General features: G+C 40.1%; 1 protein-coding gene across 1 annotated transcript; it reads right to left on the bottom strand.

The window, feature by feature from the left end:
- Window positions 1-6,964: 6,964 nt before the first annotated feature.
- LOC124777063 (DNA-directed RNA polymerase II subunit RPB7) lies at window positions 6,965-31,319 on the bottom strand. Its single transcript, XM_047252336.1, has 8 exons — window positions 31,159-31,319; window positions 30,789-30,898; window positions 30,553-30,712; window positions 28,747-28,797; window positions 7,590-7,655; window positions 7,374-7,445; window positions 7,261-7,294; window positions 6,965-7,164 (listed from the first exon to the last, which is right to left on the bottom strand). Exons 1-8 carry the CDS (start codon window positions 31,168-31,170, stop codon window positions 7,148-7,150), a joined length of 522 nt encoding a protein of 173 aa, XP_047108292.1. The 5' UTR covers window positions 31,171-31,319; the 3' UTR covers window positions 6,965-7,147.
- Between the last annotated feature and the right edge of the window lie 35,493 nt (window positions 31,320-66,812).

Here is a 66,812-nt window from a genome sequence, read left to right as displayed (position 1 = left end):
GATTGGTGCGGGGAGGTAGTCACAGCGCACGCCTCAGAAGTTACACCCCCAGCACAAAGAGCAAACACGCCATTCTCCGTGACGGTGCTTCGTCAGTCATTATTGAGAACAGCTGAATGTTGTTAAAGAAAAGAAAAGACACTTATTCACGTTCTTTCGTGAGGTCAGGTTGGTAGACTTGCTAGAGCTTTCTAGATTGTATTTGTTATAAGGTGTGTAAGAGTATCTGTCAGATTGGTAATTGTTGAGCTTACAAAAAAATGATTCATTTATATGGTGTCTTGTTTGCGTAACTGAAAATATAGTGAGATTGGTTTTAAAGTATCCCGAGTGTACGGAGTTATTTTAAGAGTATAAAAAATTCCTCCAAAACAGCATCTTATCTTCGGAGAAGAAGTTGGGCAGACAATCGCAGCCGGCTATCCTGAAAATATGATCAGCGAAACAACTCCACGTAAGCTCAGTAATAAAGTGAGAGTGGGAGTCTGGCACACCAGCACCACACTGCTCCCTCTAGTCACCAGAAACCACTGGAAGATGTGAGAAGCTTCCTCGGATTATGTTCTTATTACCGTCGTTTTATCAAAGACTTTTGTATCAAAGCCAGGCCACCCAAAGAGCTGTTAAAAGCTGATGCTAAATTTATCTGGGGTGGTGCTCAACAAGATTCTTTCAATGTGCTGCGAAAAACTCTGACGACTGACCTTGTACTTGGTCTTCATGATGAGAGAGCACCTACAGAACAACACACACAAACCAGTGGGTATGTGATCAGTGCTGTTATGGTGCAAATTTTGGATGGAAAAGAGAAGGTTATAGCTTATGCTTCTAGGGCACTTACAAAAGCCAAGAGAAACTACTTAACTATGGATAGAGAATGTCTTGCTGTGATCTGGGCCATGTGCAAATTTCGATAGTATCTCTATGAAAGGGCAATCACAGTTGTTACAGACTATCATTCACTTTGTTGGTTGACAGGTCTTAAGGATCTAACAGGACGACTCGCCAGGTGGGCACTATGTCTTCAAGAGTATGACATTACTATAGTGAACAAAAGTGGAAGAAAACACCAAGATGACAACTCTCTCTCAAGAAACCCTGTGCAAGACCATCAAGACTTTGAAGAAGATAGTGACTGTCTCGCTGCACTCCAGGATCTCTCTGCTGAGCAGAAGAAGAACACCAAGATATCTCAAATTATGCTTGCCTTAAATCGGTCAGAGGATGTGAAAGGACAATTTAAGGTAGTTAATAGATTACTTTGCAAGAAAAACTTTGATCCATTTGGAAAGAAGTGGCTACCAGTGATTGCTAAACACATGCACTTAGATGTTCTACAGAAATTCCATGGCACACCTGACACCAGACATTTAGGATTTATTAAGACATATTATAGGATCTGCAAGAGATTTTTCTGGCCAAGTTTATTTAGGAGTGTCTGTCAGTATGTGTCGCACTGTCGAGAATACCAGAGGAGAAAGGCAGTTCCTCAGAAACCACCTGACCGACTGATACCAATTCCACCAGTCGAAACACCTTGCCAGCTTGTTGCGATTGACCTCCTCGAACAATTTCCAACATCTGCTAGTGGCAATAGATGGATTATTGTTTGCACTGATTATCTGACACACTATGCCATTACAAAAGATGTGAAAACAGCCGAAGCATTCGAGGTAGCCAGATTCAATGTGAAAGGCATTGTATTAAAACAAGGTGCCCCAAGGTCATTAATTATGAATCGAGGGAAAGTTTTTCAATCGAATCTTATGACTGAGATAAACTGTCAGTGGAACATTACCCATCACATGATGACTGCCTACCATCTACAAACTAATGGGCTGACTGAATGCCTTAATAAGACCTTGGCCGACATGCTATCAATGTTTGTCGATGTTGAGCAGAGCAACTGGGATGAGGTGCTATCTTTCGTGACGTTTGCCTACAACACCGCCAAACAAGACACCACAGGATTTACGCCATTTTTCCTCGTGCAAGGGCATGAGGCGACTAAGACAATGGACACTGTGTGTCCATTACATCCTGATGACATGGACGACGACTACATCGACCAGGTGTTAACCAGAGCTGAGGAAGCTCGGCAGTTAGCTCGACTCTGCAAGCTGCAGGCTCAGGAAAACGATCGTGGAAGGTATGATGTAAGCCACCACCCTGTTGTCTACCAGCCTGGTGACCTTGTCTGGATCTTCACTCCTGTTCAGAAGGTTGGTCTCTCTGAAAAGCTCCGCAGCCACTACTTTGGACCTTATAAGGTTGTAAAACAGTTGTCTCTGATGTAACTTCTGAAGTTGAAGATTTTGATCCCGACACAAGATGACGAAAGATCAAAGATACAGTCCACGTCCTTCAAATGAAGCCCTATAAGGATCCTGCAACCCAGGGTAAATCCGAAGCTCCAGCGACAGGCAACAAGCAGAAAGGTGACTAAGAGCATTGCGGCAAAGAAAGTTCTAAGAAGATCACCACCAGGGTGAACATCAGTCATCAGGAGTCGGAGTATGCAGGACTGATGACTCGTTCCCGGACTAGGAGGATGTAACACTGAGACGCTGTTCTTTTAAGGAGGGAGCAATGTCAGAGAAGAAGCTAAGTAGCACAGTCACCGTGGTGTAGTGGTTACGATACTACATTGTTGCTTGGAGGGTTGCGAGTTCAAAACTCAATTGAAATGTAAAATTTTAATTTCTATATTCGGTTCGAGTACATTTTAGAAGTATCCACAAATGTCAAGAATCACTGTACTGGAATGTTCTGTAACTGTAAATATACCGTATGTGTTCTGGCCGGAGGCAGTTCGCTCCGTGCTCTTGTATATGCAAGTGCTGAATAAACCTTCATTGAGTAAGTTAGTGTTCATCATTCATCTAATTACACCTTCTTCTATGTGACAGTATCATGTTCCTAAAAAGCACAGTTATGTTAACAACTGACGATTTAACACCACACTATATATCACGACACCCACACAAGTTTTGATACGATCAGCACAAAAAACATTTCAACTTTACATTAAGCTTTTGTACCTATGTTTTTGAAATGAATTTATGTGATGCACATGATTTTTCTCCAAGACAAAGGGAATGCCGGGTGACACTTATATACATAAGTATAAGAAAGTAAATGTGCAAATTGTATGGATTTTGCCTCTAGTTGATTTTGTGTCTCCTTTTACACTAGCATGCCCACCATGATCACCACAGCTTCCGTATATCTCACAAAAACAATGTGAAAGGTCAGAGGATAAGAAACACATCTGCAGGGGCTGGCTAGCTCTCCCGAGGTAATCAGATTTATGAAACATGTTACGGGTTAATGAATAAGAAAAGTTCTTAAAACCATTTGATCATCCACATTGGGAACACTCTTAACTAAAGTTATAATGGTAGCCATAAATTTGTTATGCTTTATATTAATTTTATTAAGTTTTTAGTCAGTGGCTTAACTGCTTAGAAAAATAATGTCTACAACAGTGTAAAGGTTATCTTGGGAATGTAAGAGTAGTATGACACAGAAGACAACAGCTAAGTGTGGCTTGTCCCAAACATTAATTACAAATATCTTTCAAGATAGTTTCCTGTAAATCAATTCATGTCCTCAGAGAGAGTGAAATCTGTGGTTTTGAATGAATGGAGCCAATGTTTTAGACTGTACCAATTACCAAAAAATGTTTTCTCTTTAGACTATATTATCAGTCCAACTGAATATGCTTTTACAATCAGTGGATCATCAATTATCATAAAAACAATAAATTTATATGAATTATGGTGTGAATAATATTTTGATAAACCTATGTACCTACTGTTTATACACTATGTGTATAGTTAATTTTTGATGATAATTAGATAAAAATTAGTAATTTAAAAGGTACAAAAACATAATAGACAGAGAGATGCCATTTTGCTTTGTCATAACTTGGTGTGGACACGCCTTACACGGCAGGGGTGCAGGTGACTGTTTCAAAGCAGCACACAGCATGCCTTGAGGTAGAGGTCTCTTTTACAGAGATATGGGTTGTTCTTGCAAAAACCTTAATGAACCAGTATAGTGCATCCAATTTTCTGGCCTTCTCGCTATCTTGCTTCCATATAGAGAAGCAGTGGTCACCCAAGGATATGAGCCATACAATGAAATATGACTATTTTATGGTAACTATCCCTTTCCTGTGGGCCACATTTTTCCCATATCCAAAGACATATACTTTATAATCATAATAAAAGACTGTAATGACAGTCATTGATGTCCAATGGTAATCTACAATAGAAGAATTGTAGGAGCATGCCAGGGCCCTCCAGAGTTAATTGTATGGCAAGTGGGAGGAATCACCCAGCCATAGAGTGGCTTGTATTGGTGGAGAGTGGGGCGTCACCCTTTGGATAAAGACAGTCGTCACCCAAAACTATTGTGTCGCTAAAACAGAGTCAGGATAAGCTTCAAGAATTCATGAATAAATTGATGTAAGTAGTCAGTAAGAGACAAATGTATTCAGGAGTACAAGAATGTCTAAGAAATTTTGAATAGCAACATGAGGATGGTACTATGCCAGATGCAGAGGAAAAAAAGGGCAGCTGAGGACGGAAAGGCTTGGGCCCAACAATGACACATCATGTAAAATTAACAGTGAAATGTGGGAAAGAAGAGTTCGTGAAGGGTACAATAAGAAAGAAATGTATGAGAGGAGAGAAAAAGAAAATTGCGGATAGGATGTCGAACGAGATATTTAAGAAAGGCTGAAAGTAAATTATTTAATATAGAAGAGAGTACAACAGAGTAGACATAAATGATAAACAAACAGTAGACCAAATTGACAAAAATGCAGATGAGATCTCCAAGAAGCAACGGCGTGGAACTACATTCAGTGACCATGAAAGGCCATTCATATTGTAGCTAGCAACATGAACACAGTTTTTTCAGCAAACAAGTCAAAAGCAAGCAGCACTTGCTATGTACTTTCAATCTGGGAAGATCGAAATTTATTTTGAGGGATTCTCCAATGCAACATATTGGATGTTGGGCACTTTATTCTCTGATGTATAATGAAGATTTGTCACGTAAATTCCACCATGAACTTTAGCTTTTCAAGAAGAGTCTTTTGAATTTCATCATTTTGATGACACTCTCCCATGTCTTATGGGCTCCAGCAATTAAATGGAGAAAGGAAAAAAAGTATACCTTAGGTAACATGCAGAAGGCAGCACTCGTATCCAAAAGGAAAACACTGAACTATACACAGGTAAGAGCTATGTATGGCCCCAAAGCTGTTAATTTTTAATTTAGATAAACAGAAGAAGAAAGAAATAGAATATTTATAAGGCTGTTGCTGTAGGAAGTTAGGCCTTTTAAAAGGTACTGGAAATGGAAGGATACAGATCTCTGAGAAACTCTGTCATTACAGTCCCAATCATTTCGTTTGATCAACACACCAGGAACACTGTCGTAGTAGGGGACACTTTTTGCTGCACGCTTGCCTTATAGCCCCTCGAAGCTCAAAAGGTGCCATATTTTGGCAGGTAGCTACCCAGAATTCCAAGCAATGTGAGGTCTAGCGACTGTCATTCATGCTAGGGAAAGTATACCAAGGTGACATCGAATGGGAAAATGACATAGCAAAAGATTTTTAAATGTGTTGGATGATTGGATGGTAATCTTTGGTTTACTTTAAAACTTGTGATGGCAACACTTCACCTACCAACCATTTAACTTTGTTTGTTTCCATTTACAGGAATAAGAAATGTGACAGATTTTTCAATGACACTGAAACTTATATTCCAGTTCAAAAAATTGGAAATTGTGCAGCGTTAATTACTTTTGCTGTAAGATTTAGTATCAGGGAGAGGTCTTATAAATATGAACCTTTCTGTCTGCAGAAACATATTGATTGTAGCTCTGTTAGTTTTTTATGTTATGACTAAAAATAAAATTTGTGTTGCAGAGGATTAAATCACATAGAACTGTGTCAGTTTGCCCTGTTCCATTGCACGCCAAGTCATCTGTTCCAACACAGTATTTCTACTCATAAGTTATTTATAAATTAATATGGTAACCAGCAACTAAATACACATTTTTAAAGCATTTTAGACCTTTTTTAAGTAGGGGCCAATAAGTACATACGAACTTCAAACATGAAAGGATAATAATTTAAAATTTAGCGTTACTGTCATTAGATAGAATAAGCTGGGTTCGCTTAGAGGCTCTTTGACACATAAAGTGCTTCGGATGATCTTAAAGGAATTTTTATGCACCAAGCATATCAATAGATCAGTAATCTCCCACAAGATGTATCTACAGCATCAACAGTTGAAGGTTCTGGAAATCATGACAATGACTGATCGATGGGCAGAACAGTGACAAGCTTTCAAGAACTTTCTCCAAATATTTTCTGTTCAAAACTGACCAGGAAGTGCTGAGCACACACGGCAGTTAGGATACTTCAAAACCAAATCTGCACTCACCTGACCAGAAATCCTATTCTTCCAGCCATCACACTTCACTAATTCTCACTAAATCCAACTCCAACACATCCATTTCCCTCCTCAAATTTTCTAACCTACCTACTCAGTTAATGGATCTAATATTTCACACTACAATCAGCAGAACACCAGTTTTGTTTTTGCTGGTGACATTCTCGTGTGTAGTCCCTCCCCCTTCCCCAAGATCTCAATGGGGAACTATTTTGCCTCCACATTATTTTACACAAGCGGATGTCACTATCATTAAGCCATACAAAGTAGTGCCGCATGCCCTTGAGAAAAATAAGAGCTGTAGTCGCATGCCCTTGAGAAAAATAAGAGCTGTAGTTCTCCCTTGCTTTCAGCCAGGAGTTGATAAAAGCTTATCTAAACTTAATGGCTACCATTAACTGTAGATGAGTGGTACTCACACACACACACACACACACACACACACACACACACACACACACACACTCTACACAAGAAAAATAATGATATGTACTCCATAATTAATATAATGTAACAGTTCCTTCACAGAAGTTTCTGACGAGTTCAGCTTTTACAAACATTTCACATTCATTACAAACAAACACCTTATCAAGTGATAGGCATCAGATTATACATATTATACAAAATAATATTTTAAAAAATGACACCACTGGCCACTCCCTGGAATGATATCAGTTGCCCACAAGACCTGAAAAAATATTTCAATAAAATTGGTCAAAATATTATTTTTAATTTAAAATTGAAGTATCTGCAACATCAGTAAAAAAAAAAAACATAAACTTACCCAAATAGTCATCCATCAATGTCCCAATTGCAAACTGAAATAAAAAATAAAATATTCATTATCCCTACACTGAAAAAAACATGGAGAAAATAACTACTACAATGGTTACTTACAATTCCTGAGGCATCAACACGTGTGCCAACAATCTTCAATCGAATTTCATCATCCTGATTTATAACAATATCCTACAAACACAGAAATCTTAAATGTATTTTAAAACTCAGGTTAATTCACAACACATATCTGATGTAATCTGCTGTAATATGATGTGCAACTTGTGTTTACCAATCATGTCAAACTTCAACAAATTATAACTTAGTTACACTTACTTCTTCCTTTGATTTGTAGCATGCTGGATTTGAATTGGGGCAGAACTGTATGTCTGCAGGAATTGACTGCAACAAACATACAAAGAACCAAAAGTTAAAGATATTTAGGCTCTTCCTAGAAACAAAAGTATAATTTGATGAAAGAGAGATAGGTTGGTGATAGCACTGTCATATTAGGGCCTTAAATCATTACAGGATGATTCAGAATGTAACATTGGCTGTGAAAGGCAAACATCTGCATTCAAGTCCTCATACAACATACAGCTTCAATCTGTAAGGAAACTCGATTTCCATGTTTACTCTGATATAGAGACAGTATGTATGTTTGTTATTGTAGCTGCATACCAAAACAAAGTTAAGTTGTGTACTGGGAACTCTTCTTTGTTCAAAAACTATACTGATGAATGATACATTTATTCCAACACTATGGTAGGTCATAAGTAACACATTGCAGAGGGGAGCCAATGAAGCCATTGTTAACGTGTCTAACTGCTTAGGGATTTCTGTCTTCACTGTACATTTTTATTCATGAATAACATACCAGTAAGTGCTGATCTTAATGGGAACGACTGATTTACATGACCCACAGATGAAAACATACAAAGCAGGCTCACCAACAAACATTTCCATTTCAGAATTAACTATCACATACATAACACGATTTGCATTTGGTAGGATACATACGATGATATTTCTATTTCACATTGTCACAAATATGGACAAGCAAAAATACTTAAAACTGTTTTACTTTCCATTACTCTATCACATAAATTGTGAAGATGTGTCCTACCATGCAATTAGTGTCTCCCCCCCATTTAACAGGCCAAGTGTGGAGAGAAACAACAACAACAACAACAACAACAATTGTAACAAATGTTCGTGAACCACATGTTGAGAGATGAAGTTAAATGTAATGCTTGTACCATAAGGGAAAATAAACAAATATATTGATAAAAGCAGAAATACCATTTACTTGTAGCAAGAACAGATGTGGAATAATTATTGAACCCTGTAGTGCATTAACACTGGTCAGAAAAGACAATTCTTTACAGGTGCTATTAGACTCACTTGTAATGCAGCTCAATGTCTACATTCACACCACACACACGGAATTTTTCATTACGCAAGCTAAAACTACAAAGCAACCTATGAAAAATGTAAAAATAAATAGTTACTTTTGTCCAGTCTCCAATATTATTGCCTACAGATCATTCCACGTTGACTCACCTTGGCCTCCCAGATCGACCATCAAGAATTTCAATGAAATCTTATGTGAACATCCACACATGTTCCCATTGAACATTGGTAGTTTTTAACATTCATCAAAGCAATACTGGTCAAGATACAGTCACTTGTTTGACTCCACGTGTGACTTTGTACAGAGCAAATGTGAATTTCTGGTGACTTCGAGCTGTTATATCTCAAAGAATATTTTGTTGAAAGAAAGAAAATTTGTCCACCTTATAGTCCTTCATGCTTTCTCTTAAGAATAATAATCAAACAAATTTTACAAGTCATATCAAGCAAGAAAATTTTAGGTAAAGCCACTCAAAAAATTTTCAAAATTTGACCTCTCATGCCTCTGGGATTGAAGGAATGACGAACATAAAACTTGGCATGTAGTAACTTAACAACACAAGATTCTCAAATATAAGCTTTCATTTATGTGCCACTTTCAACACTAAATAAATTATGTGAAAAAAAACAGTATTTTCAACCTGATTTTGCAAAAAACTATATTCTTTAAAGCTTTTCCAACTGGACTCATTAGAAAATCCCTCAATTTAACGTAAGAAAGAAAAAAACTGTAAATTTTGGATTCTTGCATCTTGTAGAGTAAATGCTTGCTGAATGTGAAACTTAATGTGCAATAGCTCTGTAGCACAAGGACGTGTAACATAAAATTTCATTTGCCTGCTATTTTCCAATAATATACAAATTTGTGGAAAAGACGATTCTTGTGAAAATACGGTATATTCAACACTTCTTTTACAAATACTATTTTCTGTTCAAGCTTCAAACCAGTCTCATTTTAAACAACACTTTTAAGCTCCCTTCCAAACAGTGGGTTTAATTTACAAGATGAATTAACAGTGTTGCATTAACAGGGACAAAGTAGCCAGAAAAATCAGGCTATGAATAAAGTTTTCACTTTGATTTCTTATATCTCACTGATTAAAGGCATAATAAACATGAAACTTTGGACACAACGACTTAACGACAAATGGAATTACAATATGCAGTGAGGTAACAAAAGTCATGGTATACCTCCTAATATTATGTTGGACCTCACTTTGCCCAGCACAGTGCAGCAACTCGACATGGCACAGACGCAACAAGTCACTGGATATCCCCTGCAACAATACTGAGCTATGGTGCCTCTAGAGCCATCCAAAATTGCTAAAGTGTTGCCAGTGAACACTTTTGTGCATCATCTGACTTCTCAATTGTGTTCCATAAATGTTTGTTGGGACTCACATAGTGCGATCCAGGTGGCCAAATCATTTGCTCAAATTGTCCACAATGTTCTTCTGACCAATCACTAACAATAGTGGCACAGTGACATGGCACACTGTCACCCACAAAATTCTACGGTTGTTTGGGAATGAAGTCCATAATGGCTGAAAATGGTCTCAAAGTAGCCAAACATAACCATTTCCAGACAATGATCAATTCAGTTGGACCAGATGGCCCAGTCCATTCCATGTAAACACAGCCCAAACCATTATGTAGCCACCACCAGCTTATACGGTACCTTGCTGACAACTTGGGTCCATAGTTTTGTGGGGTCTGTGCCACACTTGAATCCTATCATCAGCTCTTACCAGCTGAAATCAGGACTCATCTGATCAAGCCGAAGTTTTTCAATTATATAGATCCAACTGATATGGTTATGAGCCCAGGAGAAGCACAGCAGGCGATGTTGTGTCGGGCATCTGCTGCCATAGTCCATTAACATCAAATTTTGCCACACCATCTTAATGGATACACATTCATCATATGTACCACATTGACTTCTGCAGTTATTTCAAGCAGTGTTGCTCGTGTGTTAGAACCGAAAACTCTACGGATAAGTGAAGGCTGCTGGCCACTGCATTGTCGGTGGTGAGAGGTAATTCTACTTCATATTGTGCTCCGTTAATCTCATCAGAAACCTTTCCACATGAATCACCAGAGTACATACGATTGCTCCACCAATTTACTGTACTTCTATACCTTCTGTACTCTATACTACCGCCACCTGTATATGTGCGTATCACTAGCCAATGACCTTTGTCACCTCAGCGTAAAATATCATTTGCGTACTGCTTTCCAAATTTCTTCAAAATTAGTTCAAACTTTATTTTCATATTAATTACAAAAACAGATCACATTCAGATTGCTTTTATAAAATCTGTTTTCCATAACTGATTTCAAACGAATCACAGATAGAGAGAGAAGCATGTTTTCAAGCATTCAGAAAATCGTGTTCAATTTTCCAATGTGCGCTAATAATACATAAAAATGATGGACAAATTTGTGTTAATGTACCATAGCAAAGGAACACACTGCAGCAAACTGTTATCCATGTCCTGTTGCATTTGGTTTTTATTTTTAAGCTGCCAAATAATATCTCACTATATTGCACTGGTCCATGATGAAATTGTCACTACCAGTTCAAGAAGATGAACCGTCAACCCCCTCGTCATAGGGCTCACGCTCGACAGCTGAGCAGTACAAGCTACAGGTGGGTTTCTTCATCCAGGATACTAAACCAGTAATTTGGATTCTTAATTTAGGTTCCAAAGCCTTCTGATGGTATCTGTTTCCTTATAAAGCCATTTGCTAACTATCTCATCTCTGATCCCAAATCTGTAGACGTATTTCACATAGGCTGCAAGCAAAAAGCAATATCAATTTTTATTTTAAAATTCTCAACATTGCAGTTTACATTTTTCAAAATTTTTGAGCTACTTTCTGCGGTAAATTTTCTGTAAATGGATGCTGTCAGTCAGGTGATGATACTGAAAGAACAGAGAGCATGGAAATGATGTGTTGTTCTGGTACCCAACAAGCATCTTGCCTCTCGGGCCAATAAAATAAATGAGTTGGGTGGAATGCATAAATTTTATCAGTGCATCATTTTGTTCCAATTATATGTCAATAATGTTGCTGATGCACCATCCATTATCATACATACAAGCAATGTAATGGTCAGCTAACAACTCTGTCAGTTTCAGATTAAGCAAGGTTGCACCACTGTGTCATCAGAAACTTTGCCGATATGAACCGAGGGCTACAAATTGATGATGTTCTCTCTTACTGGCAACATTGTTGCTTTCTTGACACCTTTCTTCAAAACATTTTTTGTTTTAACTTACCAGACGAGAAAGCGCTGGTATGTTGATAGACGCAATAAAAAACACAAACACACACACACACAAATATTCAAGCTTTCGCAACCCCTGGTTGCTTCATCAGGAAAGAGGGAAGGAGAGGGAAAGACGAAAGGATGCGGGTTTTAAGGGAGAGGGTAAGGAGTCATTACAATCCCGGGAGCGGATTCTGAGAGTTGTCATCCACCACACCAACGCAGTTGGCGTCCTTAGGACTTTGGTACGCAGCATATGCCATTTCTGACGCAGACAGCTTAAGCCAAGAACTTGCGCATTTGATGGCTGATTTTAAGGAAAATGGATACTTTGAGAAGCAGGTTTGTCAGGCTATGGAGTTTGGACTGTCATCGGAGGCGCATGAAGAGGAACATAGATCGGTGGCTTTTATTCTTTATGCTGGGGGCATATTGTTTAAGACTGGAGGAGTTTTAACATTAGGATTGTGTTCTCTCCACCTTCCAAGATTAGGGCACTACTTGGCTCTGTGAAAGATGATGTGGAGCTCAGGAAACCCGGTGTATACAAAATTCCATGTCAGTGAGGGAAGGCTTATATCAGCCGTTCAATTCACACAATTCATGAAAAGTGTGAGGAAAAGGCTACAACAGCCAGAAAAACTGGGAGTAGCAGAATACTGCTTAAATGAGGAACATGGTATGAAATTTAACAAAAATGTTATAGTTGCTAACACTTCCGGGATTTGGAATAGTTTCTACAAAGAAGCAATTGAAATTAGGTTGGCAGATAATTTAATTAATAGAGACAATGGGTTTCCTCTTAGTAGGCCATGGAATCCTGTACTATCCCGCATCAAAAATGAACTTTCTTCGGCGCAGCCAGTCAGACTGTTCAAAAATCATCCCCAAGTATGATATATCATTCTCGCCACTGTTCTACTAAGGGCGGCACCATCTGCCCAGTCTTGGAAGGCAGCAACCGTAATGGGCAGCGCATGCGCCGTGAACAGTACAGACGCCTATATAGGACGTGAATTTGCAGCTTGCCATCAGTTCTCAATGTGACTCGTGAGCAGAAGCAGCAGTCTCCTGAAGATGGCAAACAGTTGGATCACTGAAATATCGAACTGAGTTGATTTTAGGATCCAACAGCAAACCTGAAGAACTTACAGCATTTTAAGTCTGTCACAAAACATTTGAAATCAGTAGCATGAAAGGCAAACTGATTTGCTGAAAGTCTGAGAAACTACGATGCATCTGTTAAGACAGCCACACACAAGACTCTGGAGCGGCCAAGTCTACAGCACAGCTACCGTATTTACTCGAACCTAAGCCGCACTCGAATCTAAGCCGCACCAGAAAAATGAGACTCGAAATCAAGGGAAAAAAACTTTCCCGAATCTAAATTGAGTCTAATTTGAGACTCAAAATTCAAGGAAGAGAAAAGTTTTAGGCCGCACCTCGAAATCGAAAAAAGTTGGTGCATTGTAACATGAGACACAATTTAGGTCGAATGAATGACGATACAGCTACAGTAGTTTGGTTCGAGACGTAAGCTTAGCAGTTAAGCTTTACCAGGTAGCCATTGCTATGCGTCAGGCGTATTTATACGGGTACCCTTCCTTTTTCACGTGCTTCATCTGGTTTGAATCGATTGCTTATTTTTCTTTGATCTGATAAGTGCTGTTCTCTTTGTTATAGGTGTTTACGTCACTCATAGCTGAAAATGCGTTATTGTACTGTGTCATGCATTGTTTGTCGCATTCTGATAATGTGTGTTTATGACCTGTCGCCGCTCGCGGCATGGCTTGCTTTTGTGTGCGCTACCGCCGCTTACGATAAAAAAAAAAAAGAGAGGAATTGTCTCATTAGCGAAACAATGGCAAGAGACTGCTATTTGTTGTTACTTACACTGCTGCTTTCTTTGATAATGATCAACAAGAACGAAATAATAGACTGCGTATCAACGAGAGTTTAGCTAAAAGTTTTCGCCGTTTGAAAATCTTTGCAGATGCCTCTTTTGTACATTACATTCTGCACAGAAATTAGAGTCATCTTAGATTTAAAAATCTAGTCAATTGCCGTGCTTCATTTCTGACTGTATCACTATTAGGCATAAGAATAATACAAAAATAAACATGACATGATATGTATATTCTTCTGCATTTGCTGCTGTCTCACACTAGTTTCGTAGTTTATTAGGCAGACAGGATTTAAATGAGATAGCAGAAAACACGAAAGAATATATGGCAAAATGTTTATATTCGTATTATTCTTATGGTGATGAGAATACTGCACGTGATTCACAATTCATAAATTTCCTATTAGCAACCGTCTCTTCTCACAGGTAGGAAAAAATTCAGAACGTAGAGTTGGCCATATTGACAAACATCCCAAACAGTCTTGCCAGTCTGATTTTCATACTACATTGAAATGCTGCTACATTCGAAGATGAACAATACGAAATTTGTATTTACTTTGTTGGATAATGTACGAAAATGCAGTGGTCGAAACTCGGGGTGGAGAAAAAAGCTCGTCTTCCACCTTTTTTTAAATTTATTTACTGACTCAGAGGTTTTGGCGCCAGTATTTATCTTTGTACCTGCAAAGCACGCCTGTGTAGCGCTACATATATTTGGCGGCAGAAGTTAGTTGTGGCGGCACCTACCAACATTTTTCAGAAATTTCACTTACTTTGCACTCGATTCTAAGCCGCAGGCGGTTTTTTGGATTACAAAAACCGGAAAAAAAGTGCGGCTTAGATTCGAGTAAATACGGTATATGTTTAAGGTTTGTTTTTGTCTAACTGAAGGGACAGAAGGAAGTCAGAGACATCCCACCAGGACAATAACAGACTACATGAAAATGTAACAGACACAAAGGAAACAAATGGAAATTGTTGAAGAAAAGGCGAAACTGTATTCATGAATCATTACATAGGCCCAACCCTCACCAAGTGGCCGAAAGGGTCCCCCATGACGAATTTGAAGTTTTATGAAATTTTGTGTGAACATTTCTACACATTCCCAATGAACATTGGCACAGTTTTACTTTTGGCAATTTAATACTTGGAGGTATATAGTTATTGGTTTTACCCCACAGCACAGCTTCCAACAGCCCAACCCTGAGTTTTCTGTAACTTTGAGTTACACCAGTTCTGACGATATTTCCTTGAAAGAAACAAAAACAGGTCATCTTCCACAATTTTTTGCACTCACTAAAGTTTAATAATAAGTTTAGCTTTTTCATATTTGGAAGTAAGTGTGTAATAAGCCTGGAACTTTGCATGTCATTTACTAACACAAGGTCTTAGTATTGCGATGTGAGCATATAAGGCCCTAAAAAGCAGCAACAAATTGGAGGCACTGTGAAAATGTGCCTATACTCTGTTGATACTCAAATTAAATCTGATATTGCTTACTATGATTTACAATTGCTTAGCAGTGTATGGGGAAGGTAATATCGAAAGTACTGATGAACATAACGTGGGCCCAAGTCAAAAGAACTTGAAAAATTACATGAGAAAAGGGCATCTGTCATTGCAACTCATCATGACATATTTCAGCCAGATTTCCTGTTGTAATAGGTACAGAGTCAAACTAGTACTAAAGTTTAAAATTTAGCTGTGCATTAGCAAGGTGGAGATCTTGTAATAAAATTGTTGCAGAACAGCTGCAACACATAAACTGCCTTCAAGCTTTACATCACTGTCACATTATGTAAATCTTGGTAATAACAGTCTGCCTGACATTCTTTGTAAAGGATCCATTTATAGTTTGTCTGAAAGTATTTGTATGGAGTGTAGCCAAGTATGGAAGTGAAACATGGACGATAATTAGCTTAGACAAGAGGAGAATAGAAGCTTTTGATACGTGGTTCTACAGAAGAATGCTGAAGATTAGATGGGTAGATCATGTAACTAATGAGTAGGTACTGAATAGTATTGGGGAGAAAAGCAATTTGTGGCACAACTTGACCAGAAGAAGGGATCGGTTGGTAGGACACATTCTGAGGCATCAAGGGATCACCAATTTAGTACTGGAGGGAAGCATGGAGACAAAAATTGTAGAGGGAGACCAAGAGATGAATACACTAAGCAGATTCAGAAGGATGTAGGTTGCAGCAGTTATTCAGAGATGAACAAGCTTGCACAGGATAAGAGTAGCATGGAGAGCTGCATCAAACCAGTCTCTGGGCTGAAGACCACAACAATGCTAAGGCTGTGCTAGTTTAATTATAGTTTAAAGTATAGGATATTTTGTGTTTAGATACTTCACAGTTTATATGGAACATAAGTGTACTAATGAAAAATTTTATAGATGTGTCACCACGGAACATGGTGGCTTGACAACCACTGGTTTCTTTTAAACTGAGAAAATCAGAATCCCCTTTGCCACAGGAGCCAGGCTCAACACTTGTGCAACAGCAGCCACAGCTGAATTTCCTCAGCATAGGAACCCAATTCAGGTGAACCATTTTTAAAAGAAACATCAAAGGTTACAAGAGGTTTCTTTTAGGATCCTGCACTAATGATAATTTCATGCTACTTCAATTTTTTTTAGGCTTCATTAATTTTCTACTGAATATCATGTGAAAAACTAGGCCTCCACTGTCACTAATGTCACTGATGTCACTGATGAAGTTGGAATAACTGAAATAATATGCTGTTCCGAACCCACAACTTGTCACTATTTGATGAGCAGTAAAATGTATGTTCTGTGCCAGGTGGGCGGATAAGATTTGTTAAAGCCGCCTTCTGCTTAGTGAAACCTCTCACACTTTTCCTGTCCTCCACTATCTCTCATAAATGCATACATTGTATTGTACAGGATGGAGATCCAATGTTAATATATCTCTTTCACTACCATAAATGCTCTCACTGCAGAACTGAAACAGATCTATAGGCATAAGAATCTCCCTATTCTGGCAGTTGCAAGATTGCTCTCACTGCTTGTCACTTCTTCAACCTCATTCCAAGGTGACTTTCCATGACTTTTAGTATAAAAAATTCCATATACAGTACTAAGACCTTGTGTTGGTATGGTATTACATGCAAAGCACAGGTGTATTACATGCACACTTTCATACACATGGAAAGCTAAACTTCACACTTTCTTCATGTGGCTTATTTAATGGCTGCATTTGCTTCAAATTTTGAGGATGGCTACTCAAACTTAAAATAAATAAATAAAAACAAAATTTCACTGAGAATTCCAGGTCCAGGTATGGGGAGCAAGAGAAATCATAATAATTAACCGAGAGCAGAGGAGAGCGGTTGAGGGGGAGATTGCATGTCACAATAATGACTTTTCTTTCCTCTGGTCTGAGATATACTAGCCATAAGCAGTAGTTTCACCACAGTTCTTAAACATCGATAATTTATATGGAGTAATAATCATATAATTAACACACTTCAAAATTTTAAGTATTTTAAAACTGGTGATTTATAAAACTCAGTAAAATTAAACTCCACTTCTAGGGTAAAAACACAGAATTCCCTGAGATTTTATGGAATTCCTGAAATAGCCTGAGGTTTCCTTAATTTTTTGCAGTAAAATGTAATTCCCTTAGAATTCCAGGTTTTCCAGCAGAATTGCCACCCTGATTACCCATATGAATATCACATATGAAGTATTGTTTATTATTAAACATAAGAGAGCACAGAAGTTGGTACAATATGGTCTAGTTTTGCCAGAGATATTAGGTACCTATCTAAGTCGGAGAAAACTTGCGGGTACACAGTTAAAAGCTGTGCTATGGGGTCATACACATTATTTGATCTCGGCACATATTAAATTAATGACAGTAAAACTTTGCCAATGTTTACTGGGAACATGTACAAATATTCACCAAGATTACATCAAAATCTGTAATTATCATGTAGGAACCTTCTTTGAAATCAGACCACTAAGCATAGAATGGCCCTTTAGGAACTTAAGAGAATAAATATTAAAGTCAAACCACTCAAGGATTAGACCATAGGCCTATCCAATAAGCCAAATGCTGCCTACAAAGCAATACAAGGGGCAATCTATGGTTGCGGGATATGTGATCAGCTTATTGCCAATCCTTCCTGCAGTTACTGCCAGGACATGAATCTTAATGGTGCCACTGCTACTTTATTCCAGCATTTCCTTATTTGGCCTTAAGGGGCTACATGGGATCTGTTCCAGACCTTCCCACTTGATAAATAAATGATAGGTGGTACCAGGTATCAAAGGAAGGATGCAAAATCAGCGTTTAACGCCCCATCAACATTGAGTCCATTACAGATGGAACACAAGCTCGGAATGATTCAAAGACGGGGGACGGGGAAGGAAATCAGCCATGCACTTTCAAAGGAACCACCTCTACATATGTCTGGAGCAATTTTGGTAAATCTTGAAAAACCTAAATCAGAATGATCGGGTGAAGATTTAAACCACTGTCTTCATTTGGCTAAAGGAATCGAACGTGGGTCCCTCTGCACTGAAAGCAGCATTGTTAACCATTCAGCTGTGGATGTGACCAATAAATATTAGAGAAACATAGTGGAGCAGCTCTAATTGATCCACTGCATTTGTTGTAAAGGAAAGGGGAGAAATTAAAATGAGAGAAATTACAGGGCCTAAAGTGGGATGCAGACAGTCACAGGATCTAAAGAGGCATGCAAACAGTCACTTTTCCCTCATGTCATACACAAATGGTTCCAAAAAGAAAAATAGTCTCTGTTGCAACAGGTAATTTTTTTTTTTCTTTTTGGAATAATTAATTACTGTTGCTGCACCAGGGTCATGGAGAGGAGTGATGGATACACAAACAGAATATGAGCAGTGTATAATATTCATACAATGTATCCCCTTAAAAACAGTACAGTGGTTTGCAGGGCGTATGAATAGCTGTAAAATATGTGGATTTCTGTAATCAAATTCCATTTCTGGTAGCTCACTTACATGATTAAATTACTGCGATGTGTGATGTTGAGTTGATAAATGGCACATTATGCGGAATACTCAACAACAAACTATACCGTAATAATCGCCTAAGTATCTTCTTTCACTCAGAAATGTACTCGTAAGAGGCAGAAGCAGAAAAAGAAGAAAGGTTCACTGATACAAAATGAGTAATTCGTATGTTGTTACCAAAAGCAACAGAAACTTCAATATGCAATAAAAGCATAATGCAAAAGAAAGGCTGCCCAGAAAAAGGGGTTAAATCATATGCTAGCAGAATAAAGACAAATCTGTGCATTGGGTACATGCTGTCCTCCCACTGGCTGCCTCTAATTTGACAAGATACAGTCACTACATCTGCTCTATACTCCAAACAGGTGAAGTACCGTATTTACTCGAATCTAAGCCGCACCTGAAAAATGAGACTCAAAATCAAGGAAAAAAATGTTTCCCGAATCTAAGCCACACCTGAAATTTGAGACTCAAAATTCAAGGGGAGAGAAAAGTTTTAGACCACACCTCCAAATCGAAACAAAGTTGGTCCACTGTAACATGAGACACAATTTAGGTCGATTAGATGAAGATACAGCTACAGTAGTTTGGTTCGAGTCGTAAGCTTAGCAGTTAAGCTTTACCAGCTAGCCATTCCTATGCGTCAGGCGCTCCATCCTTATTTGTACGGGTATCCTTCCTTTTTCACGTGCTTCGTTTGGTACGAACCAACTGCTTATTTTGCTTCGATCTGATAAGTGTCGTTCTCTTTGTTATAGGTGTTTACGTCACTCTAAGCTGAAACTGCATTATTTTAAAATGTCGTGCATTGTTTGTCGCATTCTGATAATGAGTACTTACGACCTGTCGCCGCTCGCGGCACGGCTTGCTTTTATGCGCGCTACCGCGGCTTACAATAAAAAGAAGAGAGAGGAATTGTCTCATAAGCGAAACAATGGCAAGACTGCTATTTGTTGTTACTTAGACTGCTGCTTTCTTTGATAATGATCAACAAAACCCAAATAATAGACTGCATATGATATATGATGTTCTGAACGAGAGTTTAGCGAAAATTTATCTCTATTTGAAAATCTTTGCAGACGGCTCTTTAGTACATCACATTCTGCACACAAATTAGAGTCATCTTAGATTTAAAAATCTAGTCAGTTGCCGTGCTTCATTTCTGACTGTATCGCTATTCAGCATAAGAATAATACGAATACAGACATGACAAGATATGTATATTCTTCAGTGTTTGCTGTTGTCTCACTCTAGTTTCGTAGTTAATTATGCAGACAGGATTTAAATGAGATAGCAGCAAACATGAAAGAATAAGTGGCATAACGTTTACATTCTTCTACCATTTCTTTCAATTTATTTACTGACGCAGAGGTTTTGGAGCCAGTATTTATCTTTGTGCCTGCAAAGCATGCCTATGTAGTGCTACATATATTCTATATATATATACACATAATTTCTACATATATTCGACAGCAGAAGTTAGTTGTGGTGGCAGCTACCTACATTTTTCAGGACTTCCACTTACTTTACACTCGATTCTAAGCCGCAGGCGGGTTTTTGCATTACAAAAGCCAGGAAAAAAGTGCAGCTTAGATTCGAGTAAATACGGTGCCTGGGTGCGCATTATAAAATTTAAATGAAAATTTCGTAACCAAATATTTTCAGTGATAACACTGTACTCTGACTGACAGATTGCAGTGGCAGGGAGTGTTGCTGCTGTGCAGCCACAACACTAGATGAGGCCCTGTATGTACCTACAAAATAGGCAGCACAGCGAGCATGTATCGCTTGAGAAAGAACTAAGATCCATTGGTTGGTTGGTTGACTGGGGTGGAAGGGACCAAAAAGCAAGGTCATCAGTCCCTTGTTTCAAAGGTGGTCCATTCGGACAGATTTACATATCAGAAGAGTCATAACAATAAAAGGTAAACGGCTAAAAAACATAAAAGTACAGTCGTGTTGTCAATGGTGAAAACAAAAAAAGGGAAGTCAGCAAGTGGGCAACCCCAAGGTTATACTAGAGGCAGGAAATATCCCACCTCTGATGCAGTACAGGCGAGACAAAGAAGGAAGCTCAAAATCACAGTGAAGAGACGCAAGGCGGAGCCCAACCGGTGGGAATCAGGTGGGTGATGTCCTTGGTCTGGGAACAGTATAGAATAGGAAGGATGAGTGAGAGAGGAACAGACAGCGATTGCATAAGAAACCAGAAGCTGGGACTGCCGAACAGAAAAGGGTGGGGGGTGGGATCCCAGCTTCAACCAGGAAACTATCAACAGGGCTAGTAGGGAAGGCACTGGTGGCCAAACGAATACCACGATGGTGGATCAGATCCAGGAGGCACAGTGTGGAAGGAGCAGCTGAACCATAAACTTAACAACCATAGTCCAAGCGAGACAGCACTAAATCCCGATAAAGGCGGAGAAGAGTTGAACGATCCGCATCCCAAGAGGTATGGGCAAGAAAGAGATGGACATTGAGTTTAGGGAAACATCCTATCTTCAGAAGTCCGATGTGAAGCAGCAAAGCGAGCTTGTTGTCAAAAAGAAGACCCAGGAAATGAAACTGTGGGACCACAGGTAATCGTTGTGCATCGAGGTAGAGCTCTGGATCGGGGCGGACCGTAGTACGGCAACAGAAGTGGACCACCAGTGATTTTAAAGGAGAGAATTGAAACCCGTGTGAGAGGGTCCATGCAGAGGCACACCATATAGCACACTAAAGCTGTCACTCTGCAGAGGCCATTGAAGAGGAACTAACCCAAATACAGAAATTATCCACATACAGAGCAGGTGTGACCAAAGGACCAACGGAAACCAAAAGTCCATCTACAGCAATGAGGAAAAGAAGTACACTCAATACGGAACCCTGTGAGATGCCATGCTCCTGGGTCCGTGGAGAACTAAAAACAGTACCAAACCGAACAACTGATGCAACAGGAACTGGCAGATAACAATCGGGAGTGCGCCCCAAAGACCCCACTCATGAAGCGTAAGTAAGATAGGATGGTGCCAAGCCGTGTCATAGGCCCTGCGAAGGTCGAAAAATACTGCAACCAAATGGCGGCACTGGGAAAAAGCCTGCCGAACTGCGGATTCCAAGCAAAGTAAATGATCAATCGGAGACTGTCCCTCTCTGAAGCCACACTGGTAAGGGGACAATACACCCCGAGATTCGAGGACCCAATTGAGTCAACGGGCAACCATCTATTCAAGTAATTTGCAAACAATTTTTGTCAGACTAATTGCCTGATAGCTTTCGACAAACAGGGTTCTTACCAGGCTTAGGGATGGGAACCACAATGCTACCCCTCCACTGAGAAAGGAAGTCACCCTGGAGCCAAATGTGGTAAGCACCCGGAGAAGATGTCATTGTGGAGCACTGAGATTTTGAAGCAATTGGTTATGAATGGAGTCTGGGCCATTGTGCAGCGACCAGTGCAATGAAGGGAGGAGGGAGGGAGAAGAAAGAGAAAGATCAATGGGAGAAAAGGTACCATGACCAGCACTGAAATGGGTAGGGGAGCGATCATTAAGAAGGCACAAGTCGTGGTCTGTGTGGTGTCACCGCCAGACACCACACTTGCTAGGTGGTAGCCTTTAAATCGGCCGTGGTCCGTTAGTATACGTCGGACCCGCGTGTCGCCACTGTCAGTGATTGCAGACCGAGCGCCGCCACACGGCAGGTCTAGAGAGACTTCCTAGCACTCGCCCCAGTTGTACAGCCGACTTTGCTAGCGATGGTTCACTGACAAATTACATTTTCATTTGCCGAGACGATAGTTAGCATAGCCTTCAGCTACGTCATTTGCTACGACCTAGCAAGGCACCATTATCTTTTGCTATTTATCTTGTGATGCATGTGCCGTCAGACCGATGTTCACCAATTATGGATTAAAGTTAAGTATTCCAGAAGCTATGTACCTTTTTTGCTAGTCTCTATTCCTTTAACTGTTCCAGACCTCACGCCAGCCTGCGTGAGCTTAAATGCGTGCCTTTTGGCTACCTCACAGTGGCTTGGCTGTCTTGCCAAGTCACAACAGTCTGCAAGAAACTGGTCTATGAGAAGACCCTGACTAGATGGAAATGCACTGCCCCACAAGGGATGATGAGCATTAACATCCCCGACAAGGAGGATGGGAGGAGGAAATTACTGAAGAAGGGCAGTTAAGGCAGCAGGTGTAAGAGTCCTGTCAGGAGGAAGATACAGATTGCAAACTGTGACCCCAGTGTCCTGGTGGATACTAACAGCAACTGCTTCCAATGTAGTCTGAAGAGGAATCCACGTGCTAGCAACGTCCGTATGGACCAACGTACAAATGCCACCAGAGGCCCGCAGGGGGCTGACCCGATTTTGACAGAAAGCACGGAACCCACGGAGGCTCGATGAGTGATAATCAGTAAAATGCGATTCCTGAAGAACCAAACAAGCAGCAGAGTAAAACGAAATAAGGGATTTCAACTCCGGAAGGTGACGGTAATATTCATTCCAATTCCGTTGGATAACCACAGAATGATTCAAATGGGGGGGGGGGGGGGGGGGGGGGTGAACAGGCTAAAGCCAGTCGTGCCACCAGGTCACTATTCATCACCGACAAGGAGGGGGTGACAACCTTGAACAGCAGGTCAGTGTCAGGTTGCAAAGGTGGGAACGGGACTTCTGATAACGCCAGAGGCTCCTTGTCCCAAGACTTATCCTTCTTCTTCTTTTCTGTTTGAGATTCAGGAGGGCTGTGCCGCAAAAAGGAGCCAGCTGAAACAGAAAGAGAGTGGGCGACCTGGGGCCCCACAGTCAGTGGTTTTCGTAGTCGTCATGTGGCAGCAGACCTTTGGCCTGGAAGGTGCCGGCAAGGGGGGGTCCAGGAGGGGCGTCCTTGACTGGCAGACGTCAAAGAAGTGGGGCCAAAGAAGTGGAACACTTCCCCGACTGGGGAGGGGGAGCAGCGCCTGGAGAGGAGGACATGGGAACCGCAGGGGAGGGGGGGGGGGGGGGGAGGAGATGGGTTCGGGACTGGGTTATCGAAGGGGGAGGAAGGGCTGAAAATGTAACTAAAGTATAGCTAGACATCAATGACACAGGATGAAGACGTGCATACTTCTTACGAGCCTCATTGTAGGTTAGACGATCAAGGGACTTATACTCCTGTATCTTCTTTTCCTTGTTATAAACCGGGCAATCCGGTGAACGTGGAGAATGATCGCCATGACAATTAACACACACACAGTAGGGCGGACAAAGCAACTCCCCTCATGGAACGGATGTCCACAGTCACCAGAGAGAGGGGTCTTTGAACAGTGGGAAGACGTGTGTCCAGAACGCAAGCACTTAAAATATCTCATAGCCAGTGGGATGTACAGCCTCATGTCACATCGATAAACCATAATCTTGACCTTCTCAGGGAGAGTATCCCCTTCAAATGCCAGGATAAAGGCACCAGTATCAATGTGATTGTCCTTCGAGCCCTTTTGAATACGCCGAACAAAGTGAACACCCCACCATCCTAGATTGTCCGTAAGTTCCTCATCAGTTTGAAGGATGAGGTCCCTGTGAAAAATTACACCTTGAACCATATTCAAAGACTGGTGGGGGGGAGGGGGTAATGGACACAGGAATTGAGCCAAGATGGTCACAGGCATGAAGGGCCACAGACTGGGCAGCTGAAGCAGTTTTTATCAACAACGAACCTGACAGCATCTTACTCAAGAGAGTCCACTTCGCCAAACTTGTCTCCAATGTGTTCTACAAAAAATAAAGGTTTGGTACTGGTGAAAGTATCCCCATCAATCCTGGTGCAAACCGGAAAGCGGGGTAAAGGTTTCGCCCCTAGCTGATGAGTCTGACCCTCCTCCCAGGGGGTAGCTATGGAAGGGAAGGCCGAAGGGGCAGAAGAAGCAGCACTAAAAGAATCACTTCCACTCAAAGAGACTGCCATAGAAGAACGGCCAGAGTTCTGGACCCATATGCGTTTCATTTGCATAGCGTCCGCCCTGATACCACCCACTCCAATCAGGGGTTCTCCCCACGGGCGCCACCCAGCCACAGCACGGGCCGTCTGGCACAGTGGCCATTGCCGGGAGTTCCGATGCTCCAGGATGACAAGCAACCACTCCTTGGCTTATATGAGGAGGTCACAGCTCAGGTATCAGAAATGTGATCCCTGTGTTTTCAGGGGGCTCAACCAAAAGGGTACATAGCAACCCCACCACACGGGCTGGCTACCGTGTTGGCTATGTACCCTAGCATCAGAAAACGACACGAAGGAAAAGATGCAAGGAACTAGGAGGGCACACGCCGGAGACACTAGGTAAGGTGCTCTTCCCGAAATGGCTCACACTATGGAATATAAATTTAATAATGGAGGTCACACCCCAGAGGAAGGCCAGAGAATGCCAAAAGGATGAGGTAATTACTCAACAAAACCAAATCGCAAAGTCAACAGAACCAGGAGGATAGTGGGGCCAACATAAACAAGGACACCAAGAGAGGGAGAAGAGAGGGTGGAGGGGAAGGAGCAAGGATAGGAAAGGAGGGGAAGGGAAAGGAAATGCAGCCCGGGAAAGAAGGGAGGCTGCAATAGCTCGACGCCCCGTGCTCACTAGGCACGTACTCACGAAAGGACTGTGAGCCCCCTGAGGGGGACTAAGATGGGCTGGCAGCTGGCACTAACTACTAAACTACAAGGTGTACAACTTTGCTTCCACCGTTTTTTCCCCCCAACATTTGAGGCTTTAACGAAACAAATTGGTTACACATGTAACATTCAAAGTATTTTCCATCGCTGGCCACTACGTCCTCCCATCTATTGGGCAGTGTACGAATCCCGCGTCAAAAAAATTGTTCATCTTTTGAAGTGATCGAATTTGTGACTTCTTCATGAGATCGGAAGTGTTGGTCAGCCAAGCCATGCGCCATTGATCTAAACGGGTGATAGTCAGAGGGAGCAATGTCTGGAGAATACGGTGGGTGGGATAGGACTTCCCATTTTAACGTTTCCAAGTACGTTTTGACCTCTTTTGCAATGTGGGGTCAAGCGATGTAGAGTTGCAAAATCAGTTTATCATGCCTCTCGCTGTATTGCGGCCTTTTGTCTTTTAATGCTCTGCTCAAATGCATTAATTGTGTTCGATCACGAGCACCTGTGATTGTTTCACTTGGTTTTAACATCTCACAGAACACGGCGCCGGGCTGGTCCCACCAAATGCAGAGCATTATCTTGGAGCCATGAATATTCGGTTTGGCCATTGACATGGAAGCATGGTTGGGATATCCCCATGATTTTTTGCATTTAGGGAACCCATTTTTCATCCCTGGTCACAATGCGATGCCTCTGAAACAACTGTTCACAAACACTGTTCAACGTCTCTTGGTTTCAGCTCACACGGGACCCAAGTTCCTTCTTTCTGAATCATGTCCATAGCCTTGAGACGTCTTGAAATGGCTTGTTGTGTCACTCCCACTAATCGTGCCACTTCTTCTTGAGTTTGATGCAAGTCTTCATTCAGCAATGTCTCCAATTCTGCAACTTCAAAAACATTCTCTCTTCCACCATAATACTGGTATACAATGTTAAAATCACTGTTCTTGAAGCGTTGAAACCACTCACGACACGTTCTTTTACTAATAGCATCCTCACGGTATGTACTTGAGAGCATTTGATGAGACTCAGCTGCTATTTTCTTCATATTGAAACAAAACACTAACACCTCCCACAAATGACGAGAATAACTTTATGATGCAGACACAAATCGACTAAAGTTTGAATGAGATTCTGTTGACTGAGGTCCAAGCTAAGTGCCAGTCGTCTGCGATCTGTTTGTTTCAACCGCTACTTACCATTGTCGGCACCTATCGGCAAACGGCGGAAGCGAAGTTGTACACCATGTAGTTGAAACATTTATCAAAAAGTTATTTTAATCAGAATGTAACCCTATTACTAATTCAGTGGATAATCTTGTAGGAGTTCTACCCATTTTATATCTTTGATCTACTCATAATACGTTGTTTCTCAACCCTTTTGCTGAATTTTACATCAAAATTTCTATATTTAAAATCAAACAATGGAATTCCAAGAGGGAATAACAACAATATGGAAAGGATAAGTTGCTTCTCACCACATAGAGCAAGTGAGGTGCAGTCTGGCACAATGAAAAAGAATGCTACCAGTATTCAGCTTTCAGGCTCAGTCCTTCATCAGATGTACAAAACTCACTGTGTGCTGTAATTCAAAACTATCTCTGCGGTGAATGATGGAAAGTGAACATGACGAATTATGAGTTGGATGATTAGACAAGGTGGCAGAAGCAAGGAGAAAACCGTGTTCAATAAATATCATCATGAAGTGGAGTGTATGACATTATGTGGTGGGATAATGCAATATATTGTGCAGAATGTTGTCGTAAAACAGAATACACCATAAAATTCCAACTGTATTCAGACTCCTGCGCGATTACAACCTCAGAAATGGGGACATTTCGAAAATACCCCACAATACGAGCACTGGGCTATGCTACAGATCAGGCTATCACCATAGCCTGTTTTGCTCTAGTCACGTTCGTTGGTTCTTCAGTTCATAACCAAACTATTACATTTCATCCTAACCTATACCTCGGACCACACTTCATGTCAGTCCAGCACCACAACCAGTTTTCTTACACATACTTTCCTTAGCTTTGCCATCTCACAACAAAACTATAACACTGGAAAATGAAACAATATCCCAAGAAATCTTGTCCTATTCCAAGAAACATACAACCCAAGAAATACAAAAACCACTAACCAACTTTATATCCGTAACAGCCAGATCAACAATCGCCAATCTCGTGCCACCCACATAAAAAACAAAAGCATCTTCAACCAAAACGACTCATCAGATTCAACGATTCTCACTGGCTACTGTATACTATGACCCAATTGGTTACAGCCAATGGACACAAACTGCCAACAGCAGTAAGCTGGGGGGAAGAGTTGTTGACAGCATAAGTGCACTGTAATCTCTGCCACTTATACAGGTTTTTTTAATTGATATGTACAGCACGTATGCACTGTGTTACAATTTTATCAGTGATTTCACCAAAAAGGCAGAACCTATGTTTTGGTAACAGACTACCTTAGCATGGCAGAAGGTTGGAAGGTGACAGCCACACTGTGATTTACATCTGTTCATTGTTATTTGGGTATGTATCAATGAAGGCGAAACCAACGAATGTGAATATTAAATCTATGTTCTGACAGACTGACATTCAGTACACCACAATGTCTATGTTACAATGGAAGGTTACAATTTGGTTATGATTGGCAAAGCCAACACATATGAAAGTGAAATATTTGTTGTGGTGATAGACATCTGTTGTACAGACAGAAGCTAAAATAGCTTGCAACTAATAGTTTCATCTTTTGTTTTCCTGCATCCAGCAGTATACATATCAATGCAAGAAACACCAAGCTGTGACAAAATATAAAGTGAAAATTGGGCAATATTAATCTTTACTTGTTTGTATTTGTCCCTGCAAACAGAAGTACTTTTGTCCAAAAATCCACTCTGATTGCACCTAGCACCTACTCAATTAAAGTGGTAGTTCTATACACATCATCTGTTTCGCCGTCATAATCTCCAATGACCGCTCGTGGTAGACGTTAACAACATACATTTCAAAGTTAGAGCACAGGGCACACCATTAAGTTTTACTACAATTTGAATATTGTTAGTATTGAAAGAGTGTTGTTATCTACAAGAATAGCCATCAGGTTTTAAGAGATTTACTAGGTACATATCCAATTAATTAAGCAAAAAGTTATTTTGAAAACCCCTTTACACTCTTCATCTAGGAAAACATAAACACAGCAGATTATCTAAAATTTCTGTACAGAAAGTTAAACTTACATGATGTGAAATGAAGCATGACAACGGACCAATCTCGGCAAACATCCCAACCTGAAAAAGTAATGGTTTAGAAACCTCAGTGATGTTCAATAAAATGAAAGGCTTTCACACTCTATACTAATCACCTGTAACTAAAATTAGTCCAGGAAAGAGAAAGTAAACATACAAGACAACATTACTCACAACTTAAGGAATCTGGATAGGTTACAGCCACATACTGTGTCATTAGCAATAAGAACACACTGTCAGGAGCTTATGCTGAAACAATATTTTTTTCTTTTTTTTTTTTTTTTTTTTTGTCACATTCTGATCATAATTGACCAAACTACAGCTGTTATATATTAATTCCTTTGAACTGCTACGGACTAAAAATTGCTGTATTAACAGAACTTTTATGAAGATTACAAAGTCTGGAAAATCGTCAGAATCCCTTCCCTACACTGTAAACCAAAAACCACAGAAACAATTACATTTTCAATATCTGACAAAGGTGTTAACATTCATGTTGTGTTTCATTACATATTATTTATAATGATAAATACATTGAACTATATGTGCTCTGTAGCTTTGCATTCATTGCAGCGGGTGATGGATACAGAGGAATTAGTAGAATCCATTAAACCGACATCAGGAATGCCCTGCACAAAGTACCAAGCTGCAGTGTGCACAGAGTACTTTAATCCACAACACTGAAAATTTCAGTTGTAGTTAATATGTAAAATATTTTCACCCACAGATTTCTGAAACCAAATTAGACTTCACTTAAAATAAATTAATGTCAGAGTTTGGTGACTTGAGCAACATGGACAGGATGTCAATTAGTTGTCACCCCTACATGGGAGAAAAATGCTTACAGAACTGCTTTCTCTATAGACAAACGTGCAACAATAAGAAGCTGGTAAAGCTGCTACTCTTTCTCTCCAGTCACCCACAACAGAGTTACGAGCATTTCAATCAACTAATAAATGTGTGTTCCTCATGACAGAAAATTTTACAGTAGACTCTTCTTTAAATGCAAACATTTTAGGTTAAGCTTTACCGGGACTGTTATTGATATCAAATGAAACAAGTTTACCATCACCAGTCATTTTATATTCATATTCACAATGCATTTCAAAGGTTTAAACCTACATCATCCAGCAAACTTACATGTGTTAGAATTGTGTGTTTGTGTGTGTGTGTATTTGTTGAGTTACGGCTTTGTGGTAACATGAGGCACTGCCTAGTGACAAAAAAAAATTTCAGGACAAGGCTTTGAGATTTTGGACTAAAAACTGAATGTATATCTAAATGCGAAAATAAAACAACCAAAACAGAATACCTCCAGTGGTCACAGGCTGCTTGCTTTCTCTCTCTCTTTTTCCGTGATATAGTGTTAACCTGTACATACGCAACAGTGAAACTCAGTATTTAATTCCAGGATTAAGCAGCTCACAGAATCTTAGAAATAAAACGAGTATAATCTGAATACAACCTTAACATCAAGTAAACTTAAATCCTTCGAAATAAAGTAGTTCAGAGACAAAAAATTGAATAGGCCTAATCTAACAACAGGTAAAAAGCAAAAATCTGCAAATGAGTGAAAAACCTCTTGAAAAGGATGTTCCAGTCATGATGGAAACATCAGTGACTGTCGAAATACTTTTTAAACACGATTTAGTTTCCTGCACAACAGCAGATACTTTCGACAGCAAATTTGTTTCATTTAGGCTACAAGGTATTGTTCCAGAAATTAAACTATTTTTATAGGTATTTAACTGTGTATTGTGTTGTTTGCAAACGGCTATTATTTAAAGTCGTTTATACCTTGTTTACTTGGGTGACGACGGCGTCAAGAACTTCTCCTTTAAAAGGCCTAAACACAATAGCCTTATATTTAACAGGATAAACAACGAAGCCCTGGCCCGGCTGTATGAGGCCAGCACCTATATGATCTATTGTTGTAACGGCTATTACAAAACCATACCTGGAAAAAGGAAATTAAATATTATACATGTTGTTGCTAATACAAAAGCATCACAGTAAAACAAAATGTTGCTTACTTTCCCGTGCAAGTTCCTTCAACCTCAGTATATAACTTCTGTTTCACGGTTTCAATAAGCTGTGGTCCAAAATACCGTGGATGAAGTAGAATCTCATGCTCCAAGGAGATCTGAAAGTTAATAAAACATACTGCTGGTACCGAATTACTGAAGGAATATAAAATAACGCTCAACGGCAATGTGTACAACACTGTTGAACACGAAATCAGTGTCAGTGAAATTTTGGGTCATGAGAAAGTGAATCTTATTATTAAATGTACCATCAACAAATCAAACCGAGTCGGTAGATGAACATACAATCAAAAATTTATGAATCTCGAGGAACCAATAGAGCATTAATATCAATATCAATGTTGTTCTTGGCACCTACGTGGTAAAACATTATTAAGGAGTGTGTGTAAAACCGCTTGCTGGGCGAAACAGTTTATTACACAGCGTCACAGCATCTCCGAAATACCAACCCGCACCAACTGCACACTAAACCTCAACAACAAATACAAACGTTAAGCTACAAACCTATTGTAAACAGTTCAAAGATATTCATAGGTAAAATCATTACCACCAAGGATATGACTACCACATGGCCCCAACGATATGTTATCTCTGACAGCAAAACAAAATAACTAGCGTAGTGAAACCAGGCGCAAAATTTCAGGCAGTGACTTCGATGAACGATGACATGAAAACAGTGACAACAAATAACGACTTTTTCGAGTTATTAGTGGGGACAAATGATGTTGCAACAAACGAAACGAAAGACATAGTGATCTCAACTCATAAGAAGGCCACATGAGCTGAGAAGTTCAAACGTGATCGTCTTCTCTGTTCAACATCGACGTGACTTGCCAATCTGGTCGTTTGTAAATAAAGTAGTACGAAGCACAAATAAACAGAGCCTTAATATATACACGAGATTTAAAAATGTTACCTTTGTGGACTTAAGTTGCGTAGGAAGAAGATTCCACACATCCCATGGCTTACATCTCAACAGATTACAAGCATTCCGTCTTCAGGCCACAAGTGGCCCATCGGGACCATCCGACCGCCGTATCATCCTCAGCTGAGGATGCGGATAGGAGGGGCGTGTGGTCAGCACACCGCTCTCCCGGTCGTTATGATGGTTTTCTTTGACCGGTCAACAGATTAGGGGAGGATTTATTTATAACACGGATCCAAGAAGTAGTAGACGGCAAATTTAATGCGCAATGTTGTGCTACAGAGGGCATTTATTTTGTATTAGTTGTGTGACTTTTATGTGGAATGATGCTAACAAGCAACATACTGTATTTTGGAAAAAGCGCATGTAAAATTTTCACCTGACCATACACATCTATTTTATTTATTATCTTTTCTTCATAATATTTCTATGTGTGACCAATAAATGGTTAAATTTAGCTTTTTTTCTATGAATTTGCCTGCAAATATTACTTACCTTACGCCAACATACAGAGAGGACATGTTCCTTCAGTTTTAGTTTGAAGATGATCAGTTCCTTTATGCTCTTTATGCAAAGTGTTTTATCCATCATAATGAACACAGCCACAGAAAGTAGGTAATAAATTGCATTCACAAAAAAATATTACACAAAGGGCAGTGCAGAATAAGAATGGACAGGCTAACTAATACTGAAGCAAAAATTTTAACATCTCTGATTAAGCCACATTGTTAACAGTAAAATCTGTGCCTTCTTCATGGATCTTTCCAAGTTATTTGACTGTTTATCCCACAATATACTGTTAGAGAAACTTCAAGATATGCTAGGAGAGAAGAAAAAATCACATGTAATAAAATAATAGTCATCTACCAGTTTTCTCGGCATGTTCGATTAATAGTGTGCTTCTGGATGTTCTACCAAGTTGTTGTTTCCATTTTCTGCAGAATATTTCGACGACCAATCCAGCCTTCCTCTTCAGTTTCTGTGAGCTTTGCTGTTATGAGTACTGCCTGGACTCCAACCAGACTGTCTGTTGGAACTCCAAGCAGCGAGTACACAACAGCAAAACTTGCAGATGCAAATAAGATGTTGGGTCGGTCATGGAAAGATTGTGCAGAAAATGCAAACAACAACATGGTAGAAGACCCAGAAAGACATTATTAATAAAATAATAGGAGAAGCAAGTCTTTGACGATGGTAATGTCATATAAAAATTCTTGGACTTCTTGGTACATTAGTTCACTTTAAAATGTTGAGCTCTCGACGAGTACCTCCATCGTCTTCGTCAGGAACAACTGACTGTCAAAACTGATGTTGTGGTGGCCTCATATAGCCCATAGATACCTTCTGATCGTTCGGTAGTTACGTCATGCTGTCGCAGATGGTGTCAACGTTTGCGCTGGTGGCGCCACCACTCCCGCCATAGCGTAAACATTGCGACGAATTTCTCTGCTTCAGCGCTCACAAGGGATGTTGTAAATTCTACGATTTCTGAGGCCAAAACTGTCCTTAACAACGTGTAGCATCTCCTTTATCTTCTCAGGAAGTCGAAAAATAGATCTGATACATCATCCTCCCAGGACCCTGTCTATTTTTCTGGATTAAGCGCCTCAGAACTCCTGGGATTTTCAACATCCCTTGTGAGTGCGGAAGCAATTACATCAGTCAGTCCATCCTCACAATTACCGACTGTTTAGTCCAGAACATCAAAGACATCGAGAACTGAAGATATCTGCGGTTGTGGAGCACAGCCTCACAAACAAACATAAAATACTGTTTAATGGAACAAAAGTTTTGTCCCATACTCCCACATAAAGGGACTCTGTAGTTAAAAAGGCTGTACAAATATCAGTGTGTGAGAAAATCTTCAACTATCAGTATCTGTTCACATCGAACACTGAAACGAAAAGATACTCAACCACACTACATCATAGAAGTACCTCAGCAGCATTATTTTTTTTTTTTTTTCATAAATTAGTCCTATACATTTCTATCCTTATACCATAACAAATTTTGCTAATATGTAACTATCATACTGCCTTTGTTTGTATTCCTTAACTCTGTATGGACATGCTAAAAGTAGAAACCATTTTAATTTTTTTCTTAAAATCATATACTCTGTACATAAAGAAGAAGTATCTTCAACAGAATTCAACTGGCATTTGTAGGATCTCACACATTAGTCACAACCTTTTGCCATCTGTTTGGCAGACATTTATATTCCTTGTTTTATGATCACATACAGCCACGCCGAAAACGGACTGCAGTTTTTTTCATAAATAAAATTGAGTCATGTATGTATAATAAGGGTACTGTCAATATACTAAGTTCACTTGTTTGGGAAGAACACCGAACAACATGTTTTTAGTAAAATATCTTTATTTACAGTGTTGGGCATTTTTCTAATTAAAACATTAGAGATTATTTTTGAGAAAAGCTTTTTATTGTGTGGTGCATACATCATATATTCATCTACTACAAAATCTTACAATTCATGGCTAACTTTTTGCTAGGGAAATGAGTCAAGTGCCATTAGATTTATTTTGTCACTTTGAACAGTTTTATTGGTGTATATCTATATGTACAATGACTAAAAGCCGTACATAGAAAACTGTTCACTGAAATTTATATTATCATTTGTTTTGTTTCACTTTTTCTCCCAGTTCTTGCAGAGTAATACTACTTGCTACATTGAATGTGTCATCAGCATATGTAATGACCCTGTCTCGTATTGACTGTAGCAGATCATAAGCGTGCAAAATGAGTAACAAAAGGCCTAGCACTGACCCCAAATGCACACAACACTTAACTTCTTGAAGTTAATTGGAACAGTTACTGCTTCATTATCAATTTCATATTCCATTGTGACATACCACACCTTGTTTTCAATATATTATTTTACTATACAAAACATTCTCACACTTCTTGCCTCAGCAGTTCAGTGTAAAGAAACCTTGGGCTTTCAACTATTACCTCCATTGTGTTCCTCAGGAGCTACTGACTGCCAAAACTGCTGCTGTGATGGCTTTGTATAGCCCAAAGATGGCTTCTGATTAGTCGGCAGCTACATCCCGTAGTCAAAGATGGTTTCAATGTCTTCAATGCTGGCATCACCATTACTACTGTAGGATAAACATTCCAATGAATATCTCTGGCTCTTTTCTGCATTGAGTGCATATATATATATATATATATATATATATATATATATATATATATATATGTATATATATATATATATATATGTTTGTGTGTGTGTACATATAGTGAGTGTATTATGAACTATGGTATAGTGCAGTAGGGCTGGTGTTTACTTCCTGTATTAATATTATTCTGTATGTATAGTGATACTATGCAAATGTTTCTTTATGTAACACAGCTTGTATTGCAAACCCTGCACAGATTGTCCACATACATAGAAAGGTATGTATTATTTCTGCCTTTGTGCTTTTTGAGCTATACACATGAACACATAATGGATTAATTTCATATAATGTTGTTTGTCTGTGAATGAATAAATAAATGAAATGAAGAGAAACTTTCATCAAAACTTTTACTAATATCTCATTTGTGCGATTTAACTATAATTTTGATATTAATATTGTTCTTTTGTTATAAACTATTAAACAAATGATAATACGGTAAGTGTGACTACTGTCCAGTGCAGAAGGCCTGACAGTTTAACATGTGGCTGTACGTGTATTAATCTGATCTGCATTGGTTAGTCACTTATGTTTTTGTATCAGGACAACTCTAGCAGAAGCTGACACAGAGTCACAACAGCCAGCAACGTTTTTAAAGTGTTTGATCTAATATTATAAAATACTGTCACTCCTTAGTAGTTGCATTATGTCACTAAATCCGTTTAAGTCAAACAAAACTGTAGGCAAAGGGTTGCACATTTTGTTATTGCATTCATTGCATTATTTTGTGTGTGTTGATATAGTCTATTCATACTTTGATGTCACCAAGTTAATGGACATATTTCTTGTATACTGCAGATAAGCCATTGTACTCTTAAGTTACGTGTATACTGGGACTGCTTGGTCACCAGTGATTAAATCTGGAAACTGCTCTCTGTGAAGATACCAACGTAGTTGGCCTGCTATGTAGTTAGCAATCTAATGTGCTATGCTACACACTGGCAATGATCAGCTTAGCTTAATGGCAAAAGAAGATGAAATTCTATATTAGAATGAAAGGTAACTGACAAAATCAGCAAAGCCACACAAACACGAAATATACTGTCAGACAGGAAACTGAAGGCTGAAATGAGTAGCTTCATCAATATAATCAATAATGTAAAAGTTATAATATAAAGATGAAATAAACTGAAATTTCTATGAAAGCTAAAAACAGCCATGCTGAAGTGAGTACAGGACTCATTAAAGTGTCAATAGATGGCATATGTCTAATGCTGTCAAGGTGTGTGGTGTTCACGAAACACATACTCATCTGGCTAACGAATGAGAAAGACTTCTCAGCAAATCTGTGACTTCATTCGAGGGAGGTAATTATTAGACACACAACCACAGAGAGCTACATGTATTGGAGTAGACAAAACTTGTTAATATGGAGCTATAAATAATGAGATTCCATTGTGTAATGTTAACGAAGTTTTCAATTAAAGTTGTAATTAAGATAATAATGGGCCAATGATGTATGATACCTCTGTTTTGAGCACACCACAGGAAACAGAATAAAAAATCATACAGAACTGATACCTACATTCCCTCTAAATGTTATAATTAGAAAATTTCCCACACATTATTCGAAAATGTTGCAAAATGTGGTTCATTTGATCAACTGTATCGTCAGTATTATTGGTCATAGGAATAATATTTATGGTGAAGGTCATAGGATAGTAAATATTTTGAGATGCTGACAAGTGCTGTAGCTAAAAAGTACTCTATTTTTTGGACATTTTCTATTATATGGCGATTATACACGAGCAATATCTCAAAATAATGGAACGAGCCAGCACCCCATATACTATATGTAGCAGTGAGCCAGCAGGTTGTCACTGAGCACTGGCATTAGAAGACCAGAAAACCTTGACGCCATGGCGCTCCCAAGAGCCCTACCTAGATCTCATGTGGTCATTATGTAACGCAGATTGACTGTGTGAGTGTGAAATGCTAATGATACCAGGGCACTGAGAGGCAGATTTCGCCAATTCCTGGTTGAAGAAGTTGTCAAGTTGCAGAGACACAGTTCAAGTCCGGAGCTCACGTGGATGTCACACACTACTTCAGATATTGCACAGTTAGGCCAACAGCAAGGATTGAGACAGTCTTTTTATGTTCAGAAATACTCCAGCAGCATCTCATAAATCTCCCACACAAACAGAAAATGCAGGGGCACATGTACCTGAATAGTGTGCTCCCTGCCGCCGTTGGATAAGCAGCTGAGCAGCAAGTCGTATACTCCTAGCTCACTAATTTGTTACATAGTTTAATTCTTAATTTATTTGCGTGTTTTTGGTACTTGCATTGTTTAATTCATAAATTTCGGGCGTATTATAGTATTTGAGAGTGTAGCATCGCGTTTTAGTACCTGAATAGTGTAATTTCGCTTAGTCTCCTTCCGCCGCCGAGCAGTGTCAGCAGTGCGCAAGTAGCAGCATTACTGCATTTACTAGGCAATCTTGTATTTTAATAACCGTTTAAATTTTGTCGATTTGTTTGCGCTCTCTGTAGATTAGTTCAGACGTTCTTTGTAAAACAGTTTTTAGCATGGATAGGGACTGCAACTGCTGTGTTCGGATGCAGGCTGAGTTGGCATCCCTTCGCTCCCAGCTTCAGGCAGTGTTGGCTTCGGTCACACAGCTTGAGGCTGTTGCCAATGGGCATCACTGTGGGGGTCCGGATGGATGTTTGTCGGGGACGGCCAGCTCGTCCCATGCATCCCCTGGTTGGACTACGACTCTGGTTGCCCGGGATACTGCCCGCATTGAGGCTGATCCCTCACCTGTGGTAGAGTGGGAGGTCGTTTCAAGGTGTGGCAGGGGGCGAAAGACATTCCGGAGGGCTGAACGGAAAGCCTCTCCAGTTTGTCTGACGAACCGGTTTCAGAATCTGTCTCAGGCTGATACTGATCTTCGGCCTGACATTGCTGCTTGTCCTGTTCCAGAGGTTGCCCCTCAGTCTGCAAGATCCGGGCAGTTGCAGAGGGTGGGCTTACTGGTAGTTGGTAGCTCCAACGTCAGGCGCGTAATGGGGCCCCTTAGGGAAATAGCAGCAAGAGAGGGGAAGAAAACCAATGCGCACTCCGTGTGCATACTGGGGGGAGTCATTCCAGATGTGGAAAGGGTCCTTCCGGATGCCATGAAGGGTACAGGGTGCACCCATCTGCAGGTGGTCGCTCATGTCGGCACCAATGATGTGTGTCGCTATGGATCGGAGGAAATCCTCTCTGGCTTCCGGCGGCTATCTGATTTGGTGAAGACTGCCAGTCTCGCTAGCGGGATGAAAGCAGAGCTCACCATCTGCAGCATCGTCGACAGGGCTGACTGCGGACCTTTGGTACAGAGCCGAGTGGAGGGTCTGAATCAGAGGCTGAGACGGTTCTGCGACCATGTGGGCTGCAGATTCCTCGACTTGCGCCATAGGGTGGTGGGGTTTCGGGTTCCGCTGAATAGGTCAGGAGTCCACTACACGCAACAAGCGGAACTTCAAGCGCTGATAGAAAGCACCGAAGCTGAAATCGTTATAGGTACAGAAAGCTGGCTTAAGCCAGAGATAAATTCTGCCGAAATTTTTACAAAGGTACAGACGGTGTTTAGAAAGGATAGATTGCATGCAACCGGTGGTGGAGTGTTCGTCGCTGTTAGTAGTAGTTTATCCTGTAGTGAAGTAGAAGTGGATAGTTCCTGTGAATTATTATGGGTGGAGGTTACACTAAACAGCCGAACTAGGTTAATAATTGGCTCCTTTTATCGACCTCCCGACTCAGCAGCATTAGTGGCAGAACAACTGAGAGAAAATTTGGAATACATTTCACATAAATTTTCTCAGCATGTTATAGTCTTAGGTGGAGATTTCAATTTACCAGATATAGACTGGGACACTCAGATGTTTAGGACGGGTGGTAGGGACAGAGCATCGAGTGACATTATACTGAGTGCACTATCCGAAAATTACCTCGAGCAATTAAACAGAGAACCGACTCGTGGAGATAACATCTTGGACCTACTGATAACAAACAGACCCAAACTTTTCGACTCTGTATGTACAGAACAGGGAATCAGTGATCATAAGGCCGTTGCAGCATCCCTGAATATGGAAGTTAATAGGAATATAAAAAAAGGGAGGAAGGTTTATCTGTTTAGCAAGAGTAATAGAAGGCAGATTTCAGACTACCTAACAGATCAAAACGAAAATTTCTGTTCCGACACTGACAATGTTGAGTGTTTATGGAAAAAGTTCAAGGCAATCGTAAAATGCGTTTTACACAGGTACGTGCCGAGTAAAACTGTGAGGGACGGGAAAAACCCACCGTGGTACAACAACAAAGTTAGGAAACTACTGCGAAAGCAAAGAGAGCTCCACTCCAAGTTTAAACGCAGCCAAAACCTCTCAGACAAACAGAAGCTAAACGATGTCAAAGTTAGCGTAAGGAGGGCTATGCGTGAAGCGTTCATTGAATTCGAAAGTAAAATTCTATGTACCGACTTGACAGAAAATCCTAGGAAGTTCTGGTCTTACGTTAAATCAGTAAGTGGCTCGAAACAGCATATGCAGACACTACGGGATGATGATGGCATTGAAACAGAGGATGACACGCGTAAAGCTGAAATACTAAACACCTTTTTCCAAAGCTGTTTCACAGAGGAAGACCGCACTGCAGTTCCTTCTCTAAATCCTCGCACAAACGAAAAAATGGCTGACATCGAAATAAGTGTCCAAGGAATAGAAAAGCAACTGGAATCACTCAATAGAGGAAAGTCCACTGGACCTGACGGGATACCAATTCGATTCTACACAGAGTACGCGAAAGAACTTGCCCCCCTTCTAACAGCCGTGTACCGCAAGTCTCTAGAGGAACGGAGGGTTCCTAATGATTGGAAAAGAGCACCGATAGTCCCAGTCTTCAAGAAGGGTTGTCGAGCAGATGCGCAAAACTATAGACCTATATCTCTTACGTCGATCTCTTGTAGAATTTTAGAACATGTTTTTTGCTCGCGTATCATGTCATTTCTGGAAACCCAGAATCTACTATGTAGGAATCAACATGGATTCCAGAAACAGCGATCGTGTGAGACCCAACTCGCCTTATTTGTTCATGAGACCCAGAAAATATTAGATACAGGCTCCCAGGTAGATGCTATTTTTCTTGACTTCCGGAAGGCGTTCGATACAGTTCCGCACTGTCGCCTGATAAACAAAGTAAGAGCCTACGGAATATCAGACCAGCTGTGTGGCTGGATTGAAGAGTTTTTAGCAAACAGAACACAGCATGTTGTTATCAATGGAGAGACGTCTACAGACGTTAAAGTAACCTCTGGCGTGCCACAGGGGAGTGTTATGGGACCATTGCTTTTCACAATATATATAAATGACCTAGTAGATAGTGTCGGAAGTTCCATGCGGCTTTTCGCGGATGATGCTGTAGTATACAGAGAAGTTGCAGCATTTGAAAATTGTAGCGAAATGCAGGAAGATCTGCAGCGGATAGGCACTTGGTGCAGGGAGTGGCAACTGACCCTTAACATAGACAAATGTAATGTATTGCGAATACATAGAAAGAAGGATCCTTTATTGTATGATTATATGATAGCGGAACAAACACTGGTAGCAGTTACGTCTGTAAAATATCTGGGAGTATGCGTGCGGAACGATTTGAAGTGGAATGATCATATAAAATTAATTGTTGGTAAGGCGGGTACCAGGTTGAGATTCATTGGGAGAGTGCTTAGAAAATGTAGTCCATCAACAAAGGAGGTGGCTTACAAAACACTCGTTCGACCTATACTTGAGTATTGCTCATCAGTGTGGGATCCGTGCCAGGTCGGGTTGACGGAGGAGATAGAGAAGATCCAAAGAAGAGCGGCGCGTTTCGTTACCGGGTTATTTGGTAACCGTGATAGCGTTACGGAGATGTTTAATAAACTCAAGTGGCAGACTCTGCAAGAGAGGCGCTCTGCATCGCGGTGTAACTTGCTCGCCAGGTTTCGAGAGGGTGCGTTTCTGGATGAGGTATCGAATATATTGCTTCCCCCTACTTACACCTCCCGAGGAGATCACGAATGTAAAATTAGAGAGATTAGAGCGCGCACGGAGGCTTTCAGACCGTCGTTCTTCCCGCGAACCATACGCGACTGGAACAGGAAAGGGAGGTAATGACAGTGGCACGTAAAGTGCCCTCCGCCACACACCGTTGGGTGGCTTGCGGAGTATCAATGTAGATGTAGATGTAGATGTTATCCTCTGCGCCTCCAGATGCCATGTGTTGTTTTGTGGTGACCTGCAGACAACCCCATGGCCTCCTGAAAACTTTGTCATTGGAGGTCTGCTGTCGCTACACAGGAGCATCTTCGCTGGTGGGAATTTAAATCTCAAACATGTCCTTGGCCACCAACAGCAGTGGTCGGCGGCTAATATGAGACATAGAGAGAATAGCTGAGTGTCACCTTGGACAATAGTCTAACTTGGCAGCTTCGCACCAATGCCACAAGAGAAAAGGTAGTAGGGCAGCTCAGAATACAGAGACCACTCATTAACCTTACATTCATCTCGTCTGAGAGTGATACTTATTATACCTTGTTCTACTGCGACAGTTGGAATATGGCGCAGAAGTATGGATAAACGCCATGGAAACGCACATAAATCATCTGCATCTTTTGCCACATGACCTCATCATTTTATGAGAAGGTGAGACATCTGACAGTTCTAACTTTCAACCCCTAGGAAAGAGATATGGCCACAAGATTAGGCTGAGAAGTTTTAGACTTAGGCACAGTGTCATTAGTATTAAGTATGATTGGACTTTCTCCAAGATTAACATTCTTACGTTTAGGTTTTGTGAACTTGGTGTTAAGAGTACAGTTGCTTCAAACTGAACATTTGTAGGATTAGATATGATAATCTTAGTATTAATTGCATAGCCACATCTGTTCCTGTGAAAGTAAACTTAAGTTATTGTGATTTTCCAGTCCAGACTTGCTTCTGAGTGAGAAAACTCAGATGTAAGTACAGCGTTTTCAGGTGTTGTTAACTAGACTTTCTCCTGTGCGAGAGTACTTGCATTTACGCTTGTATTAATCTGGTATTACACTGAAGTGAATAATTAGAGGCCATCAAAATAATGAACAACGTTTGCTGCCTCTCTACCACTACAAAATCCTGTGATCAGAGTGGAAAGCTCATATGCATGCAATTTCAGCATTCTTACAGACTAGAAGCATAAGAGACAGTATGGTCGAAATCTTAATACGTTATTCTAGTGTACTAATTCTTATTTTTGAGGAAAATGTGAATTTCTATGTTATTATTCCAATTTAAAGATTGGGATTATGTCATCCAATTAAGATCTAGAGTGACAATGACAGGTCATTAAAATGATTCTGTACACTAAATGACATGAAGGCTATGTTGATCTGGTGAGTGATTGGTGTGAACTTGCACGGACTCAAGGTTCTGGTCAACATTACCCCCTGGAGCTTAACATTATTTTAAGTGTACATCGTTCTATGAATCGACTTTTTCTCTCAGGAGTAGTGGAAAGACTTTGAAGGGATCGACAGTATTCAGAAGATTATTATTTCCTGTGGAATACGTTTGGAGTTTTAATATTCACATTAATAGGAATTGCATGCTAGAACTTTATTTAAATTTCATGGGGATTCGAGCTTCCTGAGTTTCCAGTATCAAGTTTCTATAAGTAATGACATATTGAACACCAGGGACTTAATGCAGTGGAGTATAGTCACCCCTAGGCAGTGAGCTATTCTGATCACATAATTATTTATTTATTTTTTTATTTATTTATTTATTGTTCCGTGGGACCACATTTAGGAGAAGTCTCCATGGTCATGGAACGAGTCAATACATGAAATTATAACACGATTGTAGAAACACATAAAATGAAACAAGTCGTTAGTTTAAATAAAGAAAATCAAGAATGAACACTGGAATTTGCTTAATTTTTTATCTCTTCCAGGAGCTCCTCGACAGAATAGAAGGAGTGAGCCATGAGGAAACTCTTCAGTTTAGACTTAAAAGTGTTTGGGCTACTGCTAAGATTTTTGAGTTCTTGTGGTAGCTTATTGAAAATGGATGCAGCAGAATACTGCACTCCTTTCTGCACAAGAGTCAAGGAAGTGCATTCCACATGCAGATTTGATTTCTGCCTAGTATTAACTGAGTGTAAGCTGCTAACTCTTGGGAATAAGCTAATATTGCTAACAACAAACGACATTAAAGAAAATACATACTGTGAGGGCAATGTCAAAATTCCCAGACTATTGAATAGGGGTCGACAAGAGGTTTTCGAACTTACACCATACATAGCCCGTTTTTGAGCCAAAAATACCCTTTTTGAATCAGAAGAATTACCCCAAAAAATAATACCGTATGACATAAGCGTATGAAAATATGCGAAGTATACTACTTTTCGTGTTGAAATGTCACTTATTTCAGATACTGTTCTAATGGTAAATAAAGCGGCATTTAGTTTCTGAACAAGATCCTGAACATGGGCTTTCCACAACAGCTTACTATCTATCCGTACGCCTAGGAACTTGAACTGTTCCGTCTCGCTTATAACATGCCCATTCTGTCTGATTAAAATGTCAGTTCTTGTTGAATTGTGGGTTAGAAACTGTAAAAACTGAGTCTTACTGTGATTTAGCATCAAATTATTTTCCACAAGCCACGAACTTACTTCATGAACTACATTATTTGATAATGTTTCAATATTACACACAAGATCCTTCACTACCAAGGTGGTGTCATCAGCAAACAGAAATATTTTTGAATCACCTGTAATACTAGAAGGCATATCATTTACATAAATAAGGAACAGCAGTGGCCCCAGCACCGACCCTTGGGGAACGCCCCATTTAACAGTGCCCCATTGGGACTGAACATCATTACCACTCTCAATATTGCGGAGGATTACCTTCTGCTTTCTGTTCTTAAAGTAGGAGGCGAACCAATTGTAAGCTACTCCCCTTACTCCATAATGTTCCAACTTCTGCAGTAATATTTTGTGGTCAACACAGTCAAAAGCCTTCGTTAAATCAAAGAAAACACCTAACGTTCTCAACCTTTTATTTAATCCGTCCAAAACCTCACAGAGAAAAGAGAATATAGCATTTTCAGTTGTTAAGCCATTTCTAAAACCAAACTGTACATTTGACAGCAAATTATGTGAATTTAAATGCTGCAGTAACCTTGTATATACAAGCCTCTCGATAACTTTAGCAAACACCGATGGCATAGAAATAGGTCTATAATTGTCAACATTATCCCTGTCTCCCTTTTTATAAAGTGGCTTCACTACCGAGTACTTTAATCGGTCAGGAAACCGACCACTGCTAAAGGAAAAGTTACAGATATGGCTAAGTACTGAGCTAATATACGTGGAACAATACTTCAGTATTCTGCTAGATACCCCGTCATATCCATGAGAGTTCTTGGTCTTTAGTGATTTAATTATTAACTCAATCTCCCTCTTGTCAGTATCATGGAGGAGCATTTCAGGTAACAGTCTCGGAACACTTTTTTCTAAGAGCGCTATATGATTCCCTGTTGGGACTAGGTTTCTATTTAGTTCACCTGCTATATTCAGAAAGTGATTATTAAGTACTGTACATATATGCGACTTATCAGCAACACGGACATCCCCACTACGCACTGATTCTATATGTCTCACCATGTGCCAGGTGAGTCAACTAATAAAGAGGCAGAAGAAGTTATCAAATATATACACCAACAGTGGTGTAGCGAAAGCTACCATACAGGATTCAACAAAAAATTCAGCTTGTTGTTGAAAGTATTAGTCATACTGATTCAACAGAGACATTTATTGAGGGTCAGTCTTAGCTGCAATGTGGCTGAGACTCATATAAGCTGTTTGTTAGTGATCACTGGATGAAGTTCTGTTGGCTCTGAGATGTAAGTATCTCCCTCCAGATCTACACTATGAAGTTCACTTAGCACTGTAGTTGGTTTCCTAAATGACTTTTTAGTCTGCAGCGGAGTGTGCACTGACAATGAAACCTTCTGTATGCTGCAGCAGGAGTGTAACCTGTGGTTATGCACTTTTCGACTTAACAGTCTAGGCACAGCACAGGACCAGCCCTCACTTCCACCAGTACCCCTCTCCTGCCTTCCAAACAACACAGGAGTTCTCCTGCATATCATCCTTGATTATTTGTCGAAGCCAGAGAAGATCTAATTCTTGAATTCCGAGAGTAACACAAAGCTTAGGCTTCTCAAAAACGACCTTAGTGTCTTACCTACTGGGCATTAATATCAGTGAATAAAGCTTAACTAGCAATAAAGTTCAGTTTAGGGGGAGCCTACTGCATTTTTTGGTGGCTAACTCCTTCAACTACGATGTCAAATTTTTTAGAAGAAATGATTGACATATATGTAATTAATAATGTCAAACAGAGTGAGTGGTATGCAAAATCTGACTTCGGCACATCCTAAGTGCAGCTACGTGATCAGTTTACCTATATGTTATGCTCTGATTTTGTGTTTGACAACACATGATAACAATAGCCTAAATATTATCAGATACTCCTCATTGTAGTGTGTATTTCCATGTTTTATGAGAAGTTTTTAATCAGCCATTAAATTAAAATACATTTAAAATTATTTGACTTATTCAATATCGGTAGGTCATTTTACTTAAAATCTGTAAAAGCGCATTAGTGTGTCCCTCCTTTGTGTTATGAATTCTTATATTATGACATGTTCCTCATCACTGAGGATTTCTTCACCATGGAGGATCTGTGGAACAAAAATTATATCTAAGCCAGTCTATGTCTGAAAATTTTGTTCTTCTAATGATGAATAAGGACTGATTTTTAGTCCAGTTTATAATGTTTTACCCAGAATGTTCCAGGATCATGTCAAAATGATTTTTAATAAGAGGCCATGACTGACACCACCATAAAATAGTTTTTATTATTAGAAATCTGGAAGTAATATCTTACACAGACATTATTATTCACTTACATATGAAATTACAATGAAATACAGACCTTACACTTCTGACAGGCGTTGATAAATATCAATGGGGACAATTAAAATGTGTGCCCCAACCAGGGCTCGACCCCAGGTTCTCCTCTTAGATGGCAGATGCTCTATCTGTTTGAGCCATTGAGGACACAGAGGATAGTGCAACTGCAGGGACTTATCTCTGACATGCTCCCCGTGAGACCCACATTCCCAACTTATTGTCCACACACTACATTTATAGTGCCTCTGCCCACTATACTTATTACTCGTGGTAGTCAATCAACCGATTCCCGTAAGAGTTCGGGCAACGTGAGTGCATCTGCACTGAAGAAGATCACTGGGCAGTAAGCCTTATCTATATGATGGTATCTATTCTTTTTAACATGTCCAAAAGAACATACTGTCTTCATATCACTTAAGTATGTTGTTAATTAATTAATGTACTTACATCTTCTTGACTTTGTACAGGTTTGTAGCTCACTTGGTAGAGCACTTGCCCACGAAAGGCAAAGGTCTCGCGTTTGAGTCTCTGTCCACCACACAGCTTTAATCTGCAAGAAGTTTCAAACCCTGTAGTTCTTCATTGTTCTCTTACTTTTTGTCTGAACTATACCTGTTTCTCCTTAATTTCCAAAAAAGTAAGAAAAGGATACTATACAACATAGCTTTCAGATGTAATAGTCTTCATGTCTTCTCTGTATTGTAATTGTTTCAGGGTGGCCGAGCAGTTCTAGGTGCTACAGTCTGGAATCGCGCGACCGCTATGGTCAAGGTTCGAATCCTGCCTCAGGCATGGATGTTTGTGATGTCCTTAGGTTAGTTAAATTTAAGTAGTTCTAAGTTCTAGGGGACTGGTGACTTCAGAAAAAATGGCTCTGAGCACTATGCGACTTAACTTCTGAGGTCATCAGTCGCCTAGAACTTAGAACTAATTAAACCTAAGGACATCACACACATCCATGCCCGAGGCAGGATTCGAACCTGCGACCATAGCGGTCGCTCGGTTCCAGACTGTAGCGCCTAGAACAGCACGGCCACTCCGGCCGGCGGTGACTTCAGAAGTTTAGTCCCATAGTGCTCAGAGCCATTTGAACCATTGTAATTGTTTCGTTTGTATTTGTAGCACTGCAACTGCGTAAGTCATATCCCACCTAACAGCTGCATGGCCCCATACTTCTCCTCCATACACATTGGTACAAGTTAATAGTCTTTGTAATTTCTTGTTTTCGATTGCTGTCAACTGCACCAATCTAACAGTTATTATAAGTGCTACAACAGGATTAATTAAATTTCGTATATTGTGTCACATTGAAATGAATGTCTCTGTAATTAGCTTTCAAGAAAACTTCTTACTTATTTGTGTAATTTCTACCACGTCACTTAATTAGTACATGACACATTATTTGGCAACAACGCATATGAGAGTGAAAAATATTCCTACATTTCCCCTATGATAACATTATTTCTATACTATCCACCTAAAGTAACATCTCAACAGTGACTGAGTGTGTTACTTGTTTTGTTTTTATTACTACATGAAATGTATTGAAGTGTCCTTTGTGAGTCTTATTGTGAGATGAGTAAAGCCTATAGAGTTAAAGTGTTTTATATGTTTAGTTAGCAAGCCATTCTTTCTTCTGCAGTTACTGCTTAAATATTTCGATTCCAATTTATAGATTTCTGTCACTAGTGAAAAGTGTAAATAAAATACAAAAAGAATTTGGACCAGATACGTTTCCCTTTTATCTTAAATACATTCTCATACAGAACTGGTGTACACAATAGACATTCTACATTCCTCTGATATACATAAACTGGCGAGGCAACTGATGTTGCAGCTATCGAGCAAATGTCTTTCTGTCTTTGATACTTCGATGAGGAGCAAACGAAGATATGAGACTATTTTTTGTGCTTCGTTCCTCTTACTTCTACGATTTCACTAAGTATTTTACAGTCAGTTTTGAAAACTTTGAAAGATCCAGGTCTAGATTCTAAATGATTTAGAGGACAAGCTTGTGACAGTGCTCGTGTTGTGAGTGAAGAGTTTAGATGTGAATAATACATTGAATTGTTCCACTAGATTAGTCAACTCCACCCACAAAGTGAAATTTAAGGTTTCCATTTTTATAACTCAATTCATTTTTATGAACAGCATTTTATAAACAGATACCTACAAGAAAGATTTACATTTGGCTGTCACAGTAAAACCTTTCCAAAGATCAATTGCTGCAGGTCAGAAAATTTGTAGATGATCATTTAGAGAAACTTCTCACCACAGGAAGAGAAAAGTGTGAAATACATGAGGCGCCAATCATTATTCCAAAGACCAAGAAATGGAAAATCGATTGGTCCAACACAGTTATTACTGATCCCAAATCTCATTATTGTATTCCCTTCTTCCATTTCTGAATGCCATGGTATCAGAAATAAGGAGCAGTTTTTTAGTTCATAAAAATATTCTGTCTTCCTTTACCTGCTTGGTGATCAAATTTTATGAGGATGATCTTGAAAATGGTGGCTTCATCAGGACTGCATAAGCATATGGTGAATATTTGCTATGGAAAATACAAATGATGGACTTTCCAGACACTAAATCATCGGGTACTGAAATGATAAATAAATGTGAAAAAGAGATGTTTCTTAAAATTCGTGAGCTTCTTGAAATAGTTGCAGTGATCCTTGTAATCCCTGTGACAACAGCAACATCAGAGAGGATCAGTAGTAAATTGAGAAGATGAAGACTTATTTGAGGAATACAGCAGGGGAAAACAGACTTATTGCTCTGCTGTTTATAAATATATATTTGAATGTAGACTAAACTTTGGCTAGTCCAAAAGAGCCTCTGTGTGAATACTGTCTTATAATTTGCTGTCTTTTGTAACTTGTTCAGTTTAATATTTAATGTCTGTGTGATTTTTTTGTGACATTTAATAATAAAATGTGACTCCATTTTCTACATCTATGTCGTTGCCTGGCATTTCAAATATCACTTAGATTTTTTTCGGTTAACTTGAGCAGTTATTGTAATGGATTAAGGAAACTCCTTCGTTTACTCTAGAGAATTTGGAGACATCATAATGATGCAAAATTTTTACGAGATCAGTGCTCGGACTCCCCACTCCCACCGCTCCCTCCCTGAACAAAATCCTGGATTTCTCCACTTCCATTGAACATAGTCATCAAATAATATGTGCTTTGTGTTTAATAATTTCAAATAAAAATATAAATTATTATCAACCTAATATTATTTGTGACTCTTGATATTTTCTCAATTCATGATGTTGATCAGCAGGGTAGAATGTATGAATGGAAATGACACCTGATCTAAAGATATTTTGTTTAAAAATAGAAACACAACATAAATGGTGCAGTGTTGTCTTCAAGAATGAAATGTTCACAGTCGTTATTTGCGTTTAGATCCCCTTATTCATATTCTGATATTGTATACCTACTCTAGGGTAACGAATTTGAAACAGTTGAGCTAATGCTACTCACGAAAGCAATAATTATGGACTGCATCCATCTGTGCGCCCAATCCACGTCATCCCCAACCCAAAGACACATTTACATGCGCAAAGAGATGAATGTTCAGTTGCATAGACTGAAATGAGACATGGGCCGCTAATGTTCGGAACAAGTCAAGAATAGACAAGTATTAGCGGCACTAAGGCATCCATTTTGCGCTGGATCACGAAATTTGAAATTCACACTGAAACGACAACAATAGTATGGCACTCTTGTAATATAAGATCTGCAGAACAGTCGATTTCACAGTGTAGTAATTTTATTTTAAAAACTGTCACTGTTTGTCTACCACGAAGAAAATTTAAAATATTCACAACTTTGGGAAAACCGTTAAAAAATAGGGAAGACATGAAACGGGAGAAGACATCGACATGAAGAGAGTATTAATATGAAAATAATTCGTCACACAGAAAAACAAGTACGACGTATAGTAACATTACTCATTTGTAAATTACATTGAAAATACAGTAATAGTTTGACATTCTTGTAACATAAGATCTGCAGAACAGTGGCATTACAGTAATATTTCATATCCCGGTTACTTCCCCCGTTTTGTAAGTCGGGCAGTAAAAACAGTATGAATTTTTGTGTCTGAAATGCTACTTGCGAGCTGAAAAAAGAAATATTGCAGTCGTAATTGAGACCGGCTAACCTCGAAATTTTGATATTCACAGTAAAGTGAATAAATGGGTTGTATTTCAGGTGAAAAATTCAGAGCAAAAAGAAGAAGGTAATGGTGTATCAGATATTGTGAAGTTTTCTTCTTATAGTAATAGAAAACATCGAAGTGGTATTTTCCATCCGATGTGGCCAAGCGGTTCTAGGCGCTTCAGTCCGGAACCGCGCGACCGCTACGGTCGCAGATTCGAATCCTTCCTCGGGCATGGATGTGTGTGATGTCCTTCGGTTAGTTAGGTTTAAGTAGTTCTAAGTTCTATGGGACTGATGACTCAGATGTTAAGTCCTATAGTGCTCAGAGGCATTTGAACCATTTTTTGAAGTGGTATTTTGTGACCGACACTTATTTCTCTGGGACTGTTTGGAGGTGTTCTTAGGTAGCCATAACTTCTTCTCCTCGGCCAACCCGTGTAACCATATGCGAGATTGCACTTTTATGGTGCAATACATTCAAACGTCTAATAACGATCATCAAACGGCCTTCAACGAATCGGAACTATTAGGTATAATTATTCCGTGATAGTTCTAGATTCATTGCCAAAATTCTTAGTCTTACCAGAATGTAAACTTTGTGAAAAACGATTTCACTGTAGCTGCGATCTCTTGCTGTACAACAATTTATTTAATCATCTTCTACCAGCTGATCCCTATTTACAGAGATGGCTCGATTTGCGAATATTTGGTGCATGTCGCCCACCACAGAAATACTGACAATCGGCGCCCTTGGATTTGTAAGTATTATCGAATGATATATTTTTGTTGTTGTGAATCACGTTAAAATATTACTTCTCTCTTTTCATGTAACCTATTAAGGAGTTGCTAAATGCTTTTATGCACAATCCAGAGTCAATACTAAGAATGCTGACCTTGTAAGCATGCAACAAAATTTAACTGCTGAGTACGTTTCATGTCAGTTGTAACTGAAATCACATCTGCTTTTTGTATCTTATGTTGCAAGATGATATGTATCGGGGCACTCAGTATCGGGACCTATGGTATCCATGTTACTATTGTCACTGAGATTGTACTGCTAGAATTAGGCCTATTATTTGCTTGTATAACATATTGTCCTGTAAGACTAGTTGAAACAAGAAGTAGCACCTGGCGAATATTATGCGGATCGTGTAGCTCTCTCTGATTAAAATACTGAGTAATCTGTGGAAATATAGGAATGAAACTGTCACCACATACTTTCCAGCACACTTCAGTGGTCGTTAGCCGTAACTCAAGGATACGTCTGCTTCATCAATTGTTCGTTACGAAAATATAACGTACCGTCGACATGGAGGCCATCAGAAACGAACCCCAAGCTGTCGTCCGGAAGAAGTGGGGACGGATATCGTTGCGAATACATAATCTGCGACATTCCACTCAAACCAAACGCGTCTTGTTTTCAGTATTTTCTGCTCCACGACAGTGTCGCTTTCGTAGGTGCTACTGCGAGAACACACTATTTTGAAGTGTCTACACGTCTGCCCCAAATGAAACCGCGCTTCCAACAAATTTCTTGTACAATTGCTTCTTTGTAACTTCCGAGATTTTGTTATACTATTAATATTGGATGCAGCTGACTAAATTTTCTTTTGTACGTTTTAATCATACATTCCACCTGCTCTTAAGTGTGACACCCAAACATTTATGTGAAGTTATGTTCTTAATAACTCCTTCCTCGGTCTTTAAATCATGCCCTCCCGCTTCTATGACAATCTCCTGCGTGTTTTCAACATTTTTATTTCAATTCCTCACTCCTCGTAAGTGAACGATAATTGTTGTTTATATCCGTACTTGGTTTTGTCTCAAAAGATTGAAGACATCGTCGTATCGACTAGAAAAGCTTATTATTTGGAATTCAAGCCTCTCTTCACAAATCTAGAACACACAAACCAACCGAGGTGCAACATAAGGTACAGAATGCTCAGCAAAGTTTATTTCCAGACGTAACAGTTTTTAAGTCACATTAATTAGAAGAAGATCTTGTTTCTATTTTGTCTACACTGGTTTCTGCCTCTCCACACTGTTCGTCCAATTGTTACTTCCGAAAAAATTTTCGCGCATCGTTACAAATGTTGCAACTTACACATTTATAGTAGTTGTTGCTCTCAATAGTACATTTTCTTTAAAAAAAAAAAAAAAAAAACAGCCTCTCAACGACAAGCATGCAGTATCTGAAATTAGAGTCCACTATACTCGACAAATTTCGTTCCAATGTATTTAGCGAGCACAGCACACGAATCTATAATCTAGTGTATTTTATGAATTACATTCTTACGTATCTAGAGAACAATCGGAGTGACTGCAGGTGTAAATACATTACTTTCTGATCTCGGTTTCGACCTTGCGACCTAGAAGCATCTTCATGAAGCAGACAGACTAGAAACTCGATAAGTCTTGACACGCGCAAGTGTGCTCAATAAATGTGTACTTAGGACACAAGAAGCTGTGCATACTTTTAAAATATATACTCCTTCTTCTTCCGCAGTTGTGAACTGTGTGCGAGGTGGTCTCTTTCTTATTCTTTACTTGGCACATATGTCTGCTCTCAAATGTTCCTGTTTTCGCTATTGCTTCATTCAACCATACAACGAGGACAACAGCTTCGTACACCACTTTTCTATGTGATTTGTCATGAAAATTCTGTTATTTGTGTTTTCGTATTTCATAATCTTAGTTTTGCTTTCTGGTTTGTCACTGGTTCAAAGAAAGTCAGAACCAGTCCAAATACATCTATCAGCCTTTGATCTACAGTGTGAACTTGCTGCGGTTGTGGTTTGTTCATCATTCTCGCAAGTTATTTCTGTATTAGTTGCATTACACGAAGAACTCGCAGAAGTTCTTTATCGAAACCTGAGAACACAAACTGAAAGCAGATTAATAGAGGAGCTATTCGATTTTAGAAGAAACAGGGACACTCAGGAAGCAACTTTAGCACTATGGTTAGCAATAGAATGCAGATTCGGAAGAACAAAGATTTGGAGTAACTTTTTGGCTAGAATGTTTTCAATTTCTCGGCAGTAGGGTATCAACTGAAAGAACAGAACTGTAGCTGATTCACTTTATGCACAACCGAGTGAAGTAGTCAACCCTAATAGAGTGGTACAAGAGCCAAAGTCAGGTATGGTATAAGACAGGTTTCTCATTGTCATCACTGACATTAAAGTCTATTTACTTATTTATAGCTAGTATACATATAGAACTGAAGCCTGGAATCTGAAGCAGGGTGTAACTGTTTATTGTGTACAGTAACTTTTACTGTATTAATTCCATTTGATAAATATTCGAAACAGATAAGAATTTTCAGCTAATTCATTATTTACTAAGATAACGCTACTTGCTCTAAGCTAGCTCTACTCACCAACAGAATTTATTAACGCAATAACTATTTACTATTTATTACTAATGAAGATGTCATACTTTCTTAATTGCTTTTAGTTGAAAAACAGAACACACCAGGTTTTTGGCAAATGTGTTTCTGGAGTCCAGAAGGTCGTGGCCAGACTAAATTATTTAAATCCTGGAACTTGTGCAGTTCTTTAAACATTAGGATGCTATCAGCACCGTATGCCCTTGGGCTGTGAAGTTGCCTCCATAACTCCAGTAATGACATACATTGCAACAATGGCGAATATGAAGATAATATCCAGAGCTCTCCGGCATGTCATATCAGCTGTTGTTTAATTTACGCCACTCTGATTAATCCTGTGTGGTGTTATGTACCTTTCCATTCCCTATTTCAGCTCTTTCGTACTGGGTGATGTTTCTGAAATAAACATAGTGCCGAACGGCATGCTCCTGCGTTCCAGTTTCGCCAGAGTCACCGTTAAGTCTACGTCCAGAATTGTTCACATGCGTGGAGTAAGGTAGCAAGAAAACGGATCATACCCCTCGATGGCAGGATGCACTTAGTTTGAAGTCTTTCCCACACGTGTCCTGTTGTTCCTGCATCCCACTCCTCCCGCTATTCTTGAATTATTTACGAAGTAATTTACTACTTGGTGCCAGTTCTTTGCCATAATATCTCCGCCACTTTTTCTGCGTCACTTCTTCGTAATCAGTATTGTGGTCCTATCTTCCTGATTATTAGATGTAGGGGACATATTCCTAATATTATGGTAGGAGCTGGTGCTTTATACATCTGCAAACCTCAGTAAAGTCCCCCTTTGCACTCTGTCTTGCCATATGCACCGACACACTTGAAGCTTAACCTACTATGGAATTAAAGGTGTGATGTTTAGAGCTAGACGGGACGTATTTTCGCAAATCGCTGCAATTTTATTCATGTGCCTTAAGAGCTCTTTGGCCAACAATTTCGATGTGTCCTGAAAATTTTGTTTCTCATTTACCTAGGAGTACAGCCCCAAGTGTTTGTTACAGCTTGACGGAATTGCTATTTCTTCATATATTCGGGTTCTTCGTTCACGATTGTTTCCCTTTGAGCACAATATATACTACTGCATTTGTAACTATTATAAGTTTGTTTTAGGAACACCTTGTGTGAAGCAGTGTCATAACATCTTGACTATTTTCTTCTAGTTCTGCCTTATAGTCCAGTGAAACTGTCAGAAAAAAAGCCTGTACCTTGCAAAAGGTGGGGTAGAAGATTTTATTTTTTAACTCGTTCATATTGCTGGAAAGGTTAGAAAACCAAGTTTTGCCAACAAAATTTCTCTTGGGAAAACTTTCAGCAGTCAAAAAACTTCGGAAATTTCGGACTTTTTCAGTTTTTTCAAAATATCTCAGTTTCATTTGCTCCTATCGTTTTGATGTCTATTTTCTTTTTAAAGAGCACAAAATTCTCTACAAATTTGATTCTTACCATTTTTTTCTACTCCCAGTATCTAAGGCGCTACAGCGCGTCAAAAAATACCAATTTTTCAAATTTCGAGCAAAGAATAGTTGGTGACAATTTCCACGATGTAAAGTTCTAGAAAAGATAAAGTTGTGACTCTCCTTTCTGCGTTCAATTCTGTAAAAGCTGGGAGCACTAAAATTACTCCTGTTGATCCTTTAACTCTTTTCCAAAGGATTTGTTTAATGGAACAAAGTGAAGTAGAGTTAAAAGCCTTTCTGAAATATGAACTTGCTCCTGACCCAATGTCCCTATTCTCAGAAAAAGGCATGCGAAAAGGAACAAAATCTTCATTCTACAATGCCTTCGTTCCAGTGGAAGATGTGAAGTCAGGTGGACCGAGTAAATTTTTTGTCATTGATGGAGGGTACCTTATCCACAAAGTGACTTGGACTCGAAACGTTTGCTTCAAGTCAATAGCCCAAAGCTATGTTTCTTACCTGCAACGTCATTTTGGATCTCAATTTGCTATTGTACTTGATGGGTATCCATGTGAGGGAGACAAATGCAGCGCAAATAGTGCTGAGAAGATTCGTAGGTCCAAACAACATTCTTCGGTTGACGTTGTGGTTGAATCAGAGATGGTGAACCAAGTCCCTCAGGACAAGTTCTTGTACAACGAACGAAACAAGATGCGTTTGATCACACTTCTTAAAATGGAATCTCTGGAGTGTAGCATTGAAGTGCACCAGGCACAAGAAGATGCTGACTTTATAATTGTAACATCTGCCATTTCAAGAACCAAAGATTTTGGAAGTGTTGTCATTGTAGGAGAAGATGTTGACCTGTTTGTGCTCATGACCGGTTTGGGGCAAGGCATTGAAAACTTATTTTTCTTAAAGCCAGGAAGAGGAAATGCAGAAGACGAGTGGTTTTCCATTGCATCTTACAAGTTTGACGGTGAATATATTCTGTTCACTCACGCCTTTAGCAGATGTGATACAACATCTGCCTTTTTTGGTCAAAGAAAAATTAAGTGCTGCAATATTGTTGCGAAAAATGAACACCTAACCTCAGCGCTTTGCACGTTCAAAAACCACATGCTACCCGTGAAGAAATAATAACAGCAGGAGAACAGGTTACTATCGCATTGTATAGTGGAGGTGTCAGCAGTTCCCACACACTAGACCATTTGCGGTGCCAGCTATTCGCCAAGTCTGCCACTAAAAGCAAACTGAATCTTGCACGGTTGCCACCTACACAAGATGCTGCACAACATCATTCGTTGCGGACTTACCAACAAGTCCAAAGTTGGATGGGAAACTGGGAACTTCCTGAAAAATGGGGCTGGAATCACAGTGACCACGGTCTTGTACCCGTTATAATGACCCAAGATCCAGCACCTGAAGCACTTCTTCACATTGTTTCATGCTCATGCGAGCTGAACTGTGGCGGAGCGTGCTCCTGCAGAAAAGTGGGTTTGAAATGTTCTTCAATTTGCAAGAAATGTATTGGGGTCAACTGTGAAAACGTGCCAAAATTTTTGTATGAAGACAGTGAAGAAGATGTTATGGAGGATGTTGAGGAAACCGCTGACGAAATCAACGAACTTGCTGGGGTTGACTCGCTGTTTAAAGAAGAGGTCAATCTGGGATCAACTCTATGTACAGACCCTGAATCCGTAACTCAAGGTATTTCTGGTGACACTGAGGGACCTGGCGCATCAAAACGTTGGAAGTGATGCTCATATCTGACTCAAGTGCGCTTAAGTGCAATATTACAAGTATTACACACCCAGAACTGTCAACATTTTTTAGTAACTGACAATGCATTTTAATTGTAATAAAGCTACTTATTTTTAATGTCAACTGTGTGGCTTTTATACACAAGAATAATTACCTACCTAATTAAGTTGCCTATTGCAGCTAATAATAGTTCAGTTTCCTCAGACAATTTATTTTGTGTGTGTGTGTATGTGTGTGTGTGTGTGTGTGTGTGTGTGCGCGCGCGCGCGCGCGCGCGTGTGTGTGTGTGTGTGTGTGTGTGTGTGTGTGTGTGTGTGTGTGTGTGTGTTTATGTCTCTTAATGATGTATTTTTATATTTATAGTTTTACAAATACCAGGGCTGAGGTGGCCCATGGTGAACTTCAGGTAGTGATGTAAGAATCACAATAGTTGGGTGCCCAGCAATCATGTTGCATACAGAGAAATTGAATACCTGAAAGCGAGATGGTAAATTCCAACTTAACAGAAACTGAAAAAATAGTGTTAAAAATAAGTTATCTTGCCACTACGCTCAAAATTTGAAAAATTGGTATTTTTTGAGGCGCTGTAGCGCCTTAGATATTGGGAGTAGAAAAAAATGGCAAGAATCAAATTTGTAGAGAACTTTGTGCTCTTTAAAAAAGAAAATAGACGTTAAAGCGATAGGAGCAAATGAAACTGAGATACTTTGAAAAAACTGAAAAAAGTCCGAAATTTTCGAAGTTTTTTGACTGCAGAAAGTTTTCCCAAGCGAAATTTTGTTGGCAAAACTCGGTTTTCTAATCTTTCCAACCATATGAACGAGTTGAAAAAATAAACTTTTCTACCCCACCTTTTGCAAGGTATATCTACTATTTGACTGGACTATTAGTGTTCACTGTTATTACTATCATCAAGCTGTCAACGTATGCGAGTTTCCTCTTGCCTGGGATTGTTCGCTTATTTTCTGAAATAGACTTTCCAAGACGATATCTCAGAACTCTGGTCAAAATACGGAACGCTGTTGACATCCTTCAGTTACATGTTTTTCCATCACTGTTCTCACACAGTTTAATCTGGATTTTCTTCCTCTGCAATGATGCACGAGGCTCACGTATAGATTTCTTCGGCATCATATTTGCCTCAGTCTACAGAACATTTAATTTCTACATTAAAGAATAAATGAAGAAGGTAGTACACTTTCTAGATGTGGTTGTCGTTTATCACCGACAATGCGATACGACTGGCTGGTGACTGATGAGGGGACCGGCCGTTGTGGCCGAGCGGTTCTAGGCGCTTCAGTCTGGGACCGCGCGACGGCTGCGGTTGCAGGTTCGAATCCTGCCTCGGGCATGGATGTGTGTGATGTCCTTATGTTAGTTAAGTTTAAGTAGTTCTAAATCTAGGGGACTGATGGCCTCAGATATTAAGTCCCCTAGTGCTCAGAGCCATTTGGGCCAATTTTGAACTGATGAGGTAGCAAAAGTCGCTGCAAGTGGTTAGGAACGGAGTCGGGTGCTTATTTAAACGGAACGTGTGAGGTTTTATAGCTATAGTTTGCTGCTTAACAAAAACTAACTGAAGTAATAGTGACAGCAACGTCCTTGATAGCTAAAGGTTACACTTGGGCTAGAGACTATTGAAGAGGTTGATGAATTTGCTTCTCTAAAGTATATACAGGAGCAAGAAACAAGAAAGAAGTTGGACTGCACAAAGCAAAAGTCTTCATATAATAAGAAACAGCTGCTAGCATCCAAAATCATAAACCCTGAGTCCAGCAAAAGAACCAAGAACAGCTACGTATGGTGCTCAGCTCAATACCGGTGCATAACATGGACAATTAGAAAGTTAGAAATGAAGTAATTAAAAGGTTTCAGAATGTCGTGTTACAGGAGACTGTTGAAGATGAGATAGATTGATAGACTAAGGAATTAAGACTTTTTGGAACAAGCCAACGAGAAAAAATGTCTCATAAAGAACGTAATGAAATAAGGAATTTTAATGGTGTGGTACATGTAGGAACGTGATTTGTTGCTCAGAACTGTAGTGGAACGCAGGAAAGAATCGCAGGGATAGTATTACATCCGAGTATACAAGGCAGATCGTAGGTGACATAGGGCGAAGCTGTTATACTGAAATAAAGAAGATGGCTGGCAACCGATAGAACTACATAAAAGCAAACCTTAGGATTTATGATCTGAACAACAACCACACAAAGGGAATTTAATTCCACGGTACTTGTCTGATGTATTGCAAAGTGGTATTTATAGAACTTCGTCTATGAAATTGCAACTATAGTGCTCAACAAAAGTTTGAAAAACCATCGTAAAATGTAGTCGACGATGCTAGAGATCTCATTGACCCAGGCACTTCGTGTATTATCCATTTACAGCCCATACACCGAACTGTGTTTAGTCCTGGCATGCTTTGTGGCCGTTTCCTAGTCATGTAAACATACCGCTGCCGCAGCGGCACACCGCGAGCAGTCCAGTATCAACAACAGCTTCATTCTGTTTGTATTCAGCACTGCAGTAACGTGCCGCGTGGAGGCGTGCAGCACTTCGATAGAGTCAGGATAGTGGCCTTAGTATCAGCAGGCCATACACAGCAAGATGTTGCCGATCGGTTACATGTCACTCAAAGTGGTGTGTGTAAGGCTTGGAGAAAGTACAGAAAGACGGGAAATGTGAGCAATAGACGTCGCGGTGGTCATCCTCGTATGACAACAGCAATGCGGGATCGTTTCCTCCAACTGTCAGCTCGCAGGCGTCCAACATAAACTGCCAGGAATATTGGAAATGACTTTTCCCGAGCGACAGCGATTCGTATCTCAGACCAAACAGTGCGTAGAAGATAGCGTCAGGGTGGTCTTCATTACAGAAGACCAGTTACAAGTCTTCCACTGAAACAACGGAACCGACGCAATCGGAGTACCTGGGCTCTTGCACATCGACATTCGACCATTGCAGAATGGACTAATGTCATGTTTGCTAATGAAACCAGGATCGGTTTGCGACCGGGCACTAGACCACTAGGCGTGCTGGGGTTTGGGGAAGCGCTAGACGACACCAGGAACGATACGTTCAGGAAGTCCATCTGTTTGCAGGTCGAAGCGTAACGTTCTAGATTAGATTAGATTAGATTAGTTTTTTGTTCCATAGATCCGTGCTGAGGAGATCCTCGTGGATGTGGAACATGTCATGTTTTTATATAAAAAGCTGAAATAACAATACTAGTAGTATGAATATATATACAATACATCATTTGTTTCTATTAAAAAATTCGTCAATGGAGTAGAATAGTATGAATATATATATACACAATACATCATTTGTTTCTATTAAAAAATTCGTCAATGGAGTAGAATAGTATGAATATACATATACACAATACATCATTTGTTTCTATTAAAAAATTGGTCAATGGAGTAGAAGGAGTTGGCCACTAGTAAGTCTTTCAGGCTCCTTTTAAACTGATCTTTGTTTGTAACTAAATTTTTTATGTTTACTGGCAAATTATTGAAGATGAGTGTTCCTGAGTAGTGGACCCCTTTTTGAACTAAAGTCAGTGCTTTTAAGTCCTAGTGCAGATCATTTTTGTTCCTGGTATTGTATGTATGAACTGAGCTGTTTGTTCAGGAAAGAGATATATTATTTAGGACAAATTTCATTAAGGAGAAAATATACTGAGAGGCAGTTTTAGTATACCCAGTTCTTTGAAGAGGTTTCTACAGGGCGTCCGTGAATTTACTCCACAAATAATACGTTTTACACGCTTTTGGACTCTGAAAACTTTTGTTTGACTTGAAGAGTTACCCCAAAATATTATACCATATGACATTATGGAATGAAGGTAGGCAAAGTATGCAAGCTTTTTCATTTTAATGTCGCCTATGTCTGCTAACACTCGAATTGCAAATACAGATTTGTTAAGGCGTTTCTGCAGTTCTGTAGTGTGCTCCTCCCAACTGAATTTATTTATTTATTTATTCTCGGCAGCAATAATGATGGGTCGGTGGGCCCATCTAATTCCCACCTGCCGGCCGGTGTGGCCGAGCGGCTCTAGGCGCATCAGTCTGGAATCGCGTGACCGCTACGGTCGCAGGTTCGAATCCTGCCTCGGGCATGGATGTGTGTGATGTCCTTATGTTAGTTAGGTTTAAGTAGTTCTAAGTTCTAGGGGACTGATGGCCTCAGAAGTTAAGTCACATAGTGCTCAGAGCCATTTGAACCATTTTGAATTCCCATCTACGGATATTTGACTAGTCCCCGATACATCCAAGAGGAGCTACGAACAATTGTAAGGCCCTGCAGACGTGAAATCGGTGACAACTACATCCTAGTCGATGACAATGCAAGACCGCACCATACTCTAGCAGCGTCTCAATATCTTCAAAGATGCAACATCAGCCGAATTTATTGGCCAGCACAGTCCCCAGACATGAAAGCAACTGAGCACGCTTGGAACCTGTTGAAGGTCACCGTTGGGCAGCGTCCGAATCAACCTAACGATCTTCAGGACCTCACTGAACCTGCCATTTAGGAGTGGGTCCTCATACCTCAAGGTAAACTTGATGGTATCATTCACAGCTTGCAGAGTGGAGGAACTCATCCGTGTGCGGTGAGGACATACTCACTACTAAAGACTGATAACCGTCATAATGAAATAAAGGTTTTCACTTTTTTTGTTATTAAGAAGTACACTTACGAGACAGCCTGCTTCGTTTAGTAATGATTTTCTGTAACTAACCAAAATTGTTCTTGTTTTCAGAAGGAATTATGTTCAATTAGTAATAAGGTATTGTACAAACCTCGATGGGCGTACAACAAGGAGTAATTGATATTCTCAACTTTTGTTGGGATGTGTGTTTCAAACAAGAAATACCTATTTGGAAATTAGAAGATAGCACCAACATGGTCCATGATCCTTTTCAGAAAAGTTATACAGTATTTAAGGGAGGAAACCTTTCACAGGTACACGCAGGAACACAATGCTACTGGTACTTCGGTGAGGGGAAGACTGATAGGATACTGGGCGCCGTGGACACGAAGGGATACTTCACGGCCTGGGAAGAGAAAATCATCAAAAGTGGTAAGTAGACCAGAGGATTAGTGGCCCTTAGAACAAACGACTGCAAATTGTGTGGTTATTAAGTTACTGTTCCTAATGGAACTAGATTAGAAATAATGTGGTTAACATTACTCGGCCAAAATGGGTCACCCTCCTTCCTCATTGTATGAATCCCCCTCCCCCCCCCCCCCCCCGCCCCCCTCTCTCAGTGTCGCCTCTAAGTCCATGAGGCAAACAAACAAGTACGAAAAAATACTGATTACGTTCTAGATCCGTAGACTATGGCCAAAGTGAGGTAGCTCTAGAGAGCCTGGGCCAAGGGTAAGGTAATAACGTGTTAATAAGAAGCCAAAATCATATTCAGCCTCCCAGGTATCGTATTTCAGGTTTCCCGTTGTTTTCTTGATGAAATGGAAATGAGCGTTTGGCGTCATTGGCCCGGAGGCCCCTTACGGGGCAGGTCGCGCCGCCTTGGTGCAGGTCTTATGACATTCGACGTCACACTGGGCGACCTGCACGCCGGATGGGGATAAATTGATGATGAAGACAACACAACACCTAGTCCCTGAGCGGAGAAAATCCCCGACCCAGCCGGGCATCGAACCCGCGCCCGTAGGACGGCAATCCGTCACACTGAGAACTCAACTATCGGGGCGGACGTTTTCTTGATCTTTGTAGACCAGTGATCGTCAAACTGCGGCTCACAGGCCGCATGCGGCACGAATCAAGGGTTCTCAGCCGTATTTTATAATAATGTGCATCCAGCAACTAACAGCCGAATCCTAAAACGTCAACTAACGTCAAGAGCTTCTTAAGAGTGTTCAGAAAGAAACAAAAATACCTATAGAGACAGTAATATTTTAACATGTGTTTAATTTTAGCTCACGCTGGTGAATTCGGCCATGAACTACCTAAAGTTAACCATTTATCTCAAGAGAGGCTGGGTAAGTAGGGCGGCGACTGCGGTATTAGAGAATGTGACAGGAGGGTGCCTTATTGCTTGTCTTCCAGTACTGATGGGCGTGATGTGCGTCTCTTCGATCAGATGTTACAGTATAAATTTCAGATGGAAGGAACATCGATTCGTGGACCCGCATTAGAGACGGTATCTTTAAATGTGGAACATATTTGTAGCTAGGAATATGAAATTAAATTAAGGCTGTTGTAATACAATGCAGTGAGGGGAAGAAATATGACAGGTAAAACATTCAGCAAACGTTTGCGATCGTTTCTCATTTTTAAATAGATCTAAATGGATCATGCAGTTAAGAACAATAACTATTATTAATCTGTCGGAAAATAGTGCCATGTATGTGTGTCACGTTGAAGTGTAGTCAGGATTCAATAAAAGTTACTTGGCCTGCCATGACTATGCGTAACCAGTTGTCACATTGTTTGATGGCACCATAGCAGTTAAATGTCTAAGGCTACCTTCTCGAAATGATTTAAGGAGGAATGACCACATAAATCTGATTCTGAGGAAGATATTGATGTTTGGAAGAATTCTAAGTAATTGCCATCCGCATACAAATAAGTCCGCTTACAACGCGTTTGCCTAACCTCTCCTTGAGTAATGTTCGTTAATCTCGATTAACAAAAAACGTCAGGGAAAAATTAACAGGAGGTTCATCACGAGTTTGTTTTGCATTTAAATACTGTGAGAGTGTCAGAGAAATGCACAATAAGTAACTCTGCCTCGCGCTGCAAAAAAAGTCACCACCAGAACTACGAGAAGCCTCTGTTGTAATGATGTCTTTGTACTGCCGCACATCATCCGGAAAACAAGTTTTGTATCGAATGAAATATCCTAGGGTCTTGCTCTGCTTGCATGTAAATTAAGTAGCGCTCTGAATTGAATAAGCGTAATGTGTTTCTTAGTTTACAGAGTTAACTAACCAGCAAACCACTTTGTGTACTAATTTTTTATGTGATAATACTTATATACAGTTATTATCTAGACCTGAAATTCATTACCGTAGACATAAGCTTTTGTTTGATCTTTAGTCACATATTTGTATTCTGTCAACAATACAGCTTGTCCCCTAGTATTGAAAGGAGACCGAGCGAGGAGGCGCAGTGGTTAGCACACTGGACTCGCATTCGGGAGGACGATGGTTCAATCCCGTCTCCAGCCATCCTCATTTAGGTTTTCCGTTATTTCCCTAAATCGTTTCAGGCAAATGCCGGGATGGTTCCTTTGAAAGCGCACGACCGATTTCCTTCCCAATCCTTCCCTAACCCGAGCTTGCGCTCCGTCTCGAATGACCTCGTTGTCGACGGGACGTTAAACACTACCCACCACCAGCCACCACCTATTGAAAGGAGAACACTGTTTGTTAGACTTCACTCGATTGCTGGGCTACCTAGTTCAGAATCAATATAAGTCGGTAGACTTAATACGGCTACATGTTTCCGTTCAACAAACACAAGCCTTAAGTATGTAGCAATGACGAAACTCTGTGCATCATTGCAGTAGCCGTTACATAGCGAATCCTAGTCCCATCGCAGGCTTCCGCTTTCACCTTCTCACGTTCACGAAACGTTTAAGCGTTCATTACTCCCAGTGTGTCATTTTTATTTCCGTAGACGTTCAGCTCAAAGCAAGAGATTTGTAAGTAGTGAACAAAGCGGAGGTTGTTCCCCCCAAACCGCTTCTGCCCCTGCGCTCCCTACATCCCATCCTGTTAGCGGTATAAAAAATAAAAAATAAAAAGTTCAAGAAATTATAGCCATTGTCTCACAGTCTTACCATTTTTCTGTGACAATCTGTGAAAAATATGATCATATCTTTACAGTGTGTGGTAAATGATAGGATAAAGATTGACACTCATGAAGTGAATCCAGTGCATCAGCCTAAAACCGGAGATGAATCTTCAGCATGTGAAGTGGTAGCCAAAAGCGCAATTTAGAACAATGACTTGTTATGATGTTTTCTCCAATGAGCACTACAGGTGATTCACAATCATGGATTCAATTCACATATGATATTTAAGTCCTGAAACATATTGATCATATCAGCAACTTACAGCTGTAAGAACGATGATTTAGACTTTACGTCAAACTTATATCAAAGATTTGTGGTTGAAATTGTTCCTTTTTGCAGCCCTCCACGGCATGGAGTTCATGAAAAACGCTCTTACTCCCTTGCACCTGTTGTTCTACCTGCTGATGTTCCACGCGTTGTTGTTTGTGAGTATTACACCTGAGATATTTGCTAAAAAAAACAATATAGTAGCAATGCAAGGTATGACAGGAGGAAGCGGACATACTCGGACTTGTAAAGAGAAAACGTCGTGGCAACGTCTCAGGAAGCTCTGACCCACTGCAGCAGGGTACTGTGAGGTGTGGGAGTCGCGACGATAACGGCGAATTAAAAATCGTTTGTTGCATTTTTATTGTCAACTTCTCTCTAAAATTCATATTAAAAGATACCACCTCCAATTTCAGCATATTACACTACTGGCCATTAAAATTGCTACACCACGAAGATGGCGCGCTGCAGACGCGAAATATAACCGACAGGAGGAAGATGCTGTGATATGCAAATGATTAGCTTTTCAAAGCATTACACAAGGTTGGCGCCAGTGGCGACACCTACAACGTGCTGACATGAGGAAAGTTTCCAACCGATTTATCATACTCAAACAGCAGTTGACCGGCGTTGCCTGGTGAAATGTTGTTGTGATGCCTCGTGTAAGGGGGTGAAATGCGCACCATCACGTTTCCGACTTTGATAAAGGTCGGATTGTAGCCTATCGCGATTACCGTTTATCGTATCGTAACATTGCTGCTCGTGTTGGTCGAGATCCAATGACTGTTAGCAGCATATGGAATCGGTGGGTTCAGGAGGGTAATACGGAACGCCGTGCTGGATCCCACCGGCCTCGTATCACTAGCAGTCGAGGCGACAGGCATCTTATCCGCATGGCTCTAACGGTTCGTGCAGCCACGTCTCGATCCCTGAGTCAACAGATGGGGACGTTTGCAAGACAACAGCCACCTGCACCAACAGTTGGACGGCGTTTACAGCAGCATGACTATCAGCTCGGAGACCATGTTTGCGGTTACCCTTGACGCTGCAACACAGACAGGAGCGAGTGCGATGGTGTACTCAACGACGAACCTGGGTGCACGAATGGCAAAACGTCATTTTTTCGGATGAATCCGGGTTCTGTTTACAGCATCATGATGGTCGCTTCCGTGTTTGGCGACATTGGAAGCGTGTATTCGTCATCGCCATACTGGCGCATCACCCGGCGTGATGGTATGGGGTGCCATTGGTTAAACGTCTCGGTCACCTCTTGTTCACATTGACGGCACTTTGAACAGTGGACGTTACATTTCAGATGTGTTACGACCCGCGGCTCTACCCTTCATTCGATCCTTGCGAAACCCTACATTCCAGCAGGATAATGCACGACCGTATGTTGCAGGTCCTGTACGGGCCTTTCTGGATACAGAAAATGTTCAACTGCTGCCCTGGCCAGCACATTCTCCAGATCTCTCACCAATTGAAAACGTCTGGTCAATGGTGGCCGAACAACTGGCTCGTCACAATTTGCCAGTCACTACTCTTGATGAACTATGGTATCGTGTTGAAGCTGCCTGTACAGCTATCCAAGCTCTGTTTGACTCAATACCCAGGCGTGTCAAGGCCGTTATTACGGCCAGAAGTGGTTGTTCTTGTTACTGATTTCTCAGGATCTATGCACCCAAATTGCGTGAAAATGTAACCACATGTCAGCTATAGTATAATATATTTGTTCAATGAATACCCGTTTATCATCTGCATTTCTTCTTGGTGTAGCAATTTTAATGACCAGTAGTGTACATCTAGTGGAGAACGATATGGAGTTTCAAATCGGAGCTGTTGTCAACATTATCTTTTAATGTGTGCAAACACATTTAACACACGAGAAAACAATTCCTGTAATGTTGGAATTTTGTTGCCTCTAGGAGACGGTAATTAATCAAACCAAAAAAATTTAATCTAGTGATGAAATATCAGTTACCATTCGTTGTCTCCAAGAGTTTCAAAATGGAATGAGATTGTCGGTGGTATTTTCGAACATGAGTTGTAAAGAGAAACGGTCCAA

Source organism: Schistocerca piceifrons, chromosome 2, assembly GCF_021461385.2.
Source record: "Schistocerca piceifrons isolate TAMUIC-IGC-003096 chromosome 2, iqSchPice1.1, whole genome shotgun sequence".
Taxonomy (NCBI): domain Eukaryota; kingdom Metazoa; phylum Arthropoda; class Insecta; order Orthoptera; family Acrididae; genus Schistocerca; species Schistocerca piceifrons.
This window is presented reverse-complemented; position numbering and strand designations above follow the sequence as displayed.

Coding starts and splice junctions, on each gene's coding strand:
- LOC124777063 (XM_047252336.1), bottom strand. Junction 30,713..30,788: donor GAAGGAACTTGCACGGGAAA/GTAAGCAACATT, acceptor TCCTTTTTCCAG/GTATGGTTTTGTAATAGCCG. Junction 7,295..7,373: donor GTGTTGATGCCTCAGGAATT/GTAAGTAACCAT, acceptor TTTTTATTTCAG/TTTGCAATTGGGACATTGAT.